General features: G+C 42.8%; 2 protein-coding genes across 6 annotated transcripts; one reads left to right on the top strand and one right to left on the bottom strand.

Annotated features, from left to right (window-relative positions):
* Positions 1-10,930: 10,930 nt before the first annotated feature.
* Positions 10,931-17,816, bottom strand: LOC149914693 (zinc finger CCCH domain-containing protein 11A-like). 3 transcript variants are annotated; one of them, XM_090126102.1, is made up of 5 exons: positions 13,544-17,816; positions 12,803-12,926; positions 12,263-12,325; positions 11,926-12,012; positions 10,931-11,637 (listed from the first exon to the last, which is right to left on the bottom strand). In XM_090126102.1, the coding sequence occupies exons 1-5, from the start codon at positions 13,595-13,597 to the stop codon at positions 11,270-11,272; spliced, it is 696 nt and encodes a 231-aa protein (XP_089982228.1). In that variant the 5' UTR covers positions 13,598-17,816; the 3' UTR covers positions 10,931-11,269. The 3 variants fall into 3 exon arrangements, with proteins under 3 accessions (XP_089982228.1, XP_089982227.1, XP_089982226.1); XM_090126101.1 differs by having other exon boundaries at positions 12,803-13,177; positions 13,544-17,815; XM_090126100.1 differs by having other exon boundaries at positions 12,803-17,816.
* A 326-nt stretch (positions 17,817-18,142) lies between these two features.
* On the top strand, positions 18,143-37,995 carry LOC149914692 (contactin-associated protein-like 2). Of its 3 annotated transcripts, XM_090126080.1 has the most exons (5): positions 18,144-19,873; positions 20,123-20,236; positions 21,159-21,215; positions 24,140-24,287; positions 36,922-37,995. In XM_090126080.1, exons 2-5 carry the CDS (start codon positions 20,186-20,188, stop codon positions 36,927-36,929), a joined length of 264 nt encoding a protein of 87 aa, XP_089982206.1. In that variant the 5' UTR covers positions 18,144-19,873; positions 20,123-20,185; the 3' UTR covers positions 36,930-37,995. The 3 variants fall into 3 exon arrangements, 1 of the variants encoding a protein (XP_089982206.1); XR_016460290.1 differs by lacking the exon at positions 36,922-37,995 and having other exon boundaries at positions 18,143-19,873; positions 20,382-21,215; positions 24,140-25,344; XR_016460291.1 differs by lacking the exon at positions 36,922-37,995 and having other exon boundaries at positions 18,145-19,117; positions 19,492-19,873; positions 20,123-21,215; positions 24,140-25,344.
* Positions 37,996-70,191: the final 32,196 nt, after the last annotated feature.

Raw genomic sequence — 70,191 nt, 5'->3', positions numbered from 1 at the left:
CTCAGCTAGGAAAGCGAGGGGCAAGCAGGTCAGCTAGGTAATTTTTGGAACAAGCAGCTCAGGTAGGTAAAGGAAGGGACAGCAGCGCAGGTAAGAAGAGCAGGCAAGGGAATGGTAGGATAGGGCAAGGGGGGAGGTGAGGGTGAAAAGAAAGAATGGGGAGGGTAGGGAGGGCTTAAAGGGGGTTTCAGGAGTACCTATGATTATAAAAAAAAAAAAAAAAGAAAAATGAAAAACAAGAAAAAAAGGTGAAAGAAAAAAGAGAAAGGGAAAAAAAAGAGTAATAAAGGAAAAAAATAAAAAAGGAAAAAAGAAAAAAAAAATGGAAAACAAAAAGAGAAAACCAAGATGAAAAAGAAAAAGATGAAAATAGAAAAAAATGAGAAAAGAGAGAGAAAAATGAAATAAAAAAGAAAAGTGCAATGAAAAAATTAGGAAAAAAAAAAAAGAAAAAAAGAGTGAAAATGAAAAAAGAAAACCAAGATGAAAATGAGAAAAAATAGATGAAAACAAAAAAAAAACGAAAAGAGAGAAAAAAAAAGAACAAGTGCAATGAAATGAAAAAAGAAACGAAAGCATAAAAAAAGAAGAAAAAGAAAAAAGCCCAAAAAGGTCAGAAAAAAAAGAAATGAGAAAAGAAGAAAAAAGCCAAGTAAACAGTCAAGAATAACAGCTGAGAAAAGACTGGATGGCCAAAATGTAGAGAAAGCAAAGCAGAGCACAGCAAGGGAAAGCAAGGCGAGAGTAGCAGCAAAAGGCAGGAGAATGAAGAAGGAGGGAGTGAAGAGCAGGAAAGGTGAGTTTGCCATAAGGCAAGGGGGAAGGGGAGGGGAAAGGGAGAAAAGGGGGGTACAGGAGGGGAGGGGAAGGGAAAGAGGGGGGGAGAGGAGAGAGGGGAGGGGAGGAAGGGAAAAATGGGAGGGAGGGGGGAGGGGAGGGTTGAAGGGAAAATAGAGAAAGAAGAGGCAAAGAAGAGACTCAGAAGTACAAAGCGGTGCACGTAAATGTAGAGGAAGCAAGTAGGGAAGCTAAGGGTAGCAGGGCAAAGGAAAGCAAAGGAAGGCAGTGAATGAGAGAAAGCAATCTTGCAGGAATGGTGGAGTGTGGGAAGAGCTGAGCCCCGGCCTGGCACAGGAGCTGCACGGCAGGAGAAGAAGCTGAGCCCAAAGGTAAGAGGAGCTCCTTGGGGCTTTTTGTGGGCTTGAAGCAAAGCTGAGAAGCCGTGCCCGGGAGGAGGTGTGGGTAGCTCCAGGCCACCTTGCTGTCTCCCCAAGAGATGCGGGCTGTGGGCTAGGCAGCGGGCAGGAGTGCTGGCCAGAAGCAAGCATCTGTGTGGAGAAAGGCAAAGGGCGGAGGAGGTTGAAGGGGAGCTACCGGGCATGGGCTTGCTCAGCAAGGGGAGCAGAAGCCTGAAGGGCACGAGAAGGGAATAGAGAAGGGCATGCAGAAGGAGAGAAGCTGCGAGCAGAGCTAAGAGGCACTTGTCAGAGCAGCAAGCAGAGCAGGCAATTGTTGAGATTGGGAGTGAGTAGCAGGAAAAGGCAAGAGCACCAAGAAAAAGGAGGCGAGGGGCAAGCAGCTCAGGTAGGGAAAAGGAAGGGCATGCAGCTCAGCTAGGGAAGGGAGGGGACAGCAGCTCAGGTAGGGAAAAGGAAGGGCATGCAGCTCAGCTAGGGAAAAGGAAGGGCATGCAGCTCAGCTAGGGAAAAGGAAGGGCATGCAGCTCAGCTAGGGAAAAGGAAGGGCATGCAGCTCAGCTAGGGAAAAGGAAGGGCATGCAGCTCAGCTAGGGAAAAGGAAGGGCATGCAGCTCAGCTAGGGAAAAGGAAGGGCATGCAGCTCAGCTAGGGAAAAGGAAGGGCATGCAGCTCAGCTAGGGAAAAGGAAGGGCATGCAGCTCAGCTAGGGAAAAGGAAGGGATAGCAGGTAAGGTAGGGAAGGGAGGGGACAACCAGTAAGGAAGCCAAGTGAGCAAACATCTGCTCAAGTACGTAGCGAGGGGCAAGGAGCTCAGCTAGGTAAGTTAGGGGGAAGCAGCTCAGGTAGGGAATGAGAGGGGCCAGCAGCTCAGCTAGGAAAGCGAGGGGCAAGCAGGTCAGCTAGGTAATTTTTGGAACAAGCAGCTCAGGTAGGTAAAGGAAGGGACAGCAGCGCAGGTAAGAAGAGCAGGCAAGGGAATGGTAGGATAGGGCAAGGGGGGAGGTGAGGGTGAAAAGAAAGAATGGGGAGGGTAGGGAGGGCTTAAAGGGGGTTTCAGGAGTACCTATGATTATAAAAAAAAAAAAAAAAAAAGAAAAATGAAAAACAAGAAAAAAAGGTGAAAGAAAAAAGAGAAAGGGAAAAAAAAGAGTAATAAAGGAAAAAAATAAAAAAGGAAAAAAGAAAAAAAAAATGGAAAACAAAAAGAGAAAACCAAGATGAAAAAGAAAAAGATGAAAATAGAAAAAAATGAGAAAAGAGAGAGAAAAATGAAATAAAAAAGAGAAGTGCAATGAAAAAATTAGGAAAAAAAAAAAGAAAAAAAGAGTGAAAATGAAAAAAGAAAACCAAGATGAAAATGAGAAAAAATAGATGAAAACAAAAAAAAAACGAAAAGAGAAAAAAAAAAAGAACACGTGCAATGAAATGAAAAAAGAAATGAAAGCATAAAAAAAAGAAGAAAAAGAAAAAAGCCCAAAAAGGTCAGAAAAAAAAGAAATGAGAAAAGAAGAAAAAAGCCAAGTAAACAGTCAAGAATAACAGCTGAGAAAAGACTGGATGGCCAAAATGTAGAGAAAGCAAAGCAGAGCACAGCAAGGGAAAGCAAGGCGAGAGTAGCAGCAAAAGGCAGGAGAATGAAGAAGGAGGGAGTGAAGAGCAGGAAAGGTGAGTTTGCCATAAGGCAAGGGGGAAGGGGAGGGGAAAGGGAGAAAAGGGGGGGTACGGGAGGGGAGGGGAGGGGAAGGGAAGGAGGGGGGGAGAGGAGAGAGGGGAGGGCAGGAAGGGAAAAATGGGAGGGAGGGGGGAGGGGAGGGTTGAAGGGAAAATAGAGAAAGAAGAGGCAAAGAAGAGACTCAGAAGTACAAAGCGGTGCACGTAAATGTAGAGGAAGCAAGTAGGGAAGCTAAGGGTAGCAGGGCAAAGGAAAGCAAAGGAAGGCAGTGAATGAGAGAAAGCAATCTTGCAGGAATGGTGGAGTGTGGGAAGAGCTGAGCCCCGGCCTGGCACAGGAGCTGCACGGCAGGAGAAGAAGCTGAGCCCAAAGGTAAGAGGAGCTCCTTGGGGCTTTTTGTGGGCTTGAAGCAAAGCTGAGAAGCCGTGCCCGGGAGGAGGTGTGGGTAGCTCCAGGCCACCTTGCTGTCTCCCCAAGAGATGCGGGCTGTGGGCTAGGCAGCGGGCAGGAGTGCTGGCCAGAAGCAAGCATCTGTGTGGAGAAAGGCAAAGGGCGGAGGAGGTTGAAGGGGAGCTACCGGGCATGGGCTTGCTCAGCAAGGGGAGCAGAAGCCTGAAGGGCACGAGAAGGGAATAGAGAAGGGCATGCAGAAGGAGAGAAGCTGCGAGCAGAGTTAAGAGGCACTTGTCAGAGCAGCAAGCAGAGCAGGCAATTGTTGAGATTGGGAGTGAGTAGCAGGAAAAGGCAAGAGCACCAAGAAAAAGGAGGGGAGGGGCAAGCAGCTCAGGTAGGGAAAAGGAAGGGCATGCAGCTCAGCTAGGGAAGGGAGGGGACAGCAGCTCAGCTAGGGAAAAGGAAGGGCATGCAGCTCAGCTAGGGAAAAGGAAGGGCATGCAGCTCAGCTAGGGAAAAGGAAGGGCATGCAGCTCAGCTAGGGAAAAGGAAGGGCATGCAGCTCAGCTAGGGAAAAGGAAGGGCATGCAGCTCAGCTAGGGAAAAGGAAGGGCATGCAGCTCAGCTAGGGAAAAGGAAGGGCATGCAGCTCAGCTAGGGAAAAGGAAGGGCATGCAGCTCAGGTAGGGAAAAGGAAGGGCATGCAGCTCAGGTAGGGAAAAGGAAGGGCATGCAGCTCAGGTAGGGAAAAGGAAGGGCATGCAGCTCAGCTAGGGAAAAGGAAGGGCATGCAGCTCAGCTAGGGAAAAGGAAGGGCATGCAGCTCAGCTAGGGAAAAGGAAGGGCATGCAGCTCAGCTAGGGAAAAGGAAGGGCATGCAGCTCAGCTAGGGAAAAGGAAGGGCATGCAGCTCAGCTAGGGAAAAGGAAGGGATAGCAGGTGAGGTAGGTAAGTGAGGGGACAACCAGTAAGGAAGCCAAGTGAGCATACATCTGCTCAAGTACGTAGCGAGGGGCAAGGAGCTCAGCTAGGTAAGTTAGGGGGAAGCAGCTCAGGTAGGGAATGAGAGGGGCCAGCAGCTCAGCTAGGAAAGCGAGGGGCAAGCAGGTCAGCTAGGTAATTTTTGGAACAAGCAGCTCAGGTAGGTAAAGGAAGGGACAGCAGCGCAGGTAAGAAGAGCAGGCAAGGGAATGGTAGGATATGGCAAGGGGGGAGGTGAGGGTGAAAAGAAAGAATGGGGAGGGTAGGGAGGGCTTAAAGGTGGTTTCAGGAGTACCTATGATTATAAAAAAAAAAAAAAAAAAAGAAAAATGAAAAACAAGAAAAAAAGGTGAAAGAAAAAAGAGAAAGGGAAAAAAAAGAGTAATAAAGGAAAAAAATAAAAAAGGAAAAAAGAAAAAAAAAATGGAAAACAAAAAGAGAAAACCAAGATGAAAAAGAAAAAGATGAAAATAGGAAAAAAATGAGAAAAGAGAGAGAAAAATGAAATAAAAAAGAAAAGTGCAATGAAAAAATAAGAAAAAAAAAAAGAAAAAAAGAGTGAAAATGAAAAAAGAAAACCAAGATGAAAATGAGAAAAAATAGATGAAAACAAAAAAAAAACGAAAAGAGAGAAAAAAAAAGAACAAGTGCAATGAAATGAAAAAAGAAACAAAAGCATAAAAAAAGAAGAAAAAGAAAAAAGCCCAAAAAGGTCAGAAAAAAAAGAAATGAGAAAAGAAGAAAAAAGCCAAGTAAACAGTCAAGAATAACAGCTGAGAAAAGACTGGATGGCCAAAATGTAGAGAAAGCAAAGCAGAGCACAGCAAGGGAAAGCAAGGCGAGAGTAGCAGCAAAAGGCAGGAGAATGAAGAAGGAGGGAGTGAAGAGCAGGAAAGGTGAGTTTGCCATAAGGCGAGGGGGAAGGGGAGGGGAAAGGGAGAAAAGGGGGGGTACGGGAGGGGAGGGGAAGGGAAGGAGGGGGGGAGAGGAGAGAGGGGAGGGGAGGAAGGGAAAAATGGGAGGGAGGGGGGAGGGGAGGGTTGAAGGGAAAATAGAGAAAGAAGAGGCAAAGAAGAGACTCAGAAGTAAAAAGCGGTGCACGTAAATGTAGAGGAAGCAAGTATGGAAGCTAAGGGTAGCAGGGCAAAGGAAAGCAAAGGAAGGCAGTGAATGAGAGAAAGCAATCTTGCAGGAATGGTGGAGTGTGGGAAGAGCTGAGCCCCGGCCTGGCACAGGAGCTGCACGGCAGGAGAAGAAGCTGAGCCCAAAGGTAAGAGGAGCTCCTTGGGGCTTTTTGTGGGCTTGAAGCAAAGCTGAGAAGCCGTGCCCGGGAAGAGGTGTGGGTAGCTCCAGGCCACCTTGCTGTCTCCCCAAGAGATGCGGGCTGTGGGCTAGGCTGCGGGCAGGAGTGCGGGCCAGAAGCAAGCATCTGTGTGGAGAAAGGCAAAGGGCGGAGGAGGTTGAAGGGGAGCTACCGGGCATGGGCTTGCTCAGCAAGGGGAGCAGAAGCCTGAAGGGCACGAGAAGGGAATAGAGAAGGGCATGCAGAAGGAGAGAAGCTGCGAGCAGAGTTAAGAGGCACTTGTCAGAGCAGCAAGCAGAGCAGGCAAGTGTTGAGATTGGGAGTGAGTAGCAGGAAAAGGCAAGAGCACCAAGAAAAAGGAGGCGAGGGGCAAGCAGCTCAGGTAGGGAAAAGGAAGGGCATGCAGCTCAGGTAGGGAAGGGAGGGGACAGCAGCTCAGGTAGGGAAAAGGAAGGGCATGCAGCTCAGGTAGGGAAGGGAGGGGACAGCAGCTAAGCTTGGAAGGTGAGTGGATAGCAGGTGAGGTAGGTAAGTGAGGGGACAACCAGTAAGGAAGCCAAGTGAGCAAACATCTGCTCAAGTACGTAGCGAGGGGCAAGGAGCTCAGCTAGGTAAGTTAGGGGGAAGCAGCTCAGGTAGGGAATGAGAGGGGCCAGCAGCTCAGCTAGGAAAGCGAGGGGCAAGCAGGTCAGCTAGGTAATTTTTGGAACAAGCAGCTCAGGCAGGTTAAGGAAGGGACAGCAGCGCAGGTAAGAAGAGCAGGCAAGGGAATGGTAGGATAGGGCAAGGGGGGAGGTGAGGGTGAAAAGAAAGAATGGGGAGGGTAGGGAGGGCTTAAAGGGGGTTTCAGGAGTACCTATGATTATAAAAAAAAAAAAAAATAAAAAAAAAAAGAAAAATGAAAAACAAGAAAAAAAGGTGAAAGAAAAAAGAGAAAGGGAAAAAAAAGAGTAATAAAGGAAAAAAATAAAAAAGAAAAAAATGGAAAAAAATGGAAAACAAAAAGAGAAAACCAAGATGAAAAAGAAAAAGATGAAAATAGAAAAAAATGAGAAAAGAGAGAGAAAAATGAAATAAAAAAGAAAAGTGCAATGAAAAAATAAGAAAAAAAGAATAAAAAAAAAGAAAAAAAGAGTGAAAAGGAAAAAGAAAACCAAGATGAAAATGAGAAAAAATAGATGAAAACAAAAAAAAAAAGGAAGGGAGAAAAAAAAAAAGAACACGTGCAATGAAATGAAAAAAGAAACGAAAGCATAAAAAAAGAAGAAAAAGAAAAAAGCCCAAAAAGGTCAGAAAAAAAAGAAATGAGAAAAGAAGAAAAAAGCCAAGTAAACAGTCAAGAATAACAGCTGAGAAAAGACTGGATGGCCAAAATGTAGAGAAAGCAAAGCAGAGCACAGCAAGGGAAAGCAAGGCGAGAGTAGCAGCAAAAGGCAGGAGAATGAAGAAGGAGGGAGTGAAGAGCAGGAAAGGTGAGTTTGCCATAAGGCGAGGGGAAGGGGAGGGGAAAGGGAGAAAAGGGGGGGTACGGGAGGGGAGGGGAAGGGAAGGAGGGGGGGAGAGGAGAGAGGGGAGGGGAGGAAGGGAAAAATGGGAGGGAGGGGGGAGGGGAGGGTTGAAGGGAAAATAGAGAAAGAAGAGGCAAAGAAGAGACTCAGAAGTACAAAGCGGTGCACGTAAATGTAGAGGAAGCAAGTAGGGAAGCTAAGGGTAGCAGGGCAAAGGAAAGCAAAGGAAGGCAGTGAATGAGAGAAAGCAATCTTGCAGGAATGGTGGAGTGTGGGAAGAGCTGAGCCCCGGCCTGGCACAGGAGCTGCACGGCAGGAGAAGAAGCTGAGCCCAAAGGTAAGAGGAGCTCCTTGGGGCTTTTTGTGGGCTTGAAGCAAAGCTGAGAAGCCGTGCCCGGGAGGAGGTGTGGGTAGCTCCAGGCCACCTTGCTGTCTCCCCAAGAGATGCGGGCTGTGGGCTAGGCAGCGGGCAGGAGTGCTGGCCAGAAGCAAGCATCTGTGTGGAGAAAGGCAAAGGGCGGAGGAGGTTGAAGGGGAGCTACCGGGCATGGGCTTGCTCAGCAAGGGGAGCAGAAGCCTGAAGGGCACGAGAAGGGAATAGAGAAGGGCATGCAGAAGGAGAGAAGCTGCGAGCAGAGTTAAGAGGCACTTGTCAGAGCAGCAAGCAGAGCAGGCAAGTGTTGAGATTGGGAGTGAGTAGCAGGAAAAGGCAAGAGCACCAAGAAAAAGGAGGCGAGGGTCATGCAGCTCAGGTAGGGAAAAGGAAGGGCATGCAGCTCAGCTAGGGAAGGGAGGGGACAGCAGCTCAGCTAGGGAAAAGGAAGGGCATGCAGCTCAGCTAGGGAAGGGAGGGGACAGCAGCTAAGCTATGTGTTATGGGAAGTAATGTCAGTGATCTGAATGGCAGTAACCTGCTGTTCTGCATGGGGCTGTTGTGGAAGTTTACTGTTCAGACTTAGTAAGCTCTCCCTAGATTGTTTCTGTCCTATTTCTACACTTGCTTTGTTTTTTTCCAGTCCTGTATAATGAACAGCCCTGTGGCAATGATGCGGAATCTGCACCTGAAGGACTGAGAGGAAGAACATCAGAAGGCAGCAGCTGCAGTGTGTGGTGTTACAGGGCAGCGCTGCGAGTGCCGCCCAACTTGGCACTCCATGTCTTATCTGGTTGTACTCAATCAATAAACGATCACAATTACGGACTCACAAAGAATAAGGCTGTCTTTTTCACCTTAGAAGAAAAAGGGGGCGATGGCAAGGAATGAGAGGCAGGTGAGGTCAGCTGTACAAAATCCCAACACAGATGGATAAGCTGCTTCATTAACAAGTCCAGCTTGTTCTGCGGCGGTGACCAGCATCTGTGCTGTTGTTTATCTGCAGTCAGGAATGTCATATTGCCTCTTTTTTCAACCCCCATTTACTCTTTCACAAAAGAGTATCAACTTTTGATACTGGTTCTGCAAACTGGGGAAGAGTAGCTTACAGAATGCCAACTGCTGCAGTGGACAGGTTGGAAGACAGCTGCTCCACCCGCCCATCTGCCACGGCAGCTCCTTGCTGGATGTGCCTGTGATAACTGCTTAGCTCCTGCCAGCAATCCCCTCACAATGGGGAGGAGAGCAGCACTTGCACAGTTGGTTTTACAAGCACTAAACAAGCACAACTAAAACGCTCAAGGGAGACTGTCTTAAAGCACAGTCAGAGAATGTCTGTTATACTGAAGACTAAAGGATATCACTTCCAATTGGCATCAGGGAGAAGACACAGAATAGGAGAATCACAGAATTGCCAGGGTTGGAAGTGACCTCAAGGATCATGAATCTCCAACCCCCCTGCTACATGCAGGGCCACCAACCTCCACATTTCACACTAGACCAGGCTGCCCAGGTTCCCATCCAGTCTGGCCTTGAACACCTCCAGGGATGGATGGGGCATCCACAATCTCTCTGGGCAGCTGTTCCAGCACCTGACCACTCTCTCTGTAAAGAACTTCCCCCTGACATCCACCCTAAATCTTCCCTCCCTCAACTTCAAACCATTTCCCCTCGTCCTGCAGTTTTCTACCCTTTCCAAGAGTTGACTTCCCTCCTGCTTGTAGGCTCCCTTTAGGTACTGAAATGCTGCAATAAGGTCACCCCGCAGCCTTCTTTTCTCCAGGCTGAACAAGCCCAGCTCCCTCAGCCTGTCCTCATAAGGGAGGTGCTCCAGTCCCCTGATCATCTTTGTGGCCCTCCTCTGGATCCTCTCCAACAGCTCCCTGTCTTTCTTGTACTGGGGGCTCCAGACGTGGTCGCAGTACTGCAGATGGGGCCTCACAAGAGCGGAGTAGAGGGGGACAATCACCTCCCTGTCCCTGCTGGCCACCCCTCTTCTGATGGAGCCCAGGATCCCATTTGCTTTCCCACCTGCAAGGGCACGCTGCTGGCTCATGCTAAGCTTTTCATCTATCAGGACCCCCAGGTCCTTCTCCACGGGGCTGCTCTCAAGGACCGCTCCTTCCAGTCTGTATGGATGCCTGGGATTCCTCCGGCCCAAGTGCAAAACCTTGCACTGTGCTGTGTAGGACCTGATCAGGTTCACCCGGGTCCGCCTTTCCAACCTGTCGAGGTCCCTCCGAATGGCATCCCTTCCTTCAGCCGTGTCAACCGCACCGCTCAGCTTGGTGTCGTCAGCAAACTTGCTGAGGGTGCACTCGATTCCACCATCCATGTCATTGATAAAGGTGCTAAAGAGCACCGGTCCCAAGACAGAGCCCTGGGGATGCCGCTCGTTACTGGCCTCACCTTCCTGGACTTCCTGGAGAAGTGGGGACACAGCATCGTGCTGTCACACCACCAAAGTTGGGGACACCTTCATGGCACCCTGGTGGTGTCACGTACTGGAGATGGGGACACCCCCACAGTGTCACCCCCACGGACCACTTTGCTCCCATGGGTCGGGGGTTGACACCCCTCACTTTTGCAATTAAGGTTTATTTTTCGATAATGGGGGTTAGGGGATGTCCCCCCCCATGTCCCCATGTAAACTAAGCATGCACGCTGCAGTTTTCAGCCTAGGCTTTTAAGAGCAAAGCCAGAAAATTCCACACCGCTCAGTACAAAGCTGTGCGATGATGAGAGTGACTCAAGCTCTGCCCAAAGGATGAAAAGTAGCATCAAAACGGCTGAAGAGAGGGGGGACAATGAGGCAAGGTAGCACTGCAGAGAAGTCAGGAGAACACCTCTGCCTTCCGGGATCAGGCAGCCGGCGGAGCCTCTCTTCCCCCAACAGAGACGCCTGCAGGGTGAGGGGCACACGCTCACTTCTGCTCAGTGCTGCCCTGAGAAACTCAGACAGCTCGAGACAGCTGTTCTCTAACTCAGCGCGCCTGTGCTCAGGCCGTGCTACTCGCAGTTCTGTGCACGTGCTTTGCAGGCAGTGCGTTTATGGGCAGGGCCAAGGACTGGTGCATCCATTGCTTCTATAACCTGCAGCATCCCCTGATGGAGATGTGGGAGTTCTGACCCAGCGCCGCGAGTGGAATAATGAGGAGGTGGTGCAGCAGCTCACTGAGTGCCACTGGACAAATCAGGCCGTGCGCTCTTTGTGAATACAAAGCTCCAATTGTTTATTGATGGACTGCAACCAGAGTGCCAAGTTGGGCTGCTGCCACGAAGCCGCTGCCTTCTGATGCTCCTCCACTCAGTCCTTCAGCTGCAGCTTCTCCATCATCTCCACAAGGCTGTTCATTGTGGAGGACTGGAAAGAAAGAAAGCGAGCGTCAAAGTAGGACACCACTTCCCCCAGCATTCTACAATCCCCTTCACGTCTGACAGACAGAGAACAACAAGAGCCGTGTCTGTGCTCACCGAGGACTCACCTCTGCACGTGCAGCGGCAGCTCTCAGAGCAGCCTTCTTCATTTCTGCTCTCCTCTCTTTTTGTCGTTGTCGTCTTGCTATAGAGAAAGAGGAGAGAAATTCAGTTTGTCAACAGCAAAACCGCGGAAACATGGGTACATGAAAACAGGCTAGGAAGCCTCTCAGGGAAGGGTATTTCCAGTGGGACAAGCAGAAGGCTGTCATGGATTTCATGGGAAAAGAGAGGGTTACACTTTCTGGCAATTCCTTGCCATTGGACTCGGCAGCCTTCTACTCTTTTCCCCTCTCCGCAGAGAGAAGGAGAAAGCAAAGCAAATCCTAAGCAAACTCCATGCACCTGATAAGGGAAGCACCTCACCAGGGCAGCTGCAGCACCTTCCTACCTCTTCGCTTTGAGGTCCGGAACCGCTCAGTCGGCGCTGGGGCAGGCCCAGGGTGTGTTGCTGGAGCTGGCACACCGCCTCTGCTCTGATGTGGGCTCTGAGCCTTCTCCCCATCGCGCTCCACCTTCACTTGTTTCTTGGCAGGCCACAGCTCTGCTTTTTGCTCCTCTTCCTCCACTCCCTTGCGCTTTCTTGCAGCCATGGTCTTGGAGAGGGAGTGGTTGTCAACTGCAGGGGAAGGTCTTTCCCCTCTGCTGGGACCTGCTGTTCCAGGAAGCCCTCCTGGAGCCTGGAGAGGAGCTTTCGCGTACATCTTGCCGTTTGGCTCAGCACCTCTCCCTGTTCAAATCAAGCAAGGGGAAGCAGCAAGATTAAAAGAGAGTCACACACTGCCTTCGGTCTGCAAAATGGGCCACAAGCTAGGAACTCTCGAGTGTTCACAGCAATGGACCTTGGGATCTTGGCTGAACTGTGGGCCATTTCCAATTGGGACAGGAAAGGCAACTGTAATCCCCAGGGATTAAGATCTCAAGCAACACGCAACGACAGCAGTCCCAGGAAAGGACAGACAGAAAGCCTAACTAGAAAGACAGTGCACCAAACCCAGATGCTGCTGTGTGTCTGTACCTCTCTTGGGGGCTGTGCCACACTCCATGCTCCTCCCCTGGCTTCCTGCAAGGCTGCGCTTCACTGCAAGCCTGCTTGCATCAGCTTCTGTCAGAAAGGAAACAAGAAAGACATGAAGAGCATCTCTTTGGAGGAGCATTTTAGCACAGCCAACCACAAACTTCTGCTCCTCAAGCATAGTTCTTCAATTGGCCTTTCTGCTGCTACAACGCTGTGCCATTTCTGCAGTCAGCACAGATCTGCAGTGCCCCTTCTTTTCTCCTCCATCCCACACAGCCCTTCATGCAGCCCTATTTAGAGGCAGGTACCCACACCACAGCTCACAAGAGCTTCTTACCTGGGGAGGCTTTCCGTTTCCCCCCAAGCCCAGCACCATTCCATGGACGCGCAGGCTCCGTCCCTACAACAACAGATTGTGTGTTGATTTCACAGACACCAGGAGCAGCACTGTCCTGTTAGCCCACGTCCACCACAAAAACCAAAAGACACTCTTCTACAGCCAGAACAGAAACTGATCTTTAAACTGCAGTGCGCTTGCACAAAGCACTACTGCTCTCATTCCCGCTCAGGTGGCAGCAGAGGAACCCCAGTCTGCCTGACAGCTCTGCATGCTGCAGAGCAAAGCTGCGTCAGCACACAAAACGCTATCAGCTGCAAAAGTCGAGGCACGGATTTTTTGTCCCTACAGGGAATGCACTCAGCTCTGAGCACCACCACTTACACACACACTTCTGTCTCACTGCTGCCATCTGTTGCTGTCGGCCTCTCTAATGCTTCCACCATGGTTACCGGACATCCCTGCAGTGCTGCACCGCTCAGAAGTAATACTTAAAATGCATTCTTCCATACTTCATGACAGAGGACTGCAGAGACTCACTTTTGCGTGGTGCTAAGGATGGTCCGTCCCCATCGCGTCCCTCTGTGCGCTGCAAGGCGCTGTTGGATCTCTGGCAGCCTGCTGGGTGCTGCTCCCTAGCACAGGGAACTGCGCCGCGCTGCTTCTGAGGAGAGAAATAAAGGAAGGGCCATGGAAACAGCCACCCAACGTTTGCAAAGAGATGCAGCATTCCAGATGGTGCCAGAGGTGGGTATCAGAGTGCTGAGACGTTAGTTATCACTAACGGAAACATTTGGGAGCGCATTCACAACATCTGCACGCGCTGCAATTTCTGGGCATATCCAGCTTTCTCATCGTTCAGGTGGAGAAGACGGGCGCTCTCAGACATCACTTCGGGGGGTTAAACCAACACACCTGCAAACACCAGCATTATTCCGAGGGAAACAGTGACTTCAGGTGCCACAGTTCAACCCATGCAAAATTACCGTACACAGCCTTAGCTCTTCACCACTATTTCTTCCCCACCCTTTACTACTGCAGGCAGCTAGAACAAACTTCTCAGCAGAAACCCAGGGCAGCTCGCAGGAGGGCAGTGCCCGCTCTCTGATCCCACCCTGCCCCAGCAGGTTAAGGAGCCTGGCAATGCTGTCCTGTTGCTGCAAGTGCACAACCCAGCCGCTTACTGAGCTAACAAAGGACCAGCAGGGCTCCCCCTGCTCCACCCCTTCCCCTCCAAAACCAGAGAAAGGAGAAACCCAAGCGAAAGAAACCCAGCCATACCTTTCCACGCGCAAAGCAGAGATGGCAACTGCGTCCGTCTCCCTGCTGAGACATGCTGGGGAACGTCTCAGGGGAAGCTCAAGTTCCCGGGGTCCTCTCCACAGGGACTGCCCGCACTGTTGGAAAGAGCTGGCTTCACTCTCTCTTCAAGTGCCTCAATCCCCAAAATCTCCTTTTGGAAAGGAAAAAGGAACCCTAAGGAAAGAACCTGCAAGTGAAAAACAGTGTGGAAGAAGCATTTTCCCAGCATTCTTCTGCTGTGCAGTTTAGACTCTCGGGCAGGGCAATGTCTCGAAACCAGCTGGTTACAAGGACTGTCCCCAAAATACACCCAGCTCCTGTACAGCTGCCATGATTTCTGACAGCAAGCGTTCTCCATCTCCTCAATAGTTACGCGCCTTGAAGCACATGGCTGGTGTTGCTGTCCTGAAGAAAACTCCCTCTGTCTCACCGCCAGCCGGGACGAGGGCTGATGCAGCGTGCCCACCCCAGCCCAGCTTTCCTGCTGAGACACCTCCCGGCAACCACCCAGCACCAAACCCAGCTCACCTGCTCGGCCTGCTCAGCCTGAGCTGTGCCCAGCTCACGCACACGCCACAGCTGTGCTTCCCACGGGCTCTCGCAGGGTGATCTCTCAAGGAAAGCTCACAGCTCAGTCTCTGCGTGCAGCACGCTCACCAGAGCACCAGCTCTGCTCACCGGCTGTGCCACAAACGCTCCCACCTCGGCGATGACTGTGACCTCAGCGAGTGCCCGCATCACTTCTGTGCTTCCATCATAAGCAAAGGGCGTGCTCACCTCCCAGATCCAAATTTTAGGAAACCAACACCACGGTCTCCCAATGGGTTTATTTAAGTAAAAGAACAGAGAAATTAAGATGACCCTCATGCAGCCAGTTCTTGCTCAGGTGCTGCACAATCGGACCAAGGAGATGTTACCCCCAGGCTGCCTCCAGCTTGGAGGATTTGAGCTCCCAAGCAACCAGCAAGCATTTGGACGTGCCCTCCCCCTGCTTTTTACAAGGACAGACGAGTCCTTCTTGGGATGCCAGCTATTCTGCAAAGGCGGAATAGCTCTGTTCTTGGGCCGCAGCTCCATGGCCACGCGCTTCTCAAATACTGGGGCTGCATTACCTCCTGGGCATCCACACGTGCTCCGACTCTCCCGCAGGGTTTCTGGCTTCCAGCTGGGGAGCTTCTCATCTTCTGCAATATCATTCCTGCCTCCTCTGGTACCATCCTGGGAGATGCTGCAGAGCTCATGAGCCTGAACTACCTTCCTCCCATCAGCAGCTGCTCTTGCTTTAAAGAAGTGCCAGCACCTACGAATCAGCTTGGAGAAAGTAATTCTGGGGACCCAGAGACACTGCAAGTTTCAATGCAGCTCCCACAAGAACGCTGCTGTTAAATCCATAGAATCATAGAATGGATCAGGTTGGAAAAGACCTGAAAGATCATCGAGTCCAACCGCAACCTGACCATACTCCCCTAACTCTAACAACCCACCACTCAATCATGTCCCTGAGCACCACATCCAGAGCTCTTTAAACACGTTCAGGGACAGCCAGGACACATCCCCAATTAGCCAGGACTGCTGAAGGATGATGGAGAGCGGCTTGGCAGCCACATCTGCCAACCCCCTCAGCACCCCAAGGTTCAATCCATCCAGCCCCATGGCTTTCAAAGCAGGTTTTGTTTCTTTAATTATTGTCTCCCATTCTATCTTTTCTTTTAGAAAGGAATCTAAAAGATGAAAAGTAAGAAAGTACTAAACAAAATGAATCAAAAGAAATGAAAAAAGGAAAGAAAGGGGAAGAGATGAAAAGAGACGGAAAGAAAAGGGGAGAGGGAAAGAAAAGGGGAGAGGGAAAGAAAAGGGGAGAGGGAAAGAAAAGGGGAGAGGGAAAGAAAAGGGGAGAGGGAAAGAAAAGGGGAGAGGGAAAGAAAAGGGGAGAGGGAAAGAAAAGATGGAAAACAGAAAACAAAATGAAAAAAGGAAAAAAAGGAAAGGAAGGGAAGAAAAGAAGAAAAAGGAAAGGAGAAAAAAACAATCCTTCCATCACCACTGCTACCACAAGCACTAAACCATATCCTGTAACTCCTAATCCAGATGCCTCTTGAACACTGCCAGGGACGGCGACTCCACCACCTCCCTGGGCAGCCATTCCAGGGCCTGGCTGCTCTCTGAGAGAACAAGTTCTTCCTTATGTCTAACCTAAACCTCCTCTGGTACAACTTATGGCCATTTCCTCGGGTCCTGTTTGTTGCCTGGGAGACGAGGCCAAACCCCTCCTCATCACAGCCTCCATTCAGGAAGTTGTAGATTGCAATGAGGTCTCCTCTGAGCCTCCTCTTCTCCAGACTGAACAACCCCAACTCCTTCAGCCGCTCCTCGTAAAGCCTGTGTTCCAGACCCCATACCAGCTTTGTTGCCCTTCTCTGGACACGTTCCAGGGCCTCAATGTCTTTTTTTGTAGTGAGCAGCCCAAAACTGAACACAGTGCTCAATGCGTGGCCTCACCAGGGCTGAGTACAGGGGGATGATTCCCTCCCTGCTCCTGCTGGCCACGCTATTTCTAATGCAAGATGCTGTTGGCCCTCTTGGCCATCTGGGCACACCTCTGTCCCTGGAAAGGTGATGGAACAGCTTGTGCTGGATGCCATCTCCAGACAACTGGAAGAAAAGGAGGTTATCAGGAGTAATCAGCAAGGGTTCACCAGGGGGAGGGCATGCTTGACCAACGTGGTAGCCTTCTACGATGTTGTCACTGGCTGGGTGGATGTAGTGCATGTAGTCTACCTTGCTTTCAGCAAGGCGTTTGATACCGTCTCCCACAACATCCTTATGACAAAGCTGAGGAAGTGTGGACAGATGAGTGGACAGTGAGGTGGGTTGAGAACTGGCTGACTGGCAGAGCGCAGAGGGTCGTCGTTGGCGGTGCAGAGTCCGGTTGGAGACCTGTAACCAGCGGTGTTCCTCAGGGGTCGGTGCTGGGTCCGGTCTTGTTCAACATCTTCATCAATGTCCTCAATGAGGGAATAGTGCTCACCCTCAGCAAGGGTGATCTGTGAGGCCCCGTGTACTGAAAGGCAGCCACACGGTCTCCCATGAGCCTTCTGTTCTCCGGGCTCAACAAGCCCAAACCTCTCAGTCTCTCTCCAAAGGAGACATTCCCGATGCTTTGAAGCCTTTGAAGTCACGTTCCTGATGTCCAAGTTACGTGCCCATCATGTGTTAATGCTGTTGTGCCAATCGGTGGGCTCAACAGCTGCAACAAAGACACCAACGTCTTTGGGATAGGCTTATTTTACTGCCTATGACAAAATAAAACCAACAGTAATATTGGCAGCGTCTATAGCCAAAAGAGAAGCTTAGCAGTAAAGGGAATAAGCAAGGCAGTGGGCCTACTCATTGCCACGTGAACACAGTGGTGAAGAAAGATCCACGACCAATAGCCCCAGCACTTTACCATCAGCCAGATCCGCAGTCACTGGGGAGCCCCGTTTGCAGGGAGGATCTGAAGAACCTCTCCCAGCCATGGGGAAGTTGCACAGCAATGCATCCATCCCACGAGTGAGGCATCCAGAGCCGCTGCAAGCAGCTCCAGCCTTTCTAGCACAGAGTAAACCAATGTACGGAGCAGTCCGGGGGAACAGCCACTGCCCTCTTTCTCCTCTTGGTTTTCGCCCCGAAGCCTGGCCAGGGCTCAAGGGGAACAAAAGGCGTCGTGCTGTCAATCTTGCTGTAGCACGGGCCTCTTTGGCAAGACTGTCTGCCCAGCCCCCCCGCGTCGGGCTTCGTCGGGTAACGAACTCAGCAGCAAAGCTGCCCTCGGCTCCTCGGGGAGAGCCCGCCGTCGTCACGGAAACGCAGCGTGACAGCACGCAGGTCCCAGCAGCCCGGCTGATGTCACCGGCGCCGTGACTTCCTCTGCCTGCCCTGGAGCCGCAGCCCGAGAGCTTTCCGGCCCCCGGCCTCCCTCTCCCTGGTCAGCGCCAGCGCCGCCAGCTTTCTTCTCGGACAGACGTGAATACAGAAAACGGCAGTCGAGTCCTCCGCCTGCGGGGCAGCGGCTCAGCACGGCGCTGCTGACCGTTCGAGCCGAGCCGAGCCGGAACCGAAGGCGGCCGCCCGACTCTGCCGGGCTCGAACGCGTCTCGATCGGCGGGGTCGGTCCCTCTCTTTCGGGGCTGCCCGGCTCGGCCAGGAGCCGCTCCCGGACACCGGGCGTCCCGCCGCTCGCAGTCAGCCGCCGGTTCTCAGCCGGCGGCGCCCCGCCGCGACGCCGACTCCGGAGGACGGCTCCGTTCTGACGCGGGACGGACGGGGCCCCGAGGCGCGGGGCGGGCGGCGGCGGGGACGCGGGGCGGCGGAGCGCCGCTTTCCCGGCACGGAATCCCGCGGCCGCCATTGGCGGAGAGCCCGCGCTCGGCCCCGCCTCTCCCGCTCTCCTATTGGTCGGCCCGCGGAACGGGGCGGGCGCTCCCGGCGGGGTCGTTTGCGCCCGCGGTCGCGCCGTCATTGCGCGCCCCCGGATCCTTTTCCTCCGCGCGGCCTTCCAGCCGCTCTGCCCCCGGCCTGCAGAGATGCCTCGGGTCGTCGTGACCGAAGTGCGGGACCGGCGCGTGGCGGTGTTGAACGTCGTTCCGTTGGCATCAGCCGTCGGTCAGCCCGTCCAGAGCCCTGTGCGGGGCCTTCGTTTCCTCAGGCGGATAACGGGAGGATGCCGGAGCCGAGGGGCGGTGGGAGGGAGGCGGGGACGGGAGCATCCTGCCGTGCCGCCAGCAGCCCGGGGGCCGCGTGCTGTGGGTGCCGGCACGAAGCTCCGCCGTCCGTCAGCACGGGAGCTGCGGTTCTGGTGCAGCAGCAGGAGCTCAGCGCAGCCCTGCAGAGAGCGGTCCGGCGGCACGGGAAGAAGATGACGGCCTGGAGCGCGAGTGCCTCAGCAGTGTCTGCAGCCTGCGAGGAGCCGAGCCGGGCTGGGGAGAGGAAGGTGTGGGAGTCCCGGGGAGGGACGCGCGATGGCAGCGTTATTGGCAGGATCAGCTGCTTCCTCCACCGCTCCCGACGCCGAGCACTGGTTTCCTTTGAGAAGCAGCCCACTGTCACATCTGTGGGGTTCCGCAGGACACACAGGCATGGGGTAAGTTTAGGTTGGATATCAGGACAAACTTCTGTGCAGAACTTCTACAGCCGTGGGTGGGATCCCCCTGAGCTCCCCTTCTCCAGGCTGAGCAGCCCCCTCTCTCTCAGCCTCTTGTCATGGCAGAGGTGTTCCAGTCCCTTCACCATCTTGGTAGCCCTGCGTTGGACTCTTTCCAGCATGTCCAGCTGTCTCCTGTACTGGGAGCCCAGAGCTGGACGCTGTTCTCCAGCTGCAGCCTCCCCAGTGCCGAGCAGAGCAAAAGGAATGGTGCAGAATACTGGTCCTTACCTGCTACCAGAGAAGTCAGGACTAGGGCTATGATGGGAGCGCATTGCTTTATGATTGACGTGGAGAACTGCTAGGAAGAAGGCCTGGTGGGCCTGAACACAGATGCCGGGTGGTCCAGCTTTTGTTTCACTGGAAACCAGGTACTCCGTGGGCAGCAGTATGGAGATATGTTCTCCATGCAGTTGTGCCCCCGTGGCTTCTTTCTGATATGCTTGGGAAGTCCCACTAGAACAGGCTGCCGTGTGAGACAGAAGTGAGAGAGAAGCATCGGTTGTGTGGGTGGAGTTTTACTATCTCTGTGTTCACATCTTTTATGTTTGTCTTCTTTTTTTTTTCCAGTTCAACTCTGCGTGCGTCGGTCTGCCTTTGCTAAATCCTTTTCTTGTGGCCTTAGGCAACAATCGAGGGGGTCTCAAGTTTCAGCGCTGAGCAAGAAGCGCAGGCTCTCAGGAAGGCCATGAAGGGCTTTGCTAAGTTGATCTCCCTCCATGGTCAACTTTTATTTTTTCCCCAGCACTGCGAATGGCTGCTCTGGTGGTTTGATAGAGGGAAGCATAGCTGCTTGCACTGCTCTGCTGCACAACTGCCCTAAAAATTGTTGGAAAGTGGAAACAGAACTGCCCTTCGTGTCCCAAAATGCAGCTGCTCTGGTGGCGTGGGTCCTGGCAGCTTTGTGTGCATCGATGTAGTCCTGGAGCTGTTGAGAGCCGGCTGTGTGAGGGACTGGAGGTGGCACAAGACCAGAGGGCACTTCTGATCCTTGTGCAAGCATCCTGACTAGCTTCCATTTGTTTCTTGCAGGCACGGATGAAGATGCCATCACTGACGTCTTGACCAAACTAAATGTTTCCCAGCGTCAGCAAGTTCTGATCACCTCTAAGAGCACTACTGGCAGGGTGGGTGGTCTGCAGAGATGCATGAACGTGGTTGTGTCACTTGGGCGCAAAGTGAAAAACGACCCAATCTCTACAAGAGAAAGGTCGGCAGAGACTTCACCTGACCAAGGTTGTTTTGTTCTTGTTCAGTTCAGAGCAGTTGTTGATGCAAGGAGGGTTGGAGCCTGAAGAGGAGTGCTGAACAGCTCAGTTCCTCTGTCCTCAAAGGCCGTCCCTTCTGCCAACTCCTTTCTCCTCTTTGCCTTCTAGGATTTGATTGATGACTTGAAGTTGGAGCTGAGTGGGAATTTTGAGAGGGTGATCATTGGGGTGATGACTCCCACCACCATGTATGACGTGCACAAACTAAGGAGGGCTGTGAAGGTTTGGAAATCTTCCTTTTGTATTGCTTAAGTTCTGGCCAAGGACTTACTGCTTTGTTATGCATGTCTTCTCTCTCTTAAAGAAACCTGGTTGCACGTCACAAGCAGGTGCTGGTATCTTAAGTCTTGCCTTGGTGATTCCCTAGGGAGCAGGAGCAGATGAAGGTTGCCCAATGGAAATTCTGGCTTCTCGCACCAATGGAGAGATTTGTCGCATTAATGAGAACTACAAGCTTCGTAAGGAGTGCGAAAGGCTCTCTTGTCAGTTTCCTTCTGTCTGCGCTTCTTAATTGGAGGCTGTAGCACTAATGATGATGGCTGGAGTGCTGCAGTGCTGCTGGGAGCCCTGGGCACAGTTCTGTACTTAGCTAGGTTACAGCTGGCAAATGTTGTGGGCAGCACCCAGGTGGTGGCCCTGCTCCTAACGGGTGCTGTGTGTGTGTTCTTGCTGGAATATGGCTGCTCCCTTGAGGATGGCATCATATCTGACACATCTCCCATGTTTCGAAGGGTCCTCGTGTCCCTCGCAACGGTGAGCCAAGCTGAGGGGAGAAGGGGGTGAATGTTCAGAGCTGTGGGCACAGCTCTGCACTCAGTGGTGAGGAGCTCCAGGCTGGCTTTTTCTCACCCTGTGTGTCCCATGACCTGCTCCTCAAACCCAGCCTCTCCGGGGAGGGAACTCTGACTCTGGGTGTGCATGAGTGCTGTGGGCTCTTCTTTAAATGTCCCAGTAAAGTGGGTTGCTGCTCGTTTCAGAAGGAAGCCCAAAGTACATCTGAGCTGCATTTCATTTGTAAGCTAGTGTTCCCTTTGAAGGACTCCATTATCCATCCCCAGCAGCTTTTCATGAACGGGGAATTCTCAGGAGTTGCTTCCAGTAGATGCTCTGGTGAACTGAGTCTTCTATCCTCGTGTCTTTGCAGGGAAACAGAGATGAAGGAATGTATGTGGATGATGCCCATGCTCAGCAAGATGCTCAGGTGCGTAGTAACGTGCTTCCCAATCTATTCTTGAGCAGGTGATGCATGGTGAAGAGAAGCCAGCCTGTGAAATGGAAATAATGCTTTTAGCCTTGTTTGCAAGTCTCTAATGAGAGGTCTCTCGACAGGCTGGCTACTTGGCAGGGGCAATGAGATTTTGGCTGTGGGTTGCTGTGCCTGGTAGGTGCTTGTTGGAAAATATCCGTGATCTAGACAAGTACGCGCCAGCAGTGCTCTAGCTGCAAGGGATTTAAGATCTCCTGTACGCCCAGTCTTCTCCATGAGCCTTACTTTGTCACCCCTAATGTCTTGAAGTGCCTGTACGAAGCGGGGGAGAAGAAGTGGGGAACAGATGAGGTGCAGTTTATGTCCATCCTCTGTACACGGAACAGGTATCACCTAGTGAGAGGTAGGACCCCTGCACAGTGTCCTGGGTTTTTCTTTCCTTCCTTGTTTGTGTGTGATGCTTTTGTAGGAGCTCTGTAGCTGTCCAGTAGATGTGAACTCTTCTGAGGCAGCAGGTGTCCTAGAGAGAGCCGCATTGCATCCATTCCATTCTGGCTGTTTTATTCCCTCCTGAGACTGAAAGGGACTTGAGAAATCTAAGTCCAACTGGCTGCAGCTCCAGCATGGAAAGCAGAGATCATGAAGTGTGACTGCCATTGGGGCAGGGGGGAGAGGAGCTAAGAAACTTGATTGGCAGCACAAAGCAGCAGGTCTTGAAAATGGTACTAGCTGTGGTAGGCCAATTCGCAAGACTGTTAGCAGTGAAAATGAATTATTTCTGTGGGGCGATCCTGATTTAGCTGAGAGTGCTGCAGGGATGAAAGAATGTTCATGCAGTATACGAGGAGCTTGTTGCAAAGCGGTCCTTTGAATCTCTGTGACTTTCTGCCATAGTTTTTGATGGTACAGAGGCATTGCTAACAAGGACATAACAGCATTAAATCTGAGATGGTAGGCAGTTATTCAATAGATTGTTTAGTTCTTGTTCAGCCTGTGCTTTTTGTTGTTGTCTGTCTGCTATTCAGCTCAGAATACAGAACTATTGTATTTCTCATAAATGCTTAGCACTCAAATATGGAAGTGCTTCACAGGCATTAATTTTTGTACCTAACAAGTTTTACTATGAAGCCACGAGTGTCTTCATCATTATTTAGCACAATAATTGCAGCAGTACAAACAACCAACCTTATAAAAAATATTACATGCATTATTTTTTTTTAGCTCATCAAGGAAAGGGTTCTGTGAATCTTTACCTACACCTAGATCTACTGTGCAGTATACAAGATGGATACTCATCTGAAATATCTAGTGCTGTATCTATATGCAAAGTGTCAACCTAAATTTTTGGCTTTACAAAATTTTGATGACTATATTTTGCAGTAGATATATTTACAGCCTAGTTGTTTCTTCATTTCTTTTTATTTCCAGTACTTGAATGTATTATAGGATTCTATATGGGTTTATTTGTGTGGCAAAGATCACCTTTCTTTGTTTACTGCTCCAAGATACTCGTTTTATTGAAAATTACTCATGAAGACTTATGATGTTTCTCTGAAAATGCTGAAAATAACTAAATGGCAATCTTTAACATTTACCATTAGAAAACAAATGGTTTGTGCATGAGATGAAAAGACAATAAAATCTGTTATGTTAACAGATAGATATCATTTACTTTTAAGCAGAGTACTATGAAATCTTTTACCAAGAGGTACAAAATTACAAAAGAAGCACTGAATTTACTTCAGTCATTTTTAAATTTTACTTGAGTGTCTGTCACGGAGTTATCTAGATCAACGTGTGCCCTCGACAGGGGACAGCAAGCCCATAGGCCCCCTGGCCCAAAAACAGGACGGAAAAGGGGGAAGGGAAGGGAGATGGGAGCTGGGCCCAGAAACCAGAACAGCAGCAACAATCTAAGGAGGAAAACTTAATTTTACTAAACATGATATCGGAATGCAAGATAACACAATATAATATAATATAATTGAAATTGAGGCTAATAAATCAAATAAGAGAGAGAGAGTGTCCGAAACTAAAAGGCCTACTTTGAACTGAAGGCACACGGTTGGGGAGCAGACCCACACACTGCTAGGCAGTGAGCAAGAGAGCCAGAGAGCAAGATCCCATGACTCCCTCCCATGGCTTATCTTCCTTTCTGAACATGAAGTCCCCTGGGATGTGTAGTTCTTCCTTTCTTCTGAGAACCAGGCATCCAGAAAGTTGTCAGTCCACGGAACTGGAGTATTAACTCTTTAATTACCCGTGCTTTACATGATGTTTGGTGTGGAATACCGATAACAAAATTATAAAACCATGACAGAGTACTGTGTTTTGTACTTTTTTGACTTCCAAAGTCAAAAAAGAGCTGATTTTGCTGTGGGAGGTAACTATGGTTAGGAGAGAAACTGTGTGCTCATTTTCCAGAAGGTAGTACATAAAAAATAAAGAAAGATCTTTGTATTCCTGGAAATTTGAGAAATTGGAGGGTCTGCTGTAGGAAATAGGATATATCAGTGTTTCTGTTTACAAGACAGTGACTGCTGTTTGTAATCTGTTAGAGGATGGGTATCTTGTCACAGAACAACCCTTTTGGACATCTTTATAAATGTTTTAGTAACTGAGCAATGGATCAGTGATGCAAAATACTTTCTTATCTAGCAGCAGCTCTTATCTGAATTTACTGTATCTATTGTGGAGAAAGCACGAGGTTCCAGTGCTACAGTGTTTGTGTTGTGAGCACTACAAAACTTTTTAAAACCACTGTTCATTTGCTCAGTATCAAAGAAAACATTTTAACCAAACTTAAGTGCTAACTAGTCACTCCGAGGTCTTCACTACCTAAAATTTTCCTTCATAACAGAATCTTTACAGTGTATGAGATAGAAATAATAAAATAATTTTCTTATTCTTTCCCTTAGGCATTTCCTGGAAACACAAACTCTGATAGTGTGGTCCGACATGATTTGCAACACCCAGTCATTGCTCGCTATGTACGTATAGTTCCTTTAGATTGGAATGGAGAAGGCCAAATTGGGTTAAGAATTGAGGTCTACGGCTGCTCCTACTGTAAGTTTTTCCATTATATTCCTTTAAAAAAAAAAAAAAAATCTAAATAGAAACTGTCTTTGAATTTCAGATTAAATCTGAATCTCAAGTGCTTTTTGCTAAAATGCATGAAGATATTCCAGGATTACTAATTGTAATAACTGGAGCTTAATTTAATATTTACTGTATCCTTTATTCTGAGTTTCTAGTTAGCTCTTCTATAGGAAATACAGCATTAGAATTAGTAAGAGTGCTTTGAAATCACTACTTTTGATCTTCAAAATTGTTTTTGCAGAAGACTTGAATAGACCAGTTGAGGAAAAGATAGCATTCAGATACATTTCATGCTGGGTCTTGAGAGGGAAACAAGACATAATTCATTGCCTGATGACAAAGATAAAAATAAAACAAGTAAAAATTCAATTGAAGAAGCTCATCTTGTCTAAATATGACATGTTTTTCGGAGATTTTTCCTTTAATATTTGAGTATAACTTTAGAATCTCTTCTAAAAAAAAAAAAACGAGATGAGCAATGGTGCAAGTGGTTAAGAGCACAACAGATCAAGTTTTAAGAAAAGCAAGTATAGTTTCTAAATACCATTCCTTGAATTTGATCCTGTGGGTGCTTACGTGAAGTCCACATGCCTGCAAACTGTAAATGTCTGATGTCCTATTTCTATGCAAATTTAGTACAGTATTCTTGTAGGTGTTTTAGGGGAAATAAATACTTGAGATTTATCTTAAAAAAAAAAAAAAAAAATGTTAGAACAAGTTAAGAAGCACCTATCTTGAAGACTCTTCCATTGACATCAAGTGATTTAAGACCTATTGAAACACTTTGTCATGGTAACTAGCAATTATGTTAATTAACTAGCAAAAATATCTTGTGATTTCTGTTGCTTTTACTTGGCTATGTGATTTCACTCTACTAAAATATTTTATATGCTGTTTTAAGTGTAGCCAACACTATAACATGGTTGATTTCACATCATGATTACATTTTTTTACATTTAAGTATGTCTACTTTGAATACAAATACAAGTATATGGAGACAGAAACCAACTTTTTTTTTTTTTAATCCAACACTTTTTTAAACAACAACAAAAAAAAGAAAATATTTTTAAGTTGTAGGGTTTTTTTTTTGTTTTTTTGTTTTTTTGTTTTTTAGCCAAAAATATTTACAAGCAAAAGGTTTTAGGTTTTTGTTTTGTTTCCTTTTTTTTTTTTTTTTAATTAAATTGATATCTAATGCACTGTAAGCACGTTACAAGATGAATTTGGAGTCTGAAACTAAATGTGAGGAAAAGCATAGTTGGCTAACAAAATTATTTCTGTCACTGGATGAAAAGTTGTCTGCTTGAAAGACTGCATATTTCTGGAGAAAAATAAAACACATCTATCAAGGAAATAATGAATCAACTAAAAAAATACTGATAAAATTTGTCTTCACAGACAACTGAAGTAAGAAACCTAACCTTTTGTTTTCCTCGAAGAGAAGCATTGAACTGCTAGTATTATAAGTTATTTCAGTATTTTGTTAATGACATTAATAATAATGTTTTACATTTATATGTCTATAGGAACTTTTTTTTTCTTTCTCCTCCCAAACAAACAAAACAAAGAAACAAAAGAAACCTCTCCTAAAATACTGTGTAGATTTTAGAAGCAGGAATCAGGCTGTCCTTGAGTCAGTATGCTGAAACCAGTAGACAGCAGCAGCGCAGTTGAGAAGAAAAGTTCACTGTCTTATGACTTCTTGGAAAAACAGAATAATGTTTGAGAGTTCCAAACTTGTTTTCAAATGCATTATTTGGAGCAACTTATGTAAAGTTACATTGTTCCATAGATACGGAATTCAGCAGGAGCAAAGTTTTTAGCCCTATAATTAGTATTGTATATTGAAGCATTGTCATTAACCAGTGAGATTTGCAGATTAATCCTGCTGTCAGTGAAGAAACTGACTGTATAGATAAGTAGCAATTTTTTTAGCCTGATTAAAACATGGGCATCTGATCCAATTTGTGAAAATTTTTGAAACATTACCTAAAGCAAAAGGTTGCTTAATACCTTACAATCATATATTCTTCTTCTAGTTTGTAGGTTTATATTGAATGCAGTCTTTTATTTAGAGAATATTTGAGAACATATTTCAGATGTAGAACTTGCACATTTTCTCATAGTAAAGGTTTAATTGGAAAGTCATAAACTTAGTGCTTAAAAAAATATTTCATTGCACAATACAGCAATCTGGTTATTAGTCTCAGAGTATTAAGAACTCTCATTAAACCACATATTGAAATACGTGGTCATTAATTGCCATATTGATTTGTTCTTATTTTTCTTGAGTATGCTGATAAAATACACATTATTTTTTGTGTGTCAGAAATGGAAACCACATTCTTCCTTACACAGCAATGTGAATTAAAAAAAAGGTTCAACTTTAAAAGAGAATTAGAGATGACATCTATTCCCTAGAGAATTTTGTAAAATTACAAAATATTTCCTTTCAAGGTGCTCTTATTCATTTAATTATTTGCTTGCCTTCTTGCTTTGAGATTTTTCTATGTTTGAAACTGCAGATGAGATCTGTGACGTTACTTTCTAATAGATCTCTTCGAAGTCACAAAAATAAATAAATAAATAAATAAATAAATAAATAAATAAATTAAAGGCTCCCTCTACAGTAAGATTGAAAATGTTCTTTACATTTCTCTCTGTGAATAAGTGCTGATGTCAAATTTAGAAAAGATTTTAACTGTGTGGGAAGAGAAGCAAACAAAATATTTAACATTAAAAAAAAATATACTGTAGTCAACGGGAGTTGTAGCTTTCATTTTAAAATCATAGAATGACTTATGTTGGAAGGGATTTTAAATATCATGTAGTTCCAATGCCCTCACATGAACATAGTTATCAACCACTAGATCAGGTTGCCCAGGGCCTGATCCAGACTGGCACTGAATGCCTCTAGGGAAAAAGCATCTGCATCTTCTCTGGGCAACCTTTTCCAGTCCTTTACCACAGTGAATAAAAAATTTCCTCCTATCATCTAACCTAAATCTCCTTTCTTTTAATTTAAAACCATTCTTGCCCGTTCTCACTAATAGACCATGAAAAAAGTTGGTTTTCTGCCAGTTCATAAACTCCTCTGAAGTATTGGAAGGTCACAATGAGGTCTCCCCAGAAAAACAATCCTCCTCTCCAGTATAAACAAGCCCAACTTCCTGAACCTCACGGGAGAGGTGCTCCAGCCCTCTGATCATCTTTGTGGCTGCCCTCTGGACTGATTCCAACAGCTCCACATCTTTATTGTCTTCAGGGCCTAAGACCTGGGCACAGTATTTCAGGTGTGACTTCACAACAACAGAACTGAGGGGGACAACTTCTTCCCGTTACCCAGTTAGCTGCCCTTCTTTTGAGGCAGTCCAGTATACTGTTGGCCTTCCAAATTGCGAGTGCACAATGCTGGCTCACATCCAGCTCTTTATCCACTAGGACCCCCAAGTTCTACTTGACAGAGCTGCTCTCGTTGAGTACTTCTCCCAGTCTGTTCACATATCTGAGATTGCTCCAACCCAAGTGGCAACACCTTACATTTTGGTTTGATGAATCTCATTTGATTTTACATGAGCCCGCTTTTCAAGCTGTTCCAGGCGATTACAGATATGTAGTGAAGCTGTGCAGAGAGAAAATTAGAAAAACCAAAGCCCAGTTAGAACTGAGCTTGGTCATTAAGATAAAAGACAACAATAAATATTTCTATAAATATATCAACAGCAAGAGGAGGGCTAGAGGGAACCTCCATGACTTGTTGGACACCGAGGGCAACATGGTGACCAAGGATCAGGATAAAGCTGAGGTATTAAGTGCTTTCTTTGCCTCAGTCTTTAATAGTAAGACTTGTTACTCCCTGGGAACACAGCCTCCTGCACTGGTAGATAGGGATGGGGAACAGAATAGGCCCTGCATAATCCATGATGAGATGGTTTTGGACTTGCTCCAGAAGCTGAATGCTCAAAAGTCCATGGAGTCAGATGGATTGCATCTAGAGTGCTGAAGGAGTTAGTGGATGTGGTTTCCAAGCCACTCTTCATCATCCTTCAGCAGTCCTGGCTAACCGGGGATGTCACAGTGGACTGGAGACTGGCAAATGTGACACCCATCTTCAAAAAGGACGGAAAGGTGATCCTGGTAGCTCCAGGTCTATCAGTCTCGCCTCAGTACCAGGGAAGATTATGGAACAGATAATCTCAGGAGACATAATGGACCAATTAAAAGTCAACCAAGGGATCAGGCCTAGTAAGTATGGGTTTACAAATGGTAGATCATGTTTGGCGAACCTGATTTCATTCTATGACAAGGTGAGCCATTTAGTGGATGAAGGTAAGGCTGTCGATGTGATCTACCCGGACTTCAGTAAAGACTTTGACACTGTCCCTCACAACGTTCTCATGGAGAAGGTGGCTGCCCATAGCTTGAATAGATGTATGCTCTGCTGGGTGAAACACTGGCTGGATGGCCAAGCCCAAAGAATTGTGATCAATGGAGTTGAATGTAGTTGGCGGCTGGTCATGAGCAGTGTTCCCCAGGGTTCAGTACAGGGGCCGCTTCTATTTAACATCTTTATTAACAATCTTGATGAGGGGATTGAGTGCACCCTCAGTAAGTTTGCAGTCTACACCAAATTGAGAGGGAGTGTTGATCTGCCAGAGGGGAGAAAGGTGCTACAGAAGGTCCTGGATAGACTGGATTGATGGGCCAAGGTGAACCGTGTGAGATTCAATAGTGTCAAGTGTCAGGTACTGCATTTTGGTCACAACAACCCCAGGCAACCCTATAGGCTTGGGAAGAAGTGGCTGAAAAGTTGCCTGTCAGAAAGGGACCCTGGTATATTGATGGACAGTCAGCTGAATGCGAGCCAGCAGTGTGCCCAGGTGGCCAAGAAGGCCAGTGGCATCCTGGCTTGGATCAGGAATGGTGTGGTGAGCAGGACTAGGGAAGTAATTTGGCCCCTGTACTCAGCACTGGTGAGGCCTCACCTCGAGTACTGTGTTCAGTTTTGGGCACCTCAATACAGAAAGGACATGGGGTGCGAGCAGGTCCAAAGAAGGGCTGCAAGGCTTGTGAAGGGCTTGGAAAATATGCCGTATGAGGAGCGACTGAAGGAATTGGGCTGTTTAGTCTGGGGAAAAGGAGTCTGAAGAGAGACCTTATTACTCTCTTCCAGTACCTGACAGGTGCTTACAGCAAGTGCAGGGTTGGTTTCTTCTCACTGGTGACAGGATGACGGAAAATGATCTCAAGTTGTGCCAGAGTAAGTTTAAGCTGGATATCAGGAAAAGCTTCTTTACAGAAAGGGTTGTTAAGCACTGGAATAGGCTCCCCAGAGGCAGGGTTGAGTCACCTTTCCTGAATGTGTTTAAAAACCATTTGTTTACTGTGCTCAGAGACATTATTTAGCAGAGGGTTGTTAGAATTAGGGTAAGTTTGGTTAGGTTGTGGTTGGACTTGATGGTCTCTGAGGTCTTTTCCAACCTGAGCACTTCTATGGTCAGGCATAGTCTATCCTTGATGAAGCTGTGTTGGCATTCTTGAATCACCCCCCTCCCCTTTCTTGCACATGCCTTAGAGTAGATTCATGGAGGTTCTGCTCTGTGATCTTCCCTGGCACAGGTAAGGCTCACTGGTCGATAGTCTCCCAGATTTTCCTTTCTCCCTTTATTAAAAATGGGAGTGATGATTCCTTTTTCCACTTGCCAGGACCTTCACCTGACAGCCATGAATATTCAGAAATGATTTAGAGTAGCTTGGCAACCACATCAGTCAGTTAGTTCAGGACTCTGAGATACATGTTGTCCAGCTCCAGAGACTTGTCCATATTTAGTGTCATAAGGCAGTGTCAGACTTGCTCTTTTCTGACAGTATAGGAGGCATTTTGCCCCCCATCCCCTTTGTAGAGTTTCAGGTACATATAATATATTTAATACACTCAAAAGAGGAGAAAGGATCTTTACATTTGCAGTGACATAATTTATCAGAAAGCAAACCATAGGAAAAATTTATCAAAAAGCAAGTCATAGGAAAGAAAGTAATGTTACAGAAGGCAAAGTATCCACTGAATTCATTAATGCAAAGCTGATGGAATATTTATATTCAAGCTCTTTTTGAGACAGAGAGTAAAGAGACATGATAGATAGATGTCTCTCGTCATGTTCCCATTTATGAATTTTTTAGACAATCAGCAAATTCAAGGCATCTGGAGCCTATGACAACTACAATATATATTGTATTTTATCACTGATTTTTGAAGTTCATAATAAGCTCCTGCAGAATCATTGCCATACGAATAGTTCCTTCAATCACAATACTGCAGCAGATTAATGCATACAAAACAAACAAACAAACAAACAAACAAACAACAACAAAAAAACCAGTAGCATTCCTATTGAACAGTCTTTGACAGCACTTTTTAAGATAATCTTATGAGGACTTCTGGGTGCTGAAATCTTATGGCATGAGTGGAATGGAGTCACTGATACCTTTGCTCATGGACTAGTTCTATCTTGCTATGTCAAATGTTACTGTTAGAGTATTCTGATGTATGTCTGATTTCTTTTTAAGGAAGGAGAGAAAAGTAGAAAAATAAACAAGTCAGACCTTATCATTTTATGAAGAAATGAACATTTTTTTTTATGGAGATTATTTACTCCTTAGATAGTACAGTGAACAAAATCTTGGTCATGTGAATATTTACAAGAGAAAAAAAAATTAGACTTGGAGATGCTGTTAAGGCTTAAGCCATAAGTATTTGAAAGGAATATTTACAATAACTGTTTTGAAAATATTGAAGTGCTAAAAATTAGAGCTTGAACAGATTTTGACAAGTTAATCCTATTTGCCTGTAGTGACTTTAAGTGAAACCATTGTTCCTCTTCACTATTAATTCCACATTCATCAGCTGTATTCATCATTAGAAAAATTTCTGTGATACTTGTAATTTCCTTTGCCATTGTCATGCTATTGCTACCAACTATTCATATCTCCATCACTCTCTCCTATGGTTGCCATATGTACTTCACAGAAACTCCATTCTCTCCAAAACTATATATTACATCAAAATATCACAGGGAATATTTAAAGTAGATAAGAAAGCCACTATTTAACTTGTGTGGAACCTAACCAATTTTCTTTTGTCCAGTGCCACTAGATAGATATACTGGACATTTTGTTTCATCAGCCTATGCTCACAAACAAACAAACCTTCACGATCAAAAAACTGATGAAGTGTCTTGATGGCCCCTGGAACTCCCTATGCTGAATGAACTATATGTCCATATGTATGTAAACATATGAATACATATTTATTCTTTTACAATTTTTTTTTCCACCTAAATTGTGAAGATACTTATGTGGTCTCATAATCCATGTAAATGGTTCTTTTCCAACCTCTCATAATATTTTATTACTCATAATAATAATGTTCACTAAACTGTCTTAATGAAAAGATGGACTTCTATGACCATAGAAGTGATGGAACTGCATAAAAATATTAAATGATAGATAGGAAGAAACATTTTGAAGCATATGTTTTGTCTAATCATGTTCTCATATTTGTAGCAACTGTATTAAATCATTGTAATTAAAATTGTTTTTCATTTTGGAGAAAAAAAGAATCACAGATTTGAGAAAATTATCAGCAGTCACTGTAAACTTAGTAGCTTTGTTTGTGACAGTGAATAGAACACTTAAGAGTTATTCGAAGCATCCAACCCTCTTTTTCTCTGTTTCTCTTTAGATATTTTTATTCTGGATATTTCTACAATTTCTATGTAATTGATCTTCAGCCAGCATAGTCACAGTTCAACATCTGCAAGCATAGCTTGGTATTTACTTTTTCTGATATTACAGGTGCATGTCTCAGTACTTGTATTAAAACAATGGAGAGTGAGGGAAATGAACTGTGAAAGCATTTGAAGATCTCTTTGAAAACATACTCTGTTTGAAAGCTTAATTCTTTTCTAATGTACTCTCTAGCATGTTTTTTTTTTTTTTCTTTTATTTTTCTTATTTGTTTTCACATAGAGGGGACTTCTTATCTTGAAGATCATAAAAAGTGGTGATTTTCCTCATTTGCTCCATGGTACTCCTCAAACAGTAGAGTTTTGCAGATTTAGGATCAAAAATAACTTTTTTTTTTTTTTTTTTTTGTAAGTATTTAAAGTGTGGGTTGTTTACCTACTCCCCAGGAAGAAATAGTTGTGATTGTTTCTTTGCAAGTGTTTGTTATTCTGGTATGAAAGTAAGTGAGAACAGACTTCAGCTAATTTCTTATCTCTAGTGGTTAACAGTAATAGGTATGGGTCTATTTTGGTTCTGGCTGTCCAGCACAGGGCACCCCAGACACACACAGCAGCCCAGCAGGCCCTGTCATCAACTCAGCACCTAAGAATGGTACAATTTTTAAATGAAATATTAAAATTTAACATATATTTTTCATTCTTTTAACATATATTTAGTCTGATACAAAAAATGTTTTATTTTTGTATCAACTTCTTGAAACCACAGCAAATTGAGCAGTCCATTATTTTTAAATGTCTAGCTGTAGTGAAGTTACTGGTGGATATTCTCAGGCACCACAGGTTTGTGATCTGCAACAGCAATGTGTATCCCATACAAGTACATTTGTTATGCATCAGTGGATGCATAATCAAAGTCAGATTTAAAAAAGATCTATTTTACATGCATACATATCCCACCAAAATGTTCAGTTGCATACTCAAACATTTTTCAATTACACTTGAACACTTTTTTAAATCATTCAGCATTTCCTTTAGAAGAGTATGTATTGCTAGTTCATTTTTAAAAGATTTTTTAAGGTTTTTTGATGGAATACTGTATAATCAATGAATGTACAGATGTTATAACAGAATCACTGAATGGCCAGGGTTGGAAGGGACCTCAAGGATTGTGGATCGCCAACCTCCCTGCACATGCAGGGCCACCAACCTCCCCATTTAATGCTAGACCAGGCTACCCAGGGCCTCATAAAATCTGGCCTTGAACACATTCAGAGATGAGGCATCCACAACCCCTCTAGGCAGCTGTTCCAACACCTCACCACTCTCTCTGTAAAGAACTTCCCCCTGACATCCAACTTAAATCTTCCCTCCCTCAACTTCAAACCATTTCCCCTCGTCCTGCCATTATCTACCCTTTCAAAGAGTTGACTCCCTCCTCTTTGTAGACTCTCTTTAGGTACCGGAATGCTGCTAAGAGGTCACCCTGCAGCCTTCTTTTCTCCAGGCTGAACAAGCCCAACTCCCTCAGCCTGTCCTCACAGGGGACGTGTTCCATCCCTCTGATCATCTTTGTGGCCCTCCTTCAGAAAAATTGGTTTAGAAATACTAATTTTTTTTTTATGGGACACTTGGACTTTGTTTATCTTTTAGAAAGTCACAATAAATTAAATAAGATTTAAATACATTCCCTTAAATATTTTCTTTGCTCTGAAAGTAATGCTTCCCATTTATCAAATTGTATCATCATAATCTTATATAATAGTTTCCATTTAAATAGAATAAGTTCTAAGCTACAGAAGATTATTTTTCAATGTAGTCACCATGACTAGCTATGCATTTTTGGTGGTGATTGAAGAAGGGCTTGTATGCTGCGCGTATTGTTTAAAAAAAAAAGAAAAAAAAAAGCCTGGAGCAGCAGATTTGATCCACTATTACTGTCACCACTGCTGAAACACACCACCTAACACACTATGCTAACACTGACTGTTAAATCTCTGTGAATGTTCATCAAGTATTGAAGAATGTCAATGGATGCTGTTTTTTCCACATGGAGGAATTCAGTTATATCTTTGTTTCATGTGCACTTCTGTGTCAGATATAATTTTCACAGACTGCCACTATGCTGCCATCATGGCAACAAAATCTAGTGGGATATTGGTGGGAACGTTCTACTATAACGCTCTACTGTTATACTACTGATGTCTACCTCTGATATCATGGGCCAACAAAATAAAATAGAAGGCATTGCTTTCAGAGCAGCCTTTGCATGAGAAATCTATAAATCTTTCCTTTTCACATAAGTGCTTATATAACTTCTAGATTAGAAAATTATTTTAATAAAGGAACCTCAAACTTTTAGAAGAATGTATGTAATTAGCAAGTTCTGAAAATAAATATTTTTTTTACATTATTAATTGTTTTCAGCATTTATTTTTCCAAACAGAACTTCATATTTCTGTATTGGTTGCTGGAAAAAGAATTATTGCTTAATTCCTTGCATGGTAACATCTCTATTTTTCTTTTTCAGAAACTTGAAGTAGTGGATTTTTAATTCGTTCAATATAAACATGTTCTTACTTCCTTTCTTCCTTCGTTTTCTCTCTCCTTGTTTTCTTTATTTCTCATGGTACATAGTTGCCCTTTTGGTTCTAAGTATATTGAACAACTTGAGAGAATAACTTTATAAAACTATAGCTATAAAAAAGTTCTTTGTTACCTAAAAGATCGCATCCCTGGATGTGTTTAAAAACCATTTGGATGTGCTGCTCAGATAGATGATTTAGCAGAGGCTTGTTAGGGTAGTAAGGTTAGGTCGTTGGACTCAATGATCTTGAATGTCTTTTCCAACCTGAGTGATTCTATGATTCTATTTGTTTAGCCACAGCTGGCATTTATGTAGCATGCTTTTATTTACGGATGCTCTTGCTTAGTGATGCATGTATAAGTGTGTCTGTCCCCCCATCATTTTACCCCTGTGTACATTCTCTTCAGGTAGAGAGAAAAGCGGTGATTCTGTTTCCTATGAAGACTAAATTGCAAACAATCATACAGACTGTTACTGAACTAAAGAAAACTGAGTTAGTTGTGTTGTTTTTGGTGACATCAGTGTTGCCATGGTACCAGAGGATCTCAACGCACCCCTTTTGCTTGGGTACTTCTTATATTTTTTTCTATGCCTTGTATAGATGCAGAAAATTGTACCATTGAACTGTCCACTGGACTAATGGGGTAAGTGGGACAGCTGTCCCTTCAGCGCTGCTTCATAGCTTCTCTTCTTTGACTCGTTTTCTGAGGAAAGCCTCTGAACGGAATACAACTTGCAAGCATTGGTTGTTGGTTCTTTAGGTTAGATTCAGTGAAGCTTACTTATATCTGGTTAATCTGGGGAGGATTGAGATCCTCTGTATCTCTGTCACCTGTTCCACGTTTGAGCACCCTCACAGTGAGAGCCTTTTCATTCTACTAAGTGTCACCCTGGGTAGGGACACATTTCACTAGATGAGGTAAAAGGAGCAGTCCTTGAGAGCAGCCCTGCAGAGAAGGACCTGGGCGTCCTGATGGATGATAAACTTAACATGAGCCAGCAGTGCTCTTGCAGCTCAAAGCAAATGGTATACAGGGCTCCATCAGAAAAGGGGTGGTCAGCAGGGACAGGGAGGTGATTGTCCCTCTCCACTCTGCTCTTGTGGGGACCCATCTGGAGTACTGTGTCCAGATCTGGAGCCTCCAGTACAAGAAAGACAGAACTGATGGAGAGGGTCCAGAGGACGACCACAGAGATGATCATGGGACTGGAGCACCTTCCCTACCAAGATAGTCTGAGGGAGCTGGGCTTCTTCAGTCTGGAGAAAAGAAGGCTGCAGGGTGACCTCACTGCAGCCTTTCAGTACCTAAAGGGAGCCTACAAACTGGAGGGGAGTCATTTCTTTGAAAGAGTAGACAACAGCAGGACAAGGGAAAATGGGTTTAAGTTGAGAGAGGGAAGATTTAGGTTGGATGTCAGGGGGAAGTTCTTTACAGAGAGAATGGTGAGGTGCTGGAACAGCTGCCAAGAGAGGTTGTGGATGCCCCATCCCTGGAGGTGTTCAAGGCCAGATTGGATGGGGCCCTGGGCAGCCTGGTCTAGCATTAAATGTGGAGGTTGGTGGCTGTGCACATGGCAGGGGGGTTGGAGATTCATGATCCTTGAGGTCCCTTCCAACCCTGGCCATCTGTGATTCTGCAATTTTTCTGGGAGGCAATTAAAGTTAACGTAAATACAGTTTTGCAGCTTACTGCTGTGCTTTCTGGAAACTTTTGCCTGGGTAGCTGTGCTCATCAGAGGTCATATTTCACTGCAGTCTGGCTGACATAAATAAGCCAGAAAGGTAGGTAGTATATATCTCAAGTGAAGCAGCAAATGACAAATTCACCAAGAAGTTTAAAAAATCGCTGCACTGCCCAATGACTCAGTGTATTCTTCTATGTTTTAAATACATGAGAAGACAATGCGTTCCTGGAGCATGACTGAAAATCAGTAAAGATGTGCAAGTTGACAACACATTCTAGCAAATCACACTGCCATGGCTTAATACAGTATTTTCCTACAAATGATCTTTACTGCTTTTTTGCTGAAGGTTATTGATCCTTCTGAGAATTTTCACCAGCTTCAGTGGGTGCAGTGCTTCATAGTATAGCTTAAAAAAAAACAAACAGGACCTTCTCCCTGCCTATCTTCAAGCTCTGTTTCTTTGTAGGAAGGTTACTGAACCTCATGTGGCCTGTAGCTTCCCATGCAGTAATCTTTTTTTGCTGCAGATTTTTAAGAGTGATCCTTATTCCCCTAGCATTAAAAACAGCATCTTTCTTTCACACAGCCACTTGATTGTGTTCTTAAAATGAGATAATGACAATTTCCACTCTTGAAGATATTCGAAGCTCTGGATACTTGAAGCTCTGGATGTACTTATGGGCAACCTGCTCTAGCTGATTCTGCTTGAGCTGGGGGATGGACGAGATGACCTCTAGAAGTCCTTCCAATCTCAACAATTTTGCAAGTTTCTGAAGATGAAATTATAGCTGAGGCAAATACAGTTCTCCCAATCCCCTACCAATCCTTTCCAACAAGTTTCTAATAATAATATATTGTTGATCTTCATTTTGATTTTACTTTCATGTTATCTCACACAAAGTGGGGGGACATAGGACAGGAAGTAAAAAAGAACAACATAAAAGGAATGATGAATATTTTCACAAAATTAAATTATGTGGCCTGCCATATCTGAAGAAAAAGAAGGATATAAGTTCTTTTGAGAATTGCGGTTTAACTTGTCACGTAGCTAAACATCACACAGCCATTCACTCTCTCCAGACTCCCCCTTTCCATCCCAGATGGAATGAGGGAGAGAATTGGGGAAAAAAAAAAAAAAAAAACAGGAATTGCAGGTTGAGATAAAAACTATACACTAAGAAAGAAGAGGAAAATGGGAAGAAATGCAACTATAAATATATAAATGCATACTTTATACAGCCACAGTGCAATTACTCTCTACCTACTGACCAATCCACAGCAATAAATACAACTCCCTGCTGACCTGTGGCCTGCCAGCAATGCAAGTTCTTACCCCATACCAACCAATGCCCAGCAACCCTCAAGGGGTGTCTGTCCCATGTCCTGGCCTTCATCAATACTAGAGCACTTCTCCACCAGTCCAAGTCAATCTACATCCCCATCCCCCTTCAAACTTAGTTTACGGGTCTTTGGATGAGCCCTGCTAATTCCTGTTCCAGAACCCTTTTGCTACTGTGAAATAAACCTTTTCCATGTATTACTGTCAGGTCTGGTGTCTTATAAAACCAGCCATGATCAAAGAACTCAAAGCCCTGCCTATAGCATCAGTCTTGTAGCCAGGCATTTATGGACTGGATCCTTCTATTCCATCCCATGTCATCACCTGAAAACGAAGGGAGGGAAGAGAAAATAACTTGTGCCCCAGACCCTTTCACCAACTGTCCCAAGGCCTTGAAGACTTTCTTCATTCCCCTCAGACTATGGGATGCAGTTTCCTCCCCATCTGTGGAAGATCAGCAGAGGGTAGTAGTCATGACCTTCTGCATGTCATATTTTATAGAATAACCCTTGGCCTAATTCTGGCCACCTGTCCTGGCTCCACCCTCCCCTTGCAGTCATGCGTATAGTGGTGACTTCTTTTTCCCACTAAGTGGCCTGTCCTGGCTTGGCCATGGGCATGCTCCCATGACTAAGCAAAAGCCAGGACATCTTTATTTCAGCTGAAACCAGAACAAGTGTTAAAAAGGACACAAAAGCATACCAAAAAAAAAAAAGAAAAAAAAAAATTACCTAAATTTAAATTTAGAAAAAGTTTGGCTTTCTTGAGTTCCAAGGTGATATAGTCTCCTTGTTGTCCTTCTCCATGGAAAATTACACCTTCACTTTCAGAGGTCTTAAATTTCAGAGAGATGACATCTTTCAATGTTTTCATTTTCTTGTTCCTGAATCTGTATGGTAGCACTACGTGGCCATCAAAATTGATAACATCAGCCCCTAATGAAGAAGAAAAAAAAAAAACCGTAACATTGTTTATGAGCGATTATATATTCCAGTAGCTATTGGAAAAAACAGATACGTTGTATGCAGATTGTATCTGAACAGAATAAAAACCTGTGCAAGTGCAGTGTGCATTGCAAATATATTTTCTATTGACCAAGGATTATTCCTATAAAAAGTAGGAACGAGGAAGGGCATAAGTTTAATTCATAGGATGTAAAAAAGCAGCATCAGGAAAACAAATACTGCCACAGTACTAATTTTATTCTGACTTTTCTTAAATGTATTTGCTTTCCTATGCATTTTCTTAACTAGTTGACAACTTCTGAGTTATCATTAATTACTCATATTATGCCTCCTAAAATCAAATATATGCATCTGTGAAGACTGTAATCACTAAGACATGAAACTAAAAAAATTGTGTAGGAGTTTTAAAATATTTTTCCTTGCCTTGTTCAGTTGTATATATAGAAATGTTTGATAAAATTTAGCTTCAACTGGTCTTGAGAAGAAAAAATTCTATCATTTGGACCAAACTTTTATCTTGGTTTGGTTTTATTCAAAATCAGGGAGGAAAACTGAGGGATGCAATGATTATCTTTTAAAGTTAATCCAATATTCATGTAAAAGCTGCATAATATACTACAAAATTTGATATATTCTTATTTTCATTTTTTTAAGAATGAGACAGAATTTTTCACAACTTTTTTTGGATGCACGGCCCAGAAGTAATAGCTACAGAATTTCGTTTCAATGAACAGGCATACTTCTAGTGAGTTTTGAATCTTCTCTTTTAAAAACAGTTCAGTAAAAGACTGCAAACATATAGATCTTTAAAATTTTATAGATTTGTTTAATAAAACCCTTTAAAAGCCACTTAACCTGTGACCAGTAACTAGTGCCCTAGCTATTATTTCTATGAGTATTTCCTCCTCTCTATTCACAACTAATAATTTAAATTCTTTAAAAATAATTCTTTAAAATGTTGGTCTTTTTAAAGAAAAGAGTCTTCCCCACTTATATTCTACGGAAGCGTCCACTGTTATTGGCACAACATATTAGTATAATTCATTTCATGTTCTGAATTAAATAAAAAATAAAATTTATCATAAATTCTTCAATTACATCTTCCTTATTTTTGCCTGCTTCTATTGTGTGCCTATTTTCTTGTGTGACTGCTTGTAACTTTCTAAAAATCCTAACTAGTTTTTGTTATCATGGTGGAAAGTAACTTAAATCTTTCAGACCTTCTCAAAAACACACAAACAAAAACATTCCATTGTGCAGTTAGTGCAGCAGAATCTTAAAAAATTCCATTATAGCATTTTGTACATGATTAATATTACATATAAATGATTAATAAATTATATATATTTCAGTTCAAATTTAGGTAGTCAACATTATCCGCTATTATGTTAAAAAAGTTGCCTTTGTTTTTGGCAACATATGTCAGACATGCATTTTAAAAAATGCTTACTTTGAAGTAATTCTTGAAATATTATTTTTCATCCAGATTCAGTGAAGCGCCTAAAGAAATGTCTACAACCATGCCTAAATGTCTGGGAATTTAGGGGATACCAAAATGATCTGCTGAGTCAATTTTTACGAGTTCTGAGTCCTCAACTGCTATCAAGAGACTGCTTATGTACAGCATCAATGTAGGCTTCTTTTCACATTCTATAATTTCCAGGAACATTTTTGCAGTGATAGAAAAGTTATCTGAGTGTCAGAGAAAAGCAAGCTTCATGATGTTTATTCTTTACTGAAAGTATGTACAAACAGAACCAATGTTTCATTCTATTTCATTGTCCAGTCACAAAATCCACAACACATCTTCTATTCATTAACTAAACAACAGTCAGTTGAGATCAAGGCTGGCAGTTATGTTTATTAAGTGCCTGTCCATACATCCTTTCACCATTAAGCAAAGTGAGTTTTCTGATATACGCACCAACACATTATGTTTCTGTCCTTCAGGATTTTTCCAGCTAGACCAGGCATGTCCAACCCATGGACTGTGGACAACATGCAATCTGGCGCAGCCTGTCAAGAGGCCCAGCCTCTGCCCCTCACCACCATGGTGATTAGTCTTCTTAACCTACCTGCCTGGTCTGGCCCTAGGTGCTCACCTAGAAACAACCACACATAGATCTGCCACTAACATCATGGTGACTGAAACCAGGAGCTCAGTGTACAGGTAAGTCAGGTTATGGCAAATAATTTTATACTATTTGATACTTTAGCCAAAAACAGTACTGCAAACAGTGAAAAACATGCAGCCATGCTTTCTGTTTTGATAAAGGAATTTGAGACTATATTTCAAGACTGATGAAAAGAATCTTTTTTTCTTTTCTTTTCTTTTCTTTTCTTTTCTTTTCTTTTCTTTTCTTTTCTTTTCTTTTCTTTTCTTTTCTTTTCTTTTCTTTTCTTTTCTTTTCTTTTCTTTTCTTTTCTCTTCTCTTCTCTTCTCTTCTCTTCTCTTCTTTTCTCTTCTTTTCTCTTCTTTTCTTTTCTTTTCTTTTCTTTTCTTTTCTTTTCTTTTCTTTTCTTTTCTTTTCTTTTCTTTTCTTTTCTTTTCTTTTCTTTTCTTTTCTTTTCTCTTCTCTTCTCTTCTCTTCTCTTCTCTTCTCTTCTCTTCTCTTCTCTTCTCTTCTCTTCTCTTCTCTTCTCTTCTCTTCTCTTCTCTTCTCTTCTCTTCTCTTCTCTTCTCTTCTCTTCTCTTCTTTTCTTTTCTTTTCTTTTCTTTTCTTTTCTCTTCTTTTCTTTTCTTTTCTTTTCTTTTCTTTTCTTTTCTTTTCTTTTCTTTTCTTTTCTTTTCTTTTCTTTTCTTTTCTTTTCTTTTCTTTTCTTTTCTTTTCTTTTCTTTTCTTTTGTGTACTCATGACCCTATTTTCAGTTCCCATAAATAAATTACCTGCAAATTTTTAAATGTAATGTGTAGAGTTACAATCACATATTTAACTCAAACATTGATCCTGTCTCTTCATCAGACTTCTGTGAGACCTCTCTTAGCAGAGACAAACATTCCTTGCTTCACCACCCCATCTTATTCATGTCATTGCTCTCTGATTGTACATAAATTTGTGAACAACAGTTATCAAGGATGAAGCACAGAATGAATGAAATTTCATCAAAACTCTCCCACTAACACCTTGAGAACTCACTAGGAATTGCAACCACTACTATAAAAACAGACTTGTGCATTGATTTCACAGAAATGAAATCAAATATCTTACTAGTTTTATGGTTCCCCACCCCCCCGCCCCCTTTTTAAAAATTAAAAATTGAAATGTTTTGTTACTTACATACATAAACTATATTATATATTTTACAAGAGATGCTCCAAAAATAATGCCTCCTGCTTTATTGTGTTGGCCCATGGTGACAGAGACAGATGTTGAAAGTGTGGTAGTAGAGGCTGAAACTTCCTGACCATATTCCATCACATTTTGTGTGTGACAGATGGAAGCAGGATGGTGGTCTGACAAAATAACCTCTGACACAGAAGTGCATAAGAAGCAAAGGTGGATAATTCAATTCCTCCAGGTGGAAAATTGGCTCTCATTGACATTCACTGGTGATGACTCAACACTGATGAACACCAACAGTGGATGTGAATACGAGTTGGTAGGTGGTAGATTTCAGCAATTGTGACAGCTAGTCTCCTCCTCTGGTGCAGGTTTTTACAAGAATGGCCTGTGGTTTCTTATTCATCCCTGGTGAAAATACACAGCTAGTGGTGGTGATTTTCTTGAAAAAATAGTATTATGAGGCTGAGAATTTGCTCTATCAAATAGTGTTATTATGCTCTTTGTATCTGTTGTAGTTTCCATGGAGACATTACTTGCAGTAACCTACGTACATGTAGCCCACAAAAATTCCTCTTTTCTCAGAACATACCAGGCAAACCAAAAGTATGGAAACCCATGCACCAATCACTAATTCATAGGTCACTCTGAAAGTAATGCTTGCTATTTAGTTACATGCAAGCTATAATAGAGGTTTATCTAGACATGAACCAGCAGTATGCCCAGGTAGCCAAGAAGGCCAATGGCATACTAGCTTGTACCAGAAATAGTGCTGCCAGCAGGAGCAGGGAAATGATCATCCCTCTGTACTAAGTTATAGAGAGGCTGCATCACAAGTACTGTGTTCAGTTTTTAGCCCCTGACTAGAAGAAAGACATTGAAAGCCTGGAGTTTGTCCAGAGAAGGGCAATTAAACTGGTGAGGGGTCTGGAGCACAAGTCTTATGAGGAGCAGCTGACGGAACTGGGATTGTTTAGTCTGCAAAAGAGGAGGCTCAGGCATGACCTTATTGCTCTCTACAACTACCTGAAAGAAAGTTGTGGCAAGGTGAGCGTCAGCCTCTTCTCCTTTGTAACTAGCAATAGGACTAGAGGGAATGGCTACAAGCTGTGGCAGAGGAGTTCAGGTTGGATGTTAGGAAAAGCTTTTTTTCCAAAAGATTGGTCAAGCACTGGGATGGACTGCCCTGGGAGTGGCAAGTTAGATCAGAAAAAGGTAATACTTTCTTTCTCTACTTGAAACAGTCGTAGGCTCCACAAAATTCTTCCTGTGGAAGTAAAAGAGATTAAGAAGACTGAGGGGATAGATTCTGTAGTGCAAGTTTCCTCATGTCTCTCTATGACATTGTTACTCGACATTCTACTGGAGTAAAAGGCACCTACAGAGCATTTTTATTTCATGTTATTTTTGAACACAATTGATGTAATAGCAGCTTAGTATCACCAAAATAGACATGTCACATCACTGGAAGGTTTTCAGGCTCTTTCCAATTGCCTATATATATATGTACAGATATATATTAATATGTAGATATTTTCATGGATCACCTCAACCTATCATGACTTCCACAGCATTGACTTCGCATCCTATGAAGGAGGTCAAAGGAAAGAATTTAATTTTCTGCTGTTTGTAAAGTCCCCTATGTAGAACATATCACCTTTCCCCTAAGATCAGCTGGTATCTCTTTGTAACATCAGCATAAGTTACCTTGACTGTCAAGCATGTGACTCACATCTAATCAAGACTTTGACTAGATTTTTGTGGGTTTGTGGGTTCTCAATATGTAGCTCATGAAATACAAGTATCCTTTTCATACCTGGATCAGTCTTTCAGTCATGCAGTTATGTTCTTTTCATTATCAATTTACTTAAATTAATATCACACACTTTAACAGAGTCAAGTAAAAGTATCACATATTTCTAAAACACGGCCCTGAATATTATGCTTTGAAATCATTCAATTAAAAAAGAAACAGGACTAATCTTTGATTGAGTAGCTTTCTTTTATTCCTAGCTAAGCTACCAGCATGTGCACTGGCCTATATAATAATTCAATATAATAATTCACCTAAAGATTACATAGCAATTATGTTTAAGAGTCATTATGTATAGAAAGATGGTAATGACTTATGTTCCTTCTACAATGACTCTCAGCTATTTAATATCACGATAATAACCATGACAAGAAATGGTACTTAGACAGTAAAACATATTGTTCCTATAATTGAAGCGTAAATATATAATATTTTTCATCCTTAGTCACTAAACTAACTACCATTAATAGGAAAGAGACAGTATATAAGTGTATACATATATGTTTATATATTTGTTTATATATTTACTTAGTGCACGAGAGAGACAGGAAAAGAGGAAGAGAGACAAAAATGTGGTAAGATAGGAAAAAAGTAACTGACAATATTGAAAATAAATATATGCATTTAAATAAGAAATATCAATCTAATTACTTTAAACCTGAATTCTCCACTGTTGGATTTCCTGAGATATGGATAAGCACTATTGACATGTTAAAAATACAACACCACTTTCATCTGGCTAGGAAAATGTATTAGCCCTTAATCCAATATATTTCTGTGATGCCACATTTAAGCAGTTTTCCTCTGAAGAACAATAAATCAGAATATCTCGAAGAAGGTGTTAAAAAATCTGGTGACAAAAGTGACCCCAATTCCAAATCTCAAAGGAAAATAAGTCACCACCCACAGTCTTATTACCTTATTAGACTTGGGTAGGCTTGTTCAGATATTTTTTGCCCTATACTTGTGTCTACTTGAAGAATTTTGTAAATTTTGGTCAGTGAACAAAATCTGTAAAAGAGATTCCTTTTTGAATTCCAAAATAATTCATTTAATTAATTACAAACAATTTTGAATTAGACTCAGACTCCAGAACTTCCCTATTTCCTCTTTTTTCTGGTGACGGAAGTGTAACTATATGTCATGGTTTTAGATTTTTGTTCTCAGTATTCCACATCATAACATCATGTAGTACATGTTAAAGCATTAATGCTCCTGTTCCATGCATAGTAGATACTTCGGGGTACCTGTTTTAGAAGAGAAGAAGAACTATATCCCCCAGAGGACTGCTCACTGTTCTGTTACCATTTCTGCTCAGTGGGAAAGATAAAAACCATTCGTAGATCTCTTGACTTCCCTTTTTTGATTTTCTGGCTCATCTCTGCTCCCAGCCATATCACCTCAGCTTAATTAGAGTAAGGCTTCTATTTTTCAGACACTCTCACTTTAGTTATTAGCTTCAATTCTAATTACGTTATATTATATTGCATTATAGTATGTTATCTTGCATTCTGATATCTTATTTAGTAAATTAGTTTGTTTCTCCTCAGATCATTGCCACTGTGCTGTTTTTAGACCCATCTCCCTACCTTTTCCCCTTTTCCTTTTCCCAGGGCTTGGATTCGCAGGTTCCCCTGCCTCATTAGTCTATTACCTATGTTAGTGTCTGAAAAGTGCTAGAATAGAAGTAGAATAGTGCATAGAGGTGCTCATTCACAAAAACTCAACAGTGATTTCATAACAGCTAATTTAGCTACTTTGATAAACGTTACTGCCTTGAATTACTAAAAAATTCCTGCTAAGAGCAGGTGTCAGTGAATTTACATTGGACAGAATAGCAGTGTACTTTCCAGAGAAATGCTTGTGAATGTATCTGAAATCAAGCCAACAATATTCATAGGAAATTTACCATTCACACATATTTCAAAATTGCCAATGGCTTCTACACGATCAACTCTGCACACTTCGTACAAAACATTTCACTGGGATTAAAAATATAAAGGTTCTGTACTAATGATTGCTGGCAATCTTAGGTGAAATTTTTCTCACTTTTTTCACTTACATTAACTCTATTTCATCTGACATACTTTTTAGATTAAAACATTTTTAGAGTGAGGATCTTCACTTTCAGCATTCTTTTCTTAACATATTATGTGAGCCTTATGCTGCTGTATTGGCACTAATGCATATACTAATTCTGTATGACTAAAAAGCATTAACCATGAATCTATCCTTTAAAAGCATCTATCTTTCAAAAACGTAAAATGTATCAAAGGGCCTCTCGCTGGGCTACCATATTCCACACATGTAGAGTATTTTGTTGTTGTTATTAATCACGGGCACCAAAATATCATTATGAAAATTTAAGCACATAAACAATATATTATCAACATACTGCTCTGATGACCAAGAAGGCCAGTGAGTTCATTGAAAAGAGCATGGCCAGAAGGTCCAGGGAGGTGATCTTCCCCCTCTGCTCTGCTCTGGTCAGGCCTCACCTGGAGTACTCTATCCAGGTCTGGGCTTCCCAGTACAAAAAATGCAGGGATCTCCTGGAGATAGTCCAGCAGAGGACCACAAGTGACCTGGAGAGTCTCCCCTGTGAGGAAAGGATAGGTAACCTGAATCTTTTCAGCCTTGAGAAAAGAAGACTGAGAGGGGATCTTATTAATGTCTATAAATATCTTAAGTGTGGGAGTCAAAGGGACATGGCCAACCTCTTTTCAGCAGTCCATGGGGACAGAACAAGGGGAAATGGCCATAAAGTTGAGCATAGGAAGTTCCGAACCAATAAGCGAAAGAACTTCTTCACAATGAGGGTTACAGAGTACTGGAACATGTTGCCCAGAGTTTTTCTTCAGAGGAGGGGAGTTACATTCAGCTAGATTGAGTCAAGGTTAGATATCATGGGGAAGACAGAGACCCCCATGCTTTCTGGGAGCGCATCCTCATGGGGACAGTCTTTTTCTCCCAGCTGGAAGATGTCCATGCTGCAGCATGTGTCTGGTGCCGCTTGTGCTCCTGTCACTGAGCACCTGTGAGAAAAGCCAGGCTTCATGATCTTCCACAATCCCAGTAAGCATCTGTAGGTAACACTCACTTTTTTTAATACTGATTGTAGGCAGTTCCCTCAGCCTTTGCTGCGACTGCTGGGTGCCCTGGACTCTCACCAGCCCTGGCTGAGCTCTTGCTCCATGTGGCAATGTCTTTTTCATACCAGGGACACCAGGTAGGGACTTAAGAATCCACATGCAGATTCTCAAGGTCCAAAAGGGGGGAAAAAATAGAGAGAGAAATATGTGTTGTTTTTGTTGTTTTTGTGAGTTCGTTTTCTTAAGTATTACTCATTTTTTATTTATTGAATCAATTGTTCAATATGCCTCATCTTGAAAAGATGACCTTCATGCTGAACTTCAGGCTGCTTCATGTCAGAACCAAAGTCATCTTCTCCACATTAGTAGCCACTTCTGTAACTTGTTTGACACGTTCTCAGGGCCCCAGTCAGCTCAGGTCCTTCTGCTGGATTCCTTCTGTTGTCCTGGCACAGCAGCTCAGAGAATGCTGGTCTCTGCCTTCCCCTATTCCTGAGGACTTGGGGAAGAAGAAATGACAGATTTTGGCAAGGGAAAAGGATGGAGATGCGAAGGATGGTCTCACAGGAGCTTTTGTTGTCAAAAGAATTACCAGGAATGGCCATGTGAGCCTGCAAGGTGGTACTGGAGTTGGGACTCCGCCAGCTAGTGGTAAACTTATGGGATGGATAGTTTGGTGCCAAGACAGAGGTGGCCATCTGGGGAGAGGTGGACAGGACCCTGCCTGGCCACCAGAGCACACAGCTAGTTTGAGCTGAAGGGGAAATACTTTGTCCAGTAAAGATCCCAGTAAATCCTGGGAAAGCATCCTTCAGGAATAATATTGCAATATTTTTTGGAATTTGGAATACTTCTTTCTTTCCAGACTTGTCCAAACTTGAAGTTTTTTAATTAGATCTTCTTCCTCTGTCACTGGTGTAAAAAATCAGACTTAAATAACAGTGTGGGTTTCTATTCTGTTTTTGTTTCCAATTATCAGTCTCATTACTTATTATTATCTAGCTGGGATTGTATATTGTACAATAACAGAAAACTTCCTCACAGTCTTTGTACTTCATATAAAATCAGCTGTAACTTAATTCACAATGACATAAACAATGTGATAACACCATAGCTTATGCTTCCATTTAAAATTTATCATTTCTATTTTTGTAAAATAACATCAGTTTGTATAATCTGTGTACAATTCAGTCTGATTGCTTAGAATAACTTGTTACAAATGTTAAATAGCTGTCATGCTAATATATCATAAGACATGATGAATGTGTAGTTTTTAGGAAGAGTGCCACAAGAGCTCAATCCATCTTTGAAGAGACACATTTTTTATAAGGAACCTATTTCATACTCATACATAAAGCACAGTTGTTTAGCTTTGTTTATCTTTGCAGAAGCTTGCTTATGAATATAAATAACACATTTTATAGAAGAGAGAAAGAAAGGTAGAAAGAAAGTAGCAGTAGCACATCCTTCTTTTCATAAATTCTCTTAGAAAGTTAACTGAGTTTCACTGAAGGGAATGAATCAATGGTCCTTTATAAAGAAAAAAATCAATTAGAAAGTCATTACATAAACGTTAGCATTCAAAAAATAAAATTATATATTAAAGCCAATTAGACTGTATGTCAGAACTACGGTGAATTGCACTTGCATTGATGTATGCAAAATCATTAGCAACCTCCATGTCCAAGAAATGTAGAGAGTGACAAAGAACATGTTTATAGACAACTGAATTTTCTTTTGCAAGCTATCTCAAGCAGCAGATGACTTCTCTGGGCTTTTTAAGAGGTTTACTTTGTCTATCTCAAGTGTTACTGTTGTTACTGAAATTAGAACACTTGAGGCAACACATAAGACAACAGCCACTCCTGTGGCATCCAGGAGGGCTATAGGAAGAACAGGAATCCCAGTAGAGTCTTTCTCCCAATAGCTTGCTGTAGTCCTGGTGTGATTTGTGTTTAATGCCACACTGGAGAGGCAGATGGTGTTAAACATTGAGAAGGAGCACTACTGAGCATCTCACAGAAGAGCTGAAGTCCCCTCCTGTGGATGCAATGGGACAGTCAATCTTATTTATTTCCTTAATGACAGCAAATAGGCTAGCTAACTTTTCGTGTTTGGGTCTGCATCACAGAAGATTAATGTATCTCTCCCTGATGGGTTTGTTCTGAGCAATCAGAAGCAGAAGAAATCTCTCCCTGTAAGTCAGATGCTGTAGCTTGCAAAATTAAACATTCCGATACAGGTTGTCACATCATACAACCACTGCAAGGGATGGGGCATTTCAACTGTATCACAGTTTCAGGATTTTTGTAATTGGTATTTCACATCTTAACATCAAGTAGTGCACTGGGAGTTAAAGAGTTAATGCTCCAGTTCTGTGGATTGTTGCTATTTCTAGGTATGGCTGTCTCAGAAGACAACTATATAGCCCAGAGGACTTTACGCTTTTATTTTCTGTTTGGATGGGGAAACAAAACTGTTTGCAAATCATGAGACATCTCCTTTTTCCTTTCCGCTCATCTCTACAGCGTGTGTGCTCCCTAGCCATCTCACCTTCAGCGTTAGAGTAAGGCCTTTGTTTTTTGGACACTCTCATTTTATTTGATTTCTTAGCTTCCATTTCAATTATATTATATTATATTGTGTTATCTTGCATTTCAATATCTCATTTAGTAAATCAACTTTTCTCCTCAGATCATTGTTGTTTCATTTTTAGGCCCATCTCTCTACCCTTTACCCTCTCTACCCCTTTACCCCTTCCCCCTTTCCCAAGCTGTGGGTCTGTGGGTCCCCCTGACCCATTAGTCATGGAACCAGGCTGAACTGGCCTGTAAACCATTGACATACTGCATCTACCATTAGAGGTTCAGTCCTAAACACAGTAGATAGAGAGAAAAGGAGACACAGAAGTCTGAATTCATTATATATGTTTCTGAACACATATTCAACATAATACACATTTTAGTTAGATATAACTGAAATGCAAATGGCATGCATTTCATTTCAGAAATGAGATGCATTTCTGAGCTGAGGTAAAAACTATGTTTAGTTAGAAAAGCTGAATTAGGGTACTTAGTGCCAGAGATGCTTAAGTAACAAAGACATCCCTATAGCTCTGTAGATGTGAAGGAGGTATGAGATGAGACAACAACTGCTGGACAGACAAAATGCCTGAGTGTGCCTCAGCTGGTGAAAGATACCTAAATTCAGAAACATAATTTGTCCTAGGTTCCTAAAACACTTCAGTATGAGATGTATACTGTCCTAACGCTATCCATTTATCTTCTAGCAATATGTACTTAGATTAGACAAGTTTGTATAAAAGTCTAATCAAATGTTCTGATAATGGTTATTTTTATATTTGAATTCAGGTATAATGGACCATAGGGTCATAAAGAGTAGATGGTGCATATACAAATTCATATCCACTTCATAATTTATAACAATTAGTAATTTTGATGACAGAATACTAGCTCTTGGGAACAAACATACCAAAAACTACACCCATTTGGTCTAGAATAGCAAACAATCACCAAAGTCAAATAACACAACTCAAAACACTTAGTACTCCACTAATAATTTCAAAATCTAGCACAAAGGACATTATTTTAAAGACTTAATCTGGATATATGAACAATAAACAGAAAAATAGAAGAAAAAAAAAAAACATGAAAAAAAAATGAAAGCAAATAATAAAGAAAGATTGTTAAAGAAAAAATGGTTATGACTGCTACTGGAGTACTGTGTTCAGGGAATCCAGAACAACCACATATTATATTCTTATTGTCCCTCATTTAATCGTTGCTAGCACAACCTATGCTTTAAATAAAATGCTTTTATACTAACTTTTCATACATTAAATTTGATTTCTAAATCAAAATATACCTAAGTCAGGTTTCAGTGTAAGATATTTATAAAGTAGCCAGTATTAAATAAATTGTTTGAATATTTATTTTACAACTTGAAAGTCTATTTTGCAACTGTAGCTCAATTTCTTTGGCTCTACTTCAAAAAAAAAAAAAAAAAAAAAAAATCCTTTTGTGTCTCACATGTCTTAAATCATCTTTAAGATGTCTTAAGACATCTTAAGTCACTGCATGTGTTTAGGAGCTGGTTGATCACATCTGAGAAGTGCTTGTAAAAGGAAGCAACGTTGTAGTATCTTTTATTCCAACAAGTTAATCAATAAATCCGCTCTGCTTTCATTGCGCATCATCTGTAAACTGAAAAGCTGAAGGCTGACTTGCATATTTGCTAATGCAGTAATGCAGTAAATGATAAGAATAGGTAAGTGGTTGATTCTAATCACAGCCTTGTGAAGCTATATTGCAGAAAGCAGAATTAAATCCATAGGGCTACCCTGGACATCTGTTGTGTGGAGCTCTGACTTTGCAATTCCTATTGACAGCTACATCAAACATCCGAGTGCTTGAAATATTTGAGTGAGTGACCAGAACTCTTTAGGCTCAAATGAGATGCTGCATTACTGCATTAATAATCAGAGGAATGTTCATCAGTTCAGACATCTACAAGTTAGACACTATATTTCTATCTAAACTCTGAATTTTAAATAGACATGTTTTCTTAGAATGTAAGAATATTTTACCATTGTGTGCATTGACACAGCTAATCATAGCAGCTAATCATAAATGAGCAGATTTGTAGAAAGATTCAAGCATTAAGCGTTATCTGGAGTATTATGTTCAGGTCTGGGGCCCCCAATACAAGAAGGAAAGGGAGTTGTTAAGGTCCAGAGGAGAGCCACGGAGATGATAGAGGGATGGAGCACCTCCCCTACAAAGACAGGCTAAGGGACATGGACTTGTTCAGCCTGGTTAAAAGAAGGCTACGGGGTGACCTCTTGCAGCATGTGACATGGAGTATGGAGAGATCAACTTTTCACAGTCTCAGCAAAGATATATTATGCTTCAAATTATGATAGATTCAAAGAAAAACAGAGATTATGCATGGAAAAGGGATGACAATCTGTTAAGCTTATTACTAAAATGCTATCAATACTGAAGGCTTTTGTGGGGTTAAGAATGTAAACTGGGAAATAATATGTAAGAGCCATTTAAAGTTCAATAAATATGCAGTAGAACCACATGACTCAGGAAGTTTTTGAGCCAAAACTAATTCAAAAGTAGAAGAACACTGTCTGGAAGCAACATACCTATTTTTATTTTTTTTATATATACACTTCTTACCAGATCCCAAAGAAATGGCCTTTTCTTACATTTATATATATATAGAAAAAATAAAAATATGTCCTTTTCCCTCTCAAGCATCTGTTTTCTCACCAATACCTGGCATTTTCTCCCAGAAATACCAGCTTTCTCACGGATACATGACCTTCTCCCCCCCACATCAGACATTTTCTCCCAGAAATATGTCATTTGAGCACAGAGATCAAGTCTCCCCGAAAAAGCACTTTTCTGAGAAATACCTGACATTTTCTCTCCAAAATACTACTTGACACTCCTCCAGTGGACATTTTCTCCCGTGTTTACCATATTTTCTCCCCGTGACCACTTGGCACACCAAAAATACCGCAGTTGCTCTCCTCTACAAGACAGTCTTTCCCACCGTTTCCCACTTTTCTCCCTCATTTATCTCATTTGCTCCCTGAAGTTCCAGCTTTCTCCTCCTTCGATGACATTTTCTCCCAGAAATTCCCGTTTTTCACCCAGAGGATGGCATCTTCTTCCAAAAAGAACACATTAGCTCCCAGAAATACCAGCTTTCTCCAATCCAATGAGATTAGCTCCCAGAAATACTGCTTTTTGCCCAAACACATGATCTATTCCACCACAACTATCATGTTTTAATCCTCAAGAATACATTTTCTACCAGACCTATGCCATTTCCCCCCACAAATACCACCCTTCTCCCAAATACGTGGCATTTCCTCCCACAAGTACTACTCGGCCATGCAAAAGAGGACATTTCCTCCCCAAAGAAGGAGATTTGCTCCCTGAAAAAACAGCCTTCTCCCCAAACAGATGAAGTTTTCTACCAGAAAAACAGCTTTTCTTAGATATGCTTCACGCTTCATCCACAAAATACTATATGACAATGCCAAAGGTGACTTTTTCCAACAAAAATACGATCTTTTCTCCCACAAATATCACCATTCTCCCAAACAGATGACATTTTCTACCACAAGTAGTACTTCACACTCCACAGGTTGAGACTTACCATCATACTCTTCTAGACTTCATATCACAGTTTCCTCCCAAATTACATTTCCTTCCAGACAAACCAGCATTCCCCGAAACAGAGGACATTTTCCCCCGGAAATACCATCTTTTCTCCCAGAAATGCCAGCTTTCGTACAAATACTTCATATTTCCTCCCTATTACGCGACTTCACACTCCTAACAATCCTACGGCCGTTTCATCTCCCAAATGTGTTTCTGCCAGAAATACCAGTTGTCTCTTAAATATATGAAGCTTTCTTCTTATACAATCCTCAAGATGACATTTTCTCCAAACAGAGGACATTTTCTCTCAGAAATACCAGGACTCGTATGAATATTTCAATTTCCTACCGAATTTACAACATTACACTCCTCAAGAGGACAGTTTCTTCCAGAAATGTGGCATTTTATCACACCTAGACCATTTTCATCCCCAATAGAACTCATTTTCCCCCACAAATACCACTACTCCAAGAAATAGCTCCCATTCTCTACCAAAAATGCTGCTTTACTCTCCTCAAGATCACACTTACCCCCATCAAGATGGCAGTGTCACAGAAATACCAGCTTCTGCCCCCCAAAATAGGACATTTTCTCCCCAAAACAAGACATTTTCTCCCAGAAATACCACTTCTCTTAGAAATACCTCCCATTTCATCCCAGGAATACTACTTGACACTCCTCAAGATCACACTTACTCCCATCACAATGGCCTTTTCTCCCACATACACCAGGTTTCTCCAAAATACACCACATTTACTCCTACATAGACCAGGTTTCTCCCAAAGATGGCATACATTCACCCAGAAATTCCTGCCTATTCTTCAAAATACGGCCTTTTTCCCAAAAAAAACCAGCTTTCTGACAAACACATGTCATTTTCCAACCAAGTCTGCTACTATCTCCCAGAAACAGCCGGTTTCCGAGAAATACCTGACGTTTGCTCTCCCAAATACTACTTGACACTCCTCCAGAGGACGTTGTCTCCCCTATTTACCACGTTTTCTCCTCAAGAGACCACTTGGCACATCAAAAAGACCACAGTTGCTCTCCAATACAAGACATTCTTTCCCACCGGTTCCCACTTTTCTCCCTCAGCGATGTCATTTCCTCCCAGAAATGCCACTTTTCCCTTGGAAATTTCACCTTCTCTTCCAAAAAGAGGAGATTTGCTCCCAGAAATACCCCTTCTCTTACAACTGCCACACGCTTTCTCCCCAAAAAGCCTCCATGACAATGCCAAATGGGACACTTACAGCCAAGAAGAGGACACCTTCTCTCAGAAAGACCACTTTTCTCCCCAAGAGAGGAGATTTTCTACCAATTGGATGACATTTGCTGTAAGAAAGACCTGTTTTCTTCCCTCAAGAGGACATTGTCTTTCCCACTGAGGACATTTTCTCCCAGAAGTGCCGCTTCTCTGTGAAACACCTCCATTTCCTCCCAAATCTACTCCATGACACGCCTCAGGATGACACTTACTCCCCGATTTGGGGCATTTTCTCCCAGAAATACCACTTCTCTCCCAAAGGGATGGCCTTTTCCCTCTCTAGCATCTGTTTCTTCACCAATACCTGGCATTTTCTCCCAGAAACACCAGCTTTCTCACACATACATGACCTTCTCCCCCCCACATCAGATGTTCTCTCCCAGAAATATGGCATTTGATCACAGATATACTCTTTCCAGGGAATACCAAGTTTCATAAAAATACCTCATAATTTCTCCATGAAGTTCGTTAGCAAGATGACACTTTCACCCTAAATAGGAGATTTTCTCTCAGAAATGCATGCTTCCCCCTCACAGAACGGCATCTTCTCCCCAAATTAGGACATTATCTCCCCGAAATACCACATTTCTCCAATCCAATGACATTATCTCTACGGAGAGTTTGCAGTTGCTGCCCGTGAAATCGCTTTTCTCCCCGAATACCACTTTCAGACTTCAACAGCGATCTCGCCTTTCTCTCTCGGATGCCGAGAAAGACAGACATCAGCCGGATGCTTTTCATCAAGAAGCGGCTTCTTCTGCGCACATCGCAAAGGAGCGGTTCTGACTTCTCCTTGTGTCCATGCATTCTGCACTACGCTTCTCTCTCATTCTTATATCTTTCCCTTGATTCCTAGCGACATTTCGTTTTCCTCTGTTTTTCCGATGCTACACTTCAGCATTCTGTGACGAACAGAGTAGAAGGGAAAAGCCCCTCTAACAAGGGAGCTAGAAGTTCCAGGAGAGACACACGTTGTGCTTTCAGAGAGGACGTTACAGAAAGTGGAGAGCTGTGGATTCTTTCCTCCGGAGAAAAAACCCTCTGTTTTCAGGCAATGCAGTATGCTGAATTCGCACGTTGTCGGCATCGCAATTTCGCAAATTCGCTCTCGTGGGTCGACAGCGCCACTCTCTGTTAACCGCTTCGGAGATTTTGCAGTTGCTGGCAGGGAAATCGCGGTTCTACCCGAATGCCGCTTTCTGCCTTCAGCAGCGGTCTCGTCTCTCTCGGGTGCCGAGAAAGGTGCGACTTCAGCCGGATGCTTTTCATCAAGAAGCGGCTTCTTCAGCGCACACCGCAAAGGAGCGGTTCTGAATTCTCCTAGTGTCCATGCAGAATGCACTACGCTTCTCTCTCATTCTTATGTCTTTCCTCTTATTCCTAGGGACATTTCGTTTTTGTGTGTTTATCCGATGCTACACTTCAGCATTCTGTGACGAAAAGAGTAGAATGGAAAAGCCCCTCTAAACAGGCAGCTAGAAGTTCCAGGAGCGACACACGTTGTGCTTTCAGGGAGGACGTTACAGAAGGAGGAGAGCTGTGAATTCTTTCCTGCGGAGATAAAACCCCCTGTTTTCAGGCAACGCAGTATGCTGAATTCGCACGTTCTCTGCATCGCAATTTCGCTATTTCGCTCTCGTCGGTCGACAGCAGCAGTATCGCTGAACCAGTACGGAGAGTTTGCAGTTGATGGCCGAGAAATCGCTGTTCTCCCCGAATGCCGCTTTCAGCCTTCAGCAGCGGTCTCGTCTCTCTCGGGTGCCGAGAAAGGTGCGACTTCAGCCGGATGCTTTTCATCAAGAAGCGGCTTCTTCTGCGCACATCGCAAAGGAGCGGTTCTGACTTCTCCTTGTGTCCATGCATTCTGCACTACGCTTCTCTCTCATTCTTAACCCTTGATTCCTAGGGACATTTCGTTTTTGTGTGTTTTTCCGATGCTACACTTCAGCATTCTGTGACGAACAGAGTAGAAGGGAAAAGCCCCTCTCCAATAGGGAGCTAGAAGTTCCAGGAGCTACACACGTTGTGCTTTCAGAGAGGACGTTACAGAAAGTGGAGAGCTGTGGATTCTTTCCTCCGGAGAAAAAACCTTGTTTTCAGGCAATGCAGTATGCTGAATTCGCACGTTGTCGGCATCGCAATTTCGCAAATTCGCTCTCGTGGGTCGACAGCGCCACTCTCTGTTAACCGCTTCGGAGATTTTGCAGTGCTGGCCGGGAAATCGCGGTTCTACCCGAATGCCGCTTTCTGAATTCAGCAGCGGTCTCGTCTCTCTCGGGTGCCGAGAAAGGGAGAATTCAGCCGGATGCTTTTCATCAAGAAGCGGCTTCTTCTGCGCACATCGCAAACGATCGGTTCTGACTTCTCCTTGTGTCCATGCATTCTGCACTACGCTTCTCTCTCATTCTTAATCCTTGATTCCTAGCGACATTTCGTTTTTCTTTGTTTTTCCGATGCTACTCTTCAGCATTCTATGACGAACAGAGTAGAAGGGAAAAGCCCATCTAATAATGCATCTAGAAGTTCCAGGAGCTACACACGTTGTGCTTTCAGGGAGGACATTAAAGAAAGAGGAGAGATGTGGATTCTTTCCTGCGGAGAAAAAACCCCTTGTTTTCAGTCAACGCAGTATGCTGAATTCGCACGTTCTCTGCATAGCAATTTCGATATTTCGCTCTCGTCGGTCGACAGCAGCACTATCGCTGAACCAGTACGGAGAGTTTGCAGTTGATGGCCGAGAAATCGCTGTTCTCCCCGAATGCCGCTTTCTGCCTTCAGCAGCGGCCTCGTCTCTCTCGGGTACCGAGAAAGGGCGACTTCAGCCGGATGCTTTTCATCAAGAAGCGGCTTCTTCTGCGCACATCGCATAGGGTTGGTTCTGACTTCTCCTTGTGTCCATGCATTCTGCACTACGCTTCTCTCTCATTCTTAAGCCTTGATTCCTAGGGACATTTCGTTCTTGTGTGTTTATCCGATGCTACACTTCAGCATTCTGTGACGAACAGAGTAGAAGGGAAAAGCCCATCTAATAATGCAGCTAGAAGTTCCAGGAGCTACACACGTTGTGCTTTCAGAGAGGACGTTACAGAAAGTGGAGAGATATGGATTCTTTCCTACGGAGAAAAAAAACCCCTTTTTTCAGGAAATGCAGTATTCTGAAATCGCACGTTCTCTGCATCGCAATTTCCATATTTCGCTCTCGTGTGTCGACAGCAGCACTATCGCTGAACCAGTACGGAGAGTTTGCAGTTGATGGTAGAGAAATCGCTGTTCTCCCCGAATGCCGCTTTCAGCCTTCAGCAGCGGTCGCGTCTCTCTCGGATGCCGAGAAAGGGCGACTTCAGCCGGATGCTTTTCTCGGACGAGAGGCTTCTTCTGCGCACATCGCAAAGGACCGGTTCTGTCTTCTCCTTGCGTCCATGCATTCTGCTCTACGCTTCTCTCTCATTCTTATGCCTTTCCTTTTATTTCCAGCGACAATTCGTTTCTGTGTGATTCTCCGATGCCAGACTTCAGCATTCTGTGACGAACAGAGTAGAAGGGAAAAGCCCATCTAATAATGCAGCTAGAAGTTCCAGGAGCTACACACGTTGTGCTTTCAGAGAGGACGCTACAGAAAGTGGAGAGATGTGGATTCCTTCCTGCGGAGATAAATCCCCCTGTTTTCAGGCAACGCAGTATGCTGAATTCGCACGTTCTCTGCATCGCAATATCGCTATTTCGCTCTCGTCGGTCGACAGCAGCAGTATCGCTGAACCAGTACGGAGAGTTTGCAGTTGATGGCCGAGAAATCGCTGTTCTCCCCGAATGCCGCTTTCTGCCTTCAGCAGCGGTCTCGTCTCTCTCGGGTGCCGAGAAAGGTGCGACTTCAGCCGGATGCTTTTCATCAAGAAGCGGCTTCTTCTGCGCACATCGCAAAGGAGCGGTTCTGACTTCTCCTTGTGTCCATGCATTCTGCACTACGCTTCTCTCTCATTCTTATATCTTTCCCTTGATTCCTAGCGACATTTCGTTTTTGTGTGTTTTTCCGATGCTACACTTCAGCATTCTGTGACGAACAGAGTAGAAGGGAAAAGCCCCTCTAACAAGGGAGCTAGAAGTTCCAGGAGAGACACACGTTGTGCTTTCAGAGAGGACGTTACAGAAAGTGGAGAGCCGTGGATTCTTTCTTGTGGAGAAAAAAACCCCTGTTTTCAGGCAATGCATACTGCTGAATTCGCACGTTCTCGGCAGCGCAATTTCACTAATTTTACTCTTTTCGTCACAGAATGCTGAAGTGTAGCATCGGATAAACAGAGAAAAACAAAATGTCGCTTGGAATCAAGGGAAAGACACAAGAATGAGAGAGAAGCATAGTGCAGAATGCATGGACACAAGGAGAAGTCAGAACCGCGGCATTCGGGGAGAACCGCGATTTCTCGGCCAGCAACTGGAAACTCTCCGTACTGGTTCAGCAAAAGTGCTGCTTTCGACCCACGAGAGCGAAATTGCGAAATTGCGATGCCGACAACGTGCGAATTCACCAGTATGCATTGCCTGAAAACAGAGGGTTTTTTCTTCGCGGGAAAAAATCCACAGCTCTGCTATTTCTGTAACGTCCTCCCTTAAAGCATAACGTGTGTCTCTCCTGGAACTTCTAGCTGCCTTACTAGAGGGGCTTTTCCCTTCTACTCTGTTGGTCACAGAATGCTGAAGTGTAGCATCGGAAAAACAGAGAAAAACGAAATGTCGCTAGGAATCAAGGGTTAAGAATGAACCCCTCCTATGCGATGTGCACAGAAGAAGCCGCTTCTTGATGAAAAGCATCCGGATTAAGTAGCACCTTTCTCGGCATCCAAGACAGAGGAGACCGCTGCTGAAGGCAGAAAGCGGCATTCGGGGAGAAAAGCGGTTTAACGGGCAGCAACTGCAAACTCTCCGTAGAGATAATGTCATTGGATTGGAGAAATGTGGTATTTCGGGGAGATAATGTCCTAATTTGGGGAGAAGATGCCGTTCTTTGAGGGGGAAGCATGCATTTTTGAGAGAAAATCTCCTATTTAGGGTGAAAGTGTCATCTTGCTAACGAACTTCATGGAGAAATTTTGAGATATTTTTATGAAACCTGGTATTCCCTGGAAAGAGTATATCTGTGATCAAATGCCATATTTCTGGGAGAGAACATCTGATGTGGGGGGGAGAAGGTCATGTATGTGTGAGAAAGCTGGTGTTTCTGGGAGAAAATGCCAGGTATTGGTGAGGAAACAGATGCTAGAGAGGGAAAAGGCCATCCCTTTGGGAGAGAAGTGGTATTTCTGGGAGAACGTGCCCCAATCAGGGAGTAAGTGCCATCCTGAGGCGTGTCATGGAGTAGATTTGGGAGGAAATGGAGGTGTTTCACAGAGTAGCGGCACTTCTGGGAGAAAATGTCCTCAGTGGGAAAGACAATGTCCTCTTGAGGGAAGAAAACGGGTCTTTCTTACAGCAAATGTCATCCAATTGGTAGAAAATCTCCTCTCTTGGGGAGAAAAGTGGTCTTTCTGAGAGAAGGTGTCCTCTTCTTGGTTGCAAGTGTCCCATTTGGCATTGTCATGGAGGCTTTTTGGGGAGAAAGCGTGTGGCAGTTGTAAGAGAAGGGGTATTTCTGGGAGCAAATCTCCTCTTTTTGGAAGAGAAGGTGAAATTTCCACGGGAAAAGTGGCATTTCTGGGAGGAAATGACATCGTTGAGGGAGAAAAGTGGGAACCGGTGGGAAAGAATGTCTTGTATTGGAGAGCAACGGTGGTCTTTTTGATGTGCCAAGTGGTCTCTTGAGGAGAAAACGTGGTAAATAGGGGAGACAATGTCCTCTGGAGGAGTGTCAAGTAGTATTTGGGAGAGCAAACGTCAGGTATTTCTCGGAAACCGGCTGTTTCTGGGAGATAGTAGCAGACTTGGTTGGAAAATGACAGGTGTTTGTCAGAAAGCTGTTTTTTTTTGGGAAAAAGGCCGTATTTTGAAGAATAGGCAGGAATTTCTGGGTGAATGTATGCCATCTTTGGGAGAAACCTGGTCTATGTAGGAGTAAATGTGGTGTATTTTGGAGAAACCTGGTGTATGTGGGAGAAAAGGCCATTGTGATGGGAGTAAGTGTGATCTTGAGGAGTGTCAAGTAGTATTCCTGGGATGAAATGGGAGGTATTTCTAAGAGAAGTGGTATTTCTGGGAGAAAATGTCTTGTTTTGGGGAGAAAATGTCCTATTTTGGGGGGCAGAAGCTGGTATTTCTGTGACACTGCCATCTTGATGGGGGTAAGTGTGATCTTGAGGAGAGTAAAGCAGCGTTTTTGTTAGAGAATGGAGGCTATTTCTTGGAGTAGTGGCGTTTGTGGGGGAAAATGAGTTCTATTGGGGATAAAAATGGTCTAGGTGTGATAAAATGCCACATTTCTGGAAGAAACTGTCCTCTTGAGGAGTGTAATGTTGTAAATTCGGGAGGAAATTGAAATATTCATACGAGTCCTGGTATTTCTGAGAGAAAATGTCCTCTGTTTGGAGAAAATGTCATTTCTGGCAGAAACACATTTGGGAGATGAAACGGCCGTAGGATTGTTAGGAGTGTGAAGTCGCGTATTAGGGAGGAAATATGAAGTATTTGTACGAAAGCTGGCATTTCTGGGAGAAAAGATGGTATTTCCGGGGGAAAATGTCCTCTGTTTCGGGGAATGCTGGTTTGTCTGGAAGGAAATGTAATTTGGGAGGAAACTGTGATATGAAGTCTAGAAGAGTATGATGGTAAGTCTCAACCTGTGGAGTGTGAAGTACTACTTGTGGTAGAAAATGTCATCTGTTTGGGAGAATGGTGATATTTGTGGGAGAAAAGATCGTATTTTTGTTGGAAAAAGTCACCTTTGGCATTGTCATATAGTATTTTGTGGATGAAGCGTGAAGCATATCTAAGAAAAGCTGTTTTTCTGGTAGAAAACTTCATCTGTTTGGGGAGAAGGCTGTTTTTTCAGGGAGCAAGTCTCCTTCTTTGGGGAGGAAATGTCCTCTTTTGCATGGCCGAGTAGTACTTGTGGGAGGAAATGCCACGTATTTGGGAGAAGGGTGGTATTTGTGGGGGGAAATGGCATAGGTCTGGTAGAAAATGTATTCTTGAGGATTAAAACATGATAGTTGTGGTGGAATAGATCATGTGTTTGGGCAAAAAGCAGTATTTCTGGGAGCTAATCTCATTGGATTGGAGAAAGCTGGTATTTCTGGGAGCTAATGTGTTCTTTTTGGAAGAAGATGCCATCCTCTGGGTGAAAAACGGGAATTTCTGGGAGAAAATGTCATCGAAGGAGGAGAAAGCTGGAACTTCAGGGAGCAAATGAGATAAATGAGGGAGAAAAGTGGGAAACGGTGGGAAAGACTGTCTTGTAGAGGAGAGCAACTGCGGTATTTTTGGTGTGCCAAGTGGTCTCGGGGAGAAAATATGATAAACACGGGAGAAAATGTCCACTGGAGGAGTGTCAAGTAGTATTTTGGAGAGAAAATGTCAGGTATTTCTCAGAAAAGTGCTTTTTCGGGGAGACTTGATCTCTGTGCTCAAATGACATATTTCTGGGAGAAAATGTCTGATGTGGGGGGGAGAAGGTCATGTATCCGTGAGAAAGCTGGTATTTCTGGGAGAAAATGCCAGGTATTGGTGAGAAAACAGATGCTTGAGAGGGAAAAGGACATATTTTTATTTTTTCTATATATATATAAATGTAAGAAAAGGCCATTTCTTTGGGATCTGGTAAGAAGTGTATATATAAAAAAAAATAAAAATAGGTATGTTGCTTCCAGACAGTGTTCTTCTACTTTTGAATTAGTTTTGGCTCAAAAACTTCCTGAGTCATGTGGTTCTACTGCATATTTATTGAACTTTAAATGGCTCTTACATATTATTTCCCAGTTTACATTCTTAACCCCACAAAAGCCTTCAGTATTGATAGCATTTTAGTAATAAGCTTAACAGATTGTCATCCCTTTTCCATGCATAATCTCTGTTTTTCTTTGAATCTATCATAATTTGAAGCATAATATATCTTTGCTGAGACTGTGAAAAGTTGATCTCTCCATACTCCATGTCACATGCTGCAAGAGGTCACCCCGTAGCCTTCTTTTAACCAGGCTGAACAAGTCCATGTCCCTTAGCCTGTCTTTGTAGGGGAGGTGCTCCATCCCTCTATCATCTCCGTGGCTCTCCTCTGGACCTTAACAACTCCCTTTCCTTCTTGTATTGGGGGCCCCAGACCTGAACATAATACTCCAGATAACGCTTAATGCTTGAATCTTTCTACAAATCTGCTCATTTATGATTAGCTGCTATGATTAGCTGTGTCAATGCACACAATGCACACAATGGTAAAATATTCTTACATTCTAAGAAAACATGTCTATTTAAAATTCAGAGTTTAGATAGAAATATAGTGTCTAACTTGTAGATGTCTGAACTGATGAACATTCCTCTGATTATTAATGCAGTAATGCAGCATCTCATTTGAGCCTAAAGAGTTCTGGTCACTCACTCAAATATTTCAAGCACTCGGATGTTTGATGTAGCTGTCAATAGGAATTGCAAAGTCAGAGCTCCACACAACAGATGTCCAGGGTAGCCCTATGGATTTAATTCTGCTTTCTGCAATATAGCTTCACAAGGCTGTGATTAGAATCAACCACTTACCTATTCTTATCATTTACTGCATTACTGCATTAGCAAATATGCAAGTCAGCCTTCAGCTTTTCAGTTTACAGATGATGCGCAATGAAAGCAGAGCGGATTTATTGATTAACTTGTTGGAATAAAAGATACTACAACGTTGCTTCCTTTTACAAGCACTTCTCAGATGTGATCAACCAGCTCCTAAACACATGCAGTGACTTAAGATGTCTTAAGACATCTTAAAGATGATTTAAGACATGTGAGACACAAAAGGATTTTTTTTTTTTTTTTTTGAAGTAGAGCCAAAGAAATTGAGCTACAGTTGCAAAATAGACTGTCAAGTTGTAAAATAAATATTCAAACAATTTATTTAATACTGGCTACTTTATAAATATCTTACACTGAAACCTGACTTAGGTATATTTTGATTTAGAAATCAAATTTAATGTATGAAAAGTTAGTATAAAAGCATTTTATTTAAAGCATAGGTTGTGCTAGCAACGATTAAATGAGGGACAATAAGAATATAATATGTGGTTGTTCTGGATTCCCTGAACACAGTACTCCAGTAGCAGTCATAACCATTTTTTCTTTAACAATCTTTCTTTATTATTTGCTTTCATTTTTTTTTCATGTTTTTTTTTTTTTCTTCTATTTTTCTGTTTATTGTTCATATATCCAGATTAAGTCTTTAAAATAAGGTCCTTTGTGCTAGATTTTGAAATTATTAGTGGAGTACTAAGTGTTTTGAGTTGTGTTATTTGACTTTGGTGATTGTTTGCTATTCTAGACCAAATGGGTGTAGTTTTTGGTATGTTTGTTCCCAAGAGCTAGTATTCTGTCATCAAAATTACTAATTGTTATAAATTATGAAGTGGATATGAATTTGTATATGCACCATCTACTCTTTATGACCCTATGGTCCATTATACCTGAATTCAAATATAAAAATAACCATTATCAGAACATTTGATTAGACTTTTATACAAACTTGTCTAATCTAAGTACATATTGCTAGAAGATAAATGGATAGCGTTAGGACAGTATACATCTCATACTGAAGTGTTTTAGGAACCTAGGACAAATTATGTTTCTGAATTTAGGTATCTTTCACCAGCTGAGGCACACTCAGGCATTTTGTCTGTCCAGCAGTTGTTGTCTCATCTCATACCTCCTTCACATCTACAGAGCTATAGGGATGTCTTTGTTACTTAAGCATCTCTGGCACTAAGTACCCTAATTCAGCTTTTCTAACTAAACATAGTTTTTACCTCAGCTCAGAAATGCATCTCATTTCTGAAATGAAATGCATGCCATTTGCATTTCAGTTATATCTAACTAAAATGTGTATTATGTTGAATATGTGTTCAGAAACATATGTAATGAATTCAGACTTCTGTGTCTCCTTTTCTCTCTATCTACTGTGTTTAGGACTGAACCTCTAATGGTAGATGCAGTATGTCAATAGTTTACAGGCCAGTTCAGCCTGGTTCCATGACTAATGGGTCAGGGGGACCCACAGACCCACAGCTTGGGAAAGGGGGAAGGGGTAAAGGGGTAGAGAGGGTAAAGGGTAGAGAGATGGGCCTAAAAATGAAACAACAATGATCTGAGGAGAAAAGTTGATTTACTAAATGAGATATTGAAATGCAAGATAACACAATATAATATAATATAATTGAAATGGAAGCTAAGAAATCAAATAAAATGAGAGTGTCCAAAAAACAAAGGCCTTACTCTAACGCTGAAGGTGAGATGGCTAGGGAGCACACACGCTGTAGAGATGAGCGGAAAGGAAAAAGGAGATGTCTCATGATTTGCAAACAGTTTTGTTTCCCCATCCAAACAGAAAATAAAAGCGTAAAGTCCTCTGGGCTATATAGTTGTCTTCTGAGACAGCCATACCTAGAAATAGCAACAATCCACAGAACTGGAGCATTAACTCTTTAACTCCCAGTGCACTACTTGATGTTAAGATGTGAAATACCAATTACAAAAATCCTGAAACTGTGATACAGTTGAAATGCCCCATCCCTTGCAGTGGTTGTATGATGTGACAACCTGTATCGGAATGTTTAATTTTGCAAGCTACAGCATCTGACTTACAGGGAGAGATTTCTTCTGCTTCTGATTGCTCAGAACAAACCCATCAGGGAGAGATACATTAATCTTCTGTGATGCAGACCCAAACACGAAAAGTTAGCTAGCCTATTTGCTGTCATTAAGGAAATAAATAAGATTGACTGTCCCATTGCATCCACAGGAGGGGACTTCAGCTCTTCTGTGAGATGCTCAGTAGTGCTCCTTCTCAATGTTTAACACCATCTGCCTCTCCAGTGTGGCATTAAACACAAATCACACCAGGACTACAGCAAGCTATTGGGAGAAAGACTCTACTGGGATTCCTGTTCTTCCTATAGCCCTCCTGGATGCCACAGGAGTGGCTGTTGTCTTATGTGTTGCCTCAAGTGTTCTAATTTCAGTAACAACAGTAACACTTGAGATAGACAAAGTAAACCTCTTAAAAAGCCCAGAGAAGTCATCTGCTGCTTGAGATAGCTTGCAAAAGAAAATTCAGTTGTCTATAAACATGTTCTTTGTCACTCTCTACATTTCTTGGACATGGAGGTTGCTAATGATTTTGCATACATCAATGCAAGTGCAATTCACCGTAGTTCTGACATACAGTCTAATTGGCTTTAATATATAATTTTATTTTTTGAATGCTAACGTTTATGTAATGACTTTCTAATTGATTTTTTTCTTTATAAAGGACCATTGATTCATTCCCTTCAGTGAAACTCAGTTAACTTTCTAAGAGAATTTATGAAAAGAAGGATGTGCTACTGCTACTTTCTTTCTACCTTTCTTTCTCTCTTCTATAAAATGTGTTATTTATATTCATAAGCAAGCTTCTGCAAAGATAAACAAAGCTAAACAACTGTGCTTTATGTATGAGTATGAAATAGGTTCCTTATAAAAAATGTGTCTCTTCAAAGATGGATTGAGCTCTTGTGGCACTCTTCCTAAAAACTACACATTCATCATGTCTTATGATATATTAGCATGACAGCTATTTAACATTTGTAACAAGTTATTCTAAGCAATCAGACTGAATTGTACACAGATTATACAAACTGATGTTATTTTACAAAAATAGAAATGATAAATTTTAAATGGAAGCATAAGCTATGGTGTTATCACATTGTTTATGTCATTGTGAATTAAGTTACAGCTGATTTTATATGAAGTACAAAGACTGTGAGGAAGTTTTCTGTTATTGTACAATATACAATCCCAGCTAGATAATAATAAGTAATGAGACTGATAATTGGAAACAAAAACAGAATAGAAACCCACACTGTTATTTAAGTCTGATTTTTTACACCAGTGACAGAGGAAGAAGATCTAATTAAAAAACTTCAAGTTTGGACAAGTCTGGAAAGAAAGAAGTATTCCAAATTCCAAAAAATATTGCAATATTATTCCTGAAGGATGCTTTCCCAGGATTTACTGGGATCTTTACTGGACAAAGTATTTCCCCTTCAGCTCAAACTAGCTGTGTGCTCTGGTGGCCAGGCAGGGTCCTGTCCACCTCTCCCCAGATGGCCACCTCTGTCTTGGCACCAAACTATCCATCCCATAAGTTTACCACTAGCTGGCGGAGTCCCAACTCCAGTACCACCTTGCAGGCTCACATGGCCATTCCTGGTAATTCTTTTGACAACAAAAGCTCCTGTGAGACCATCCTTCGCATCTCCATCCTTTTCCCTTGCCAAAATCTGTCATTTCTTCTTCCCCAAGTCCTCAGGAATAGGGGAAGGCAGAGACCAGCATTCTCTGAGCTGCTGTGCCAGGACAACAGAAGGAATCCAGCAGAAGGACCTGAGCTGACTGGGGCCCTGAGAACGTGTCAAACAAGTTACAGAAGTGGCTACTAATGTGGAGAAGATGACTTTGGTTCTGACATGAAGCAGCCTGAAGTTCAGCATGAAGGTCATCTTTTCAAGATGAGGCATATTGAACAATTGATTCAATAAATAAAAAATGAGTAATACTTAAGAAAACGAACTCACAAAAACAACAAAAACAACACATATTTCTCTCTCTATTTTTTCCCCCCTTTTGGACCTTGAGAATCTGCATGTGGATTCTTAAGTCCCTACCTGGTGTCCCTGGTATGAAAAAGACATTGCCACATGGAGCAAGAGCTCAGCCAGGGCTGGTGAGAGTCCAGGGCACCCAGCAGTCGCAGCAAAGGCTGAGGGAACTGCCTACAATCAGTATTAAAAAAAGTGAGTGTTACCTACAGATGCTTACTGGGATTGTGGAAGATCATGAAGCCTGGCTTTTCTCACAGGTGCTCAGTGACAGGAGCACAAGCGGCACCAGACACATGCTGCAGCATGGACATCTTCCAGCTGGGAGAAAAAGACTGTCCCCATGAGGATGCGCTCCCAGAAAGCATGGGGGTCTCTGTCTTCCCCATGATATCTAACCTTGACTCAATCTAGCTGAATGTAACTCCCCTCCTCTGAAGAAAAACTCTGGGCAACATGTTCCAGTACTCTGTAACCCTCATTGTGAAGAAGTTCTTTCGCTTATTGGTTCGGAACTTCCTATGCTCAACTTTATGGCCATTTCCCCTTGTTCTGTCCCCATGGACTGCTGAAAAGAGGTTGGCCATGTCCCTTTGACTCCCACACTTAAGATATTTATAGACATTAATAAGATCCCCTCTCAGTCTTCTTTTCTCAAGGCTGAAAAGATTCAGGTTACCTATCCTTTCCTCACAGGGGAGACTCTCCAGGTCACTTGTGGTCCTCTGCTGGACTATCTCCAGGAGATCCCTGCATTTTTTGTACTGGGAAGCCCAGACCTGGATAGAGTACTCCAGGTGAGGCCTGACCAGAGCAGAGCAGAGGGGGAAGATCACCTCCCTGGACCTTCTGGCCATGCTCTTTTCAATGAACTCACTGGCCTTCTTGGTCATCAGAGCAGTATGTTGATAATATATTGTTTATGTGCTTAAATTTTCATAATGATATTTTGGTGCCCGTGATTAATAACAACAACAAAATACTCTACATGTGTGGAATATGGTAGCCCAGCGAGAGGCCCTTTGATACATTTTACGTTTTTGAAAGATAGATGCTTTTAAAGGATAGATTCATGGTTAATGCTTTTTAGTCATACAGAATTAGTATATGCATTAGTGCCAATACAGCAGCATAAGGCTCACATAATATGTTAAGAAAAGAATGCTGAAAGTGAAGATCCTCACTCTAAAAATGTTTTAATCTAAAAAGTATGTCAGATGAAATAGAGTTAATGTAAGTGAAAAAAGTGAGAAAAATTTCACCTAAGATTGCCAGCAATCATTAGTACAGAACCTTTATATTTTTAATCCCAGTGAAATGTTTTGTACGAAGTGTGCAGAGTTGATCGTGTAGAAGCCATTGGCAATTTTGAAATATGTGTGAATGGTAAATTTCCTATGAATATTGTTGGCTTGATTTCAGATACATTCACAAGCATTTCTCTGGAAAGTACACTGCTATTCTGTCCAATGTAAATTCACTGACACCTGCTCTTAGCAGGAATTTTTTAGTAATTCAAGGCAGTAACGTTTATCAAAGTAGCTAAATTAGCTGTTATGAAATCACTGTTGAGTTTTTGTGAATGAGCACCTCTATGCACTATTCTACTTCTATTCTAGCACTTTTCAGACACTAACATAGGTAATAGACTAATGAGGCAGGGGAACCTGCGAATCCAAGCCCTGGGAAAAGGAAAAGGGGAAAAGGTAGGGAGATGGGTCTAAAAACAGCACAGTGGCAATGATCTGCAGGGAAACAAACTAATTTACTAAATAAGATATCAGAATGCAAGATAACATACTATAATGCAATATAATATAACGTAATTAGAATTGAAGCTAATAACTAAAGTGAGAGTGTCTGAAAAATAGAAGCCTTACTCTAATTAAGCTGAGGTGATATGGCTGGGAGCAGAGATGAGCCAGAAAATCAAAAAAGGGAAGTCAAGAGATCTACGAATGGTTTTTATCTTTCCCACTGAGCAGAAATGGTAACAGAACAGTGAGCAGTCCTCTGGGGGATATAGTTCTTCTTCTCTTCTAAAACAGGTACCCCGAAGTATCTACTATGCATGGAACAGGAGCATTAATGCTTTAACATGTACTACATGATGTTATGATGTGGAATACTGAGAACAAAAATCTAAAACCATGACATATAGTTACACTTCCGTCACCAGAAAAAAGAGGAAATAGGGAAGTTCTGGAGTCTGAGTCTAATTCAAAATTGTTTGTAATTAATTAAATGAATTATTTTGGAATTCAAAAAGGAATCTCTTTTACAGATTTTGTTCACTGACCAAAATTTACAAAATTCTTCAAGTAGACACAAGTATAGGGCAAAAAATATCTGAACAAGCCTACCCAAGTCTAATAAGGTAATAAGACTGTGGGTGGTGACTTATTTTCCTTTGAGATTTGGAATTGGGGTCACTTTTGTCACCAGATTTTTTAACACCTTCTTCGAGATATTCTGATTTATTGTTCTTCAGAGGAAAACTGCTTAAATGTGGCATCACAGAAATATATTGGATTAAGGGCTAATACATTTTCCTAGCCAGATGAAAGTGGTGTTGTATTTTTAACATGTCAATAGTGCTTATCCATATCTCAGGAAATCCAACAGTGGAGAATTCAGGTTTAAAGTAATTAGATTGATATTTCTTATTTAAATGCATATATTTATTTTCAATATTGTCAGTTACTTTTTTCCTATCTTACCACATTTTTGTCTCTCTTCCTCTTTTCCTGTCTCTCTCGTGCACTAAGTAAATATATAAACAAATATATAAACATATATGTATACACTTATATACTGTCTCTTTCCTATTAATGGTAGTTAGTTTAGTGACTAAGGATGAAAAATATTATATATTTACGCTTCAATTATAGGAACAATATGTTTTACTGTCTAAGTACCATTTCTTGTCATGGTTATTATCGTGATATTAAATAGCTGAGAGTCATTGTAGAAGGAACATAAGTCATTACCATCTTTCTATACATAATGACTCTTAAACATAATTGCTATGTAATCTTTAGGTGAATTATTATATTGAATTATTATATAGGCCAGTGCACATGCTGGTAGCTTAGCTAGGAATAAAAGAAAGCTACTCAATCAAAGATTAGTCCTGTTTCTTTT

Source organism: Phasianus colchicus, chromosome 28 (genome assembly GCF_987193195.1).
Source record: "Phasianus colchicus chromosome 28, bPhaCol1.hap1.1, whole genome shotgun sequence".
NCBI lineage: Eukaryota > Metazoa > Chordata > Aves > Galliformes > Phasianidae > Phasianus > Phasianus colchicus.
Note: the sequence above shows the minus strand (reverse complement) of the source record. Positions and strands in the feature narration are given on the sequence as shown.

Bases quoted from the DNA above. Each gene is read 5' to 3' on its own strand.
- LOC149914692 (XM_090126080.1), top strand. From the start codon at position 20,186: ATGACTCCCACCACCATGTATGACGTGCACAAACTAAGGAGGGCTGTG. The intron at 20,237-21,158 runs GTTTGGAAATCT...GTGTCTTTGCAG, and splicing joins AACTAAGGAGGGCTGTGAAG to GGAAACAGAGATGAAGGAAT. The intron at 21,216-24,139 runs GTGCGTAGTAAC...TCTTTCCCTTAG, and splicing joins ATGCTCAGCAAGATGCTCAG to GCATTTCCTGGAAACACAAA.
- LOC149914693 (XM_090126100.1), bottom strand. From the start codon at position 12,992: ATGCTGCATCTCTTTGCAAACGTTGGGTGGCTGTTTCCATGGCCCTTC. The intron at 12,013-12,262 runs GTAAGAAGCTCT...CCTTTCTGACAG, and splicing joins GAAACGGAAAGCCTCCCCAG to AAGCTGATGCAAGCAGGCTT. The intron at 11,638-11,925 runs GTACAGACACAC...TGATTTGAACAG, and splicing joins TGGCACAGCCCCCAAGAGAG to GGAGAGGTGCTGAGCCAAAC.